The sequence below is a fragment of the Phasianus colchicus genome, chromosome 21 (genome assembly GCF_987193195.1).
Source record: "Phasianus colchicus chromosome 21, bPhaCol1.hap1.1, whole genome shotgun sequence".
NCBI lineage: Eukaryota > Metazoa > Chordata > Aves > Galliformes > Phasianidae > Phasianus > Phasianus colchicus.
This window is the reverse complement of record NC_143456.1, coordinates 6,181,441-6,241,776: the sequence shown is the minus strand read 5'-3', so window position 1 is coordinate 6,241,776 and position 60,336 is coordinate 6,181,441. Positions and strand designations below refer to the sequence as shown.

Genomic DNA, 60,336 nt, shown 5'->3' with positions numbered 1-60,336 from the left:
GTATCTTTTCCTTTAACATGTAGGAAAAATAAAGGCAACCCCAACGTGTATTACGAGCCTTGTCAATCAAGTGCTCTAACTCCTAGCAATAAAGGCTACTGTTTAAAAACCAGAAGGGAGACATGATACACTGCTAAACAGGAGGTGTCGCTTGACACAGACTTCAGGTTTCTGATGTTCCTCCTGCCTTCCCCTGGCCTCCATCCCCCCTGCGCCCATTCTTCCTCTACAACCACAGCTCTCTGAGGATAAACTAAATCTTTATGGCATGCTCTGACACTTCTCCTCAATAACTACCTTCCCATCTGCATGGTGCAGCTCTGCTACGGCCCCTGGTTGGTTCCCGTGTGGTTCTCATGATCTCTCCGTGCAGTGTTGTCTTCATGCGTTGTGAAAGTTGATGTGAGGCTGGCAGAAATCCCATCTTCTCACAGGCAGTGCTCCCACAACCCCAAAGTACGCATCTCAAGGCATCCATCCCAAAAAACTCATCCCAAGGTGTTCATCCCAAAGTGCCCATCCCAACATGCGTGTCCCAGAGCATGCATCCTGAAGTGCCCATCCCAAACCTCCCATCCCATAGTATGCATCCCAAAGCACCCATTCCAAAGCATGCAACCCAAAAATGCCCATCCCAAAGCGCTCATCCCCCCTCAGTTCAGTGGAGGCAGGGATGATGAGAGCTGGGCTAGAGGTGACAAGAGGAGGTGGCACTCCAAAGAGGTCAGAAAAGAGAAGGCTCTTCCAGTGTGCCTGCTTTCCCCTTTATTTAAAGCATCACTGAGCTTTAACACTCTCACTTTGGGCTGTTCATGCAAATCCTTCCCATAAAAAAAAAAAAATAAATGAAAGAGAACCTCGAAGAGACCCCACACTGTGCCTCTGGAAATGCGCTCACGGCTGCAGAATCCCGTTTCCTGAGTCGGAGCCAATTTTCTAACCATTGTAGCATTCTTCCACAGTTTCATCCTGTAATTGCTAATACACAGCTTTTCCTACATGCTTTGGAAACACAAAACACGCAACGCTGTGTCTCTCATCCTCCAGGCAGGACAAAAACCAAGCACTTCTCAGATGTTGAGAATAAATTTTCAGTGCACCAGGCAAAAGCAGCATCACATGGCACATTCTCCATCACTGCCTGGACAATGCTGTGCGCCCACGTTATCTTTTCCAATTTACCTCCCTTGTCTTAGCAAGTTGCTGTGAGATGCACTCCCCACTTCAGAGGGACTGCAGAACTAACACATTGTTTCACATTTCTCCTCAGCCAAAGTAATGGACCAATGGACCAATTTCTGTCGTCCATCAAGTGCAGGCTCCCCTAAATCCACCCTGCACCAATGCTTTCCATCATATTTTGCCTTAGTTTCCAGCACAATCCCACAAACACAGACCAAGATCACACTTTCCATTGCATGCTTGCAAACATTTCCTTTTTCTACTGCTTACAATCTCCTTGAGATCTCGTGGGATGACATAATTCCTCTTTGCTATCCCTTGCATCTCTCCCCAGTAAAACACGACCTGGCCAACACCAGCATGCAGATGGGAACAGCGATGGGAAACGTGTTTGCATGGCTTGCCATGTTGAGGTCTGCAGGCTGGAAGAGAAACAACAGCAAATACAATAAAAGGACACATGGCCACAGCAGTGACAAAAGTTGTTTCTGGAGAGGTGGTGTGGTGGCATTGCTGAGAACCCAGCCACCTCCATCCCCACGTAGAGGATGCACCATGAGCACCGTGTTATGCACGTTCATCTGTCCTTTTACATGCTCCGTCCTCCTCCAAGGGCAGAAGGACTTTTTGTCTCTCAGTCCACCTCGATAGCTCTGGGGCTGGAGGGCCAAAGCCAGCTCTGTGCAACCAAACAATATAAATAAATCAATTTTCCCCCCATCCAATGGATATGGGTGAAATTTTGCCCACGCCCATCCGCTCTACAACAAGTCTTTATTTCTCCTACCTTCATTCCCAGTTTCATCTGCTCAGCTTGAGTCCTCTCCTGCAGTGCCCTCCATCCTCTTCCTCCTTTCTGCAAACAGAATCAAAATAACTGTTTAACAAATCAGCCATTACCTTCTCCCATGTCACCAATTCCCCGCTATCATGGCGTAATTGACCAATTTTCTCTTTTACCTTCTCTCTGCTCTGGATACGTCTCGGGAAGCTCTGATTGTGTGTTAAAATATCCTCTCTAATTCACTGCTCAATATCTCTTTCTGCTCTTCTAATTGCCCTTTTAACTCGCTTCTAATTTTTTATAAATCTCCTAATCCTCTTCCTGCGCAGGTTGTTTACATGCACCGTAGAATGTATATGTATTAGCAGATGTTCCCGGGTAAATAATGCACAAAAGGATATTACTGCTTCACACAGGCTGCAATTACTGCCTTCCTTCTGAATAAGACCTGGTTAACCCTCCTGTTTAGGGCGCACACCCCTGCTCGCAATGCTCATCTCCCAGCTATTCCATTTCTTCTCTCCATTTGCTTGCAGTGCTCACTGCACCCCATCCGACACAGCATTACCTGCCAGAGGCTCTGATTTCTGTATTTTCCAGTTGAACAACGGAGCTAAATGGCAGGTTTGGAGCCATGCATCCTGTTTGGATGGAAGGGTTTGATGCAGCGGGTCCTCACCGGTGGCCAGCAGCCCTGGGTGGAGGCATGGAGCCTGAAGTTGTGCTGTGTTGCTCATTCCCACATGCCCAGAAGGCAAAAATCAGAAGCAAAAACCGATCAGAACACTGAGAGCTCACCTTCTCCTCCACTCCAAGCCTTAACTCCATGTTCTTTGTTCCCCTACAGACCCAGAGGAACTTGTCTCAGGGCTGCTTTCTCAATAGTGCACGCAAATTGCTCTCCCTGGGACAAGTTTTCATGGCTGCTGCCTCTGTCATCCTACAGCTGAGCTATCCAGGAATCAGAGCATTTGGATCCTCGCTGGTCTCCAGACTGACTGTCGGGTGAACTGGCTTTTCTGAGCATCTCTCTTGTTCTTCATTCATTCTTAAAAAAAAAGAGAAAAAAAAAAAAAAAAAAGTCATAGTAATAAAAAAGGAAAAGCAGAGTGACACTTTCCACGTGTGGGCTGCCCTGGGATCCCGGGGATCAGGCCACCATCCCATCACCATGCATAGTGTCCTCGCAGGCTGCTCGCTGCCTCCTGCATCTACTTAGCACGTCAGGAGTGAAGGAGATGGGAATGCACAGAGCCCCCACGAAACCAGAGCTAAATATACTGCAGGAGGCTGACAGCCTGACCTGTGAGCTGGTGCAGGGTGCCAGCACGACAGGTTCGTGGTGGGGATTTTGCAGGGTGAATGTGGGAAGTGGGACTGCGAGCAGCCCAGGGTGCTCGGGGTGTGATGGTTGCTGAAATTTTGGTGTGAGCATCCTGATGGCAAACACAGGCAGCAGCCGTGCTGTGTAGCACTCTGTGTGTGCATGAGCCCTGTGCTGTGGGCTGCCAAAGTGGGACAGGAGGCAGCAGTGAAGCTCCATAAAGGCGAAAAGGAAGGAAAGGAAACAGGAAAGGGAAGGGGAAAGGAAATAAAAGAGGAAAGGGGAGAGGAAAGGGGAGAGAAGAAAGAGGACAGGGAAAGCGGAAGGGGAAAGGGGAAGGGAAAGGGAAAGAGCAGGGGAGGGGGAGGGGGAGGGAAATAAAAGGGGAAGGAAAGGGGGAGAGAGAGAGGTAGAAGGAGAAGAGGAGGGAGAGGGAGAGGGAGAGGGAGAGGGAGAGGGAGAGGGAGAGGGAGAGGGAGAGGGAGAGGGAGAGGGAGAGGGAGAGGGAGAGGGAGAGGGAGAGGGAGAGGGAGAGGGAGAGGGAGAGGGAAGGAGAATGGAAGAAAAGGGAAGGAAAAGGAACAGGATCTCAGAAATTATTGTGGCAATTATGTGAGTGCAGTACGTGAGAAGTAATCCCAGCTGCTGGGAGCTGGGGGGAAGAGAAATCATGGTGTGATCCAAAGGGGCCCCAGAGAGCGCACGCCAGCAGCGGTGACCTGGTTTGCAGATGGATCCAACGCTCCTCTGCTTCCAAGCCCAACACACCGCCCTGCTCCTGGGTGTCAGCACTGCTATCGTGCACTAATCTGTTTATTTCTGTTTGCTTCCTTTCTTATTTTTCCTGTCTTTTGAATTAAAAGCTAATCCACCGTGCCGATTCTCTTAATTTCGAGCCATGCACCAAACAGAGGAATTCTTGAACAGGTTTTTGCTCCCCTGGCAGCATCACTTTCCCCAGTGCACAGGAAACCAAAGGCAGACAGCAGAGCAAGAAAACACAACACAGCTCCTGCATCACGCCAGCTCCTCGGGCTTCCAGCACATCTCAACACAGAACTGGAGCAAAAGGGCAGATTATTTAAAGCCGTCACATGTAGGCCAATTTTCGCTGCAGTTCCTTTTGGCTCTGATTTTGCAGGCCCCAGCGGAGTGGTGAAGTCATGAATAAATGCAAGCAAACCGAGCTGATCCACTCTCATTTGAGCAGCGGAGTTTACTCGCCCCATGCTGCTTCAGCTGGAACACCAGAAGGTGAGTTCATAAGGATGGGGGATAATCCAGTGCTGCCCTTGCCCGGCCATCAGCATTTCCCCATTGAAACAGAGGCTCAGGACCAAATCCTGAATGCTGCAGCCATGAGGACCCTCCCCAGGGATGCTGCTCTGAGCCCTGTGTGGAGCCCTACATGGATGGCATGCGAGAGCTGCAGAGATAATGTGATAATCATAATGGGTTTAAGAAAAAAAAAAAAAAAAGGGAGGAAAAACACCCTGCAATTTTATCTCCCTGCAGCATCCCTTCCGTTTGGCTTCGACCGGAGCTGAGTGACTGCCGTGCTTGTCATCGTGTGGTCAAAACAGTGGTGAGAGCCAGATCCTTCAAAGTTGGAAAAATCATAATAATGGAGTCCCCGCCATCCTGCTGTGTTTATAAAGAGATGTTTTCTTCCTGAGCTACACAGCATGGCGGGCTTAATCTGAAATTTCTTTTTAATCATAGCGGGGGTCCCAATTAACGTGTTGGGTAATCGCTCGAGTAGAACCGGAGCTTCATGGCTGTGGGGATGAGCAGGAATGGACCCTTGGGGCCGGGACCAAGAACACGGAGCATCCCCTGCCACGTTTCAGGTGCACAGAGCTCTGAGCATCCCCCGCAACATTTGGGGCACACATTTCTCTGAGCATCCCCTGCCACATTTTGGGTGCACAGAACCAAGCATTTCCTACAACATTTGGAGTGCACAGAGTTCTGAGCATCCCCTGTAACATTTGGGGCACACAGAGCTCTGAGCATTCCCTGCAACATTTGGGGTGCACAAAGCACAGAGCATTTCCTGCTGCATTTGGAGCCCTGGGCTCACTCAACTGCAGCAGGGCACAGGGCACAGCTCTGGGCACTGCAGGGCTCCATGTTCCCTCTCCATGCCCCTTCCCAGAGGAGACACACGGTGCATTCCTGCTGCAGGATGCAGCCGTGCTCCAGCGCGTGCCGGCGGGACCGGCCCTGACCTACTTTCCTTTGTTGCGGGAGCTGCAGGCAGGATGCAGGATGCTGTGTGCAGGCAGCGTGCAGTCAGGATCTGGCTTTGCTTTGCTCCTGCACATCTCCTGACATAGCCATAACTGCCGTTTCCACCCCGACCTCAATCAAATTAGGCCAATCCCAATAGCAGGACTCTCCAACCCACCCTGTTCATCCGGCACAGAAAACTGCAGCGCCCCGCAATTTGCAAATGTTGGACCTACATGGACAGGTGCCCTTTAGCTCTACCCACACTTCCATGGGCAGCCAAGCCTGGCATCCTTCAGCATAGAAAGCTCACGCTACGTTTCTATCCTCCATTCATGCATTGAGGTTGAACCCGGCGCTGCGCTGACCTGGAAAGTGAAGCTCTTTAAAATTCAAACACGCGCACCCGTGGCGGATTTCAGCAGTGCTACGGAGAACGCAGCCCTCCTCCTGCACAGCTCCAGCAGCACTTCGGTCAGGATGCTGAGCTGCAGCCCCGAGGTTTGGGGCTCAGAGGCTCGCCGCAGTCACTGGGGTTCGTGCAAATTGGTCTTCAGAGGGAAAGAGCTCCGCCGCCGCATGCACAAACACTCCTCAGCAACCAACTAAAGAGCTCCACCGGCCACCTGGGTTAACACAGCGGCTGGATTTTGCAGATTTGGAGATAAAAGGCTGCGATGCTTAACTCGCATCCTGCAGCCCTTATAAGGCAGCCATTCTGCACGAGGCTTCCCTCCTGCAATGCTTTAAGGACGGAGCATTTTAATTGATTAGCTCCATTACGAAGGAGCAGAATAGCAGCGGTGCAATTGAACTTTGGTCCTTGAAATGCAGGGAGACATCAGCCTGCAGTGTGCTGGAAGCCTTGGGGGCTCATTTCTGCTGCCCCATGCTCTCAGCCTGGGATTTCCCTTAAGTACATGAGATGCATCTATACATGAGTTGGGGCAGGAAAGGGGAACTGCTTCACATTGGCATTCAGTCAACAGATTCTAATGATAAAACCGTTTCAAACCCGCACTTTGATTAAAATCAAAGCCATGGAAAACTCATGCTAAGGTTCATCTAATGAATTCTTCCTCCCAGGACTTTAGCAGCAGTGTGTCAGGGACTGAATCCAAGGGGGTGAGCTCAATGTGATCACTGTGGTCCTCTTTTCCCTCGTTTTCACCCCAGTTCCTCGAGCAAGCTTAGCAGGATGAATAAATCTGGCATGGCCACCACAAAAATAGTCCCTTCTATTGAGCAGCAACAGTCTGCTGGGGAGAGGATAAGAGGCACTCGAAGACAAAAACAACAATCTCCAACTGCATATATATGAAATTAAAGGATGTATGTAATTAATTGTTTGATAAGATAATGTAATCTGCACTAAGCTGGAGCCGCATGAGTCAGAGATGCAAGAGATAGAAAACATGTTCATCACTCAGTCCACCTCTTTACCAACACATGTTTTCTAGCATTTGTCCAGTGTAGGTTTTCTGTTGTTTTGAAGTCAATGAATCAACTTTTCTGATATTCAGCCCGACGCCAAACAGGAGCTCTTGGCATTTGCTGCGGATGAATAACCGACGGGTAACGGTGCCGTTGCGTGAGATCATCCAAGAAAAACCAAGGAGAGGTTTCCCCAGGACACAGCTGGCACAACCACGCTGCCTTCCCCCGTGTAGAGGAGCTCACATCCCTACACACTGAGCTGAGACAACCGCCCGCCCTCCGGCGTTGCGCTTTTGTTGGTGGCTCCCATCTCCCCCAGTACCCATCGCCTTGTGTTGAGTGAGCTCCGTGCTCTCACCGCCCTTACCTCACTCTTAGCAACCCTGCTATTTAAAGTCACAATCTGTTGCAGCGAAGCAGCCTGGCAGTCTATAAACAAGCTGTTATGACCCCACTGCAGGAAGAGGAGGAAATGGCCTATGCTTTAAAGGCAGCTGCCTCCAGTAATTAGAAGCGAGGAGACAAACATGAAAGCAATGACGTTTCAATGTGCTGTTATTTAAAGGGTACGCCGGTGCCCCCCAGCCCCTCGTTAGCACCCAGGTATGCAGATCGTGTGCAATTAGCCAAGCATAGAGGGGCGGTGGCCGTGGCAGGGGGTCAACACTCATTTTCATTGCCAACAAAACAGGAAGAAGAAGATGCTGGGGGCTTTATTCTGAACCAGCCTTTGTTTTCTTAGCTTGCAACACCAGCTGCTTCTGCTATCAGCCGCCCTGAAAGGTTTTTATTAGTCCTAATGCTCCGCAGAAGAACGAAGAGGTAACAGCACATATGTTCTGCTCTGCCCAAAAGGGCGTGAAAGAGAGAAGCGGTGCTCTGCAGCAGCACTGCAATGCTCGCACTGCCGCCAGCTGCTGCACAACCCAGCACAGCTGTACGTGGCATTGCTGCAAGGAGCAGAGCCGGGCAGGAGGGGCAGCAAAGGGGAAGGTCCCATCCGAGGAATGAGAGCTTTTCCTTCGGTTCAGTGCAGAGGAGATGTTCTCTTTGCAAAAGATTCTGTTCCGCGCCATCTCCCAGATGGGAAGGAGGGAAAAAGGCAAAATCAGCAGCAGCGTCGCACCTGGGAAGCTCACGGTGTAAAACCGTGCAAGGCACGTATGTCCCATCAGGCTGCCTTGACATTAGGCTCACAAATAACCCTGAGTGTTTTTAGGGCAGAGCTCTGATATGGATTTGCTGAGGGCTCCAATGACACCAACGCACGGAGCGGTTCCTCCGGGTGCCTTTGGGAACAGCAGCACCGAGGGGAGCAGGAGCTGAGCTGTTGCAGGAGAGATTAAAGATGAAAATTAGCAGAGTTACAGCTTATGCACATACCAATAAGAGCAGGCATTTACCACCGCTTGGATAATTAAAAAGATTTTTCACTGGTGACCAGGCTGACGGGGCTGCATCCCACTGGCTCCCCGAAAACCCAACCCCAATGAGCAAGGAGAGCGTGGAGCAGAGCTGCTGCTTTTCCCTGGGCACTCTGACACATCCCTGTGGGATGGCACCGAGGTTGGGTTTGTGTGGAAACAAATTTAGCTGGATCCTCTATGGCGAACTACATAGAAATGCTGAGATTCTGAGTGCAATTATCCCAAAAAACAGCACGTTGGGCAGAGCAGTGCCAGTCACCAATTAGTCTGGCTGCATGTTAAGAGGCAGAATATAGGAGTAGCACACAAGCCAGAGAGTGAGGGATGCGTACTGCATTAAGTGTATTTACAACACATGAGCTAATAGTAAAAGCAATAATTAGCTACTATTAATACCAGTGGAAAAAAAAACAACCAAAAAGCAAGGGAAGGGAAGCTGCACCACTGATCACAAGTTATTTATACGAGGTGCCTAACACAAGCAAGCAGCAAAGTGGCACAGAAAGCAAAGACAGAGCAGCAAATAGGGTGGCCTTTTGTCGAATGGCATTGAGCCCATTGCATCCTCATTTCCACACTTCACATAGAATCACAGAATCATTCGGGTTGGAAAAGAGCTGTGAGATCATCCAGTCCAACCTACCACCAACGCTGCCCACAGAGCACAGCCCTCAGTGCCACATCTCCATGGTTCCTGAACACCTCCAGGGATGGGAGCATCTCCACCCTGGGCAGCTGTGCCACTGCAGCACTGCTTTTTGGAGGAGTTCTTCCAAATCTCCATCCTGAACCCCCCTGGGGCCATCCTTCTCATCCTGTTACTGTAACCAGGGAATAGAGGCCGACCCCAACCTCCTTTCAGATCCACTGCATGGAGAACTTGTTGCAAGACTTCCAAGTTAGACTAATTCCAGCAGCACAGACTGCCAGCCATCCCTGGGGGTGTTCATGGTTGGGTTAGATGGGAACATGACCAACCTGACCTGGTGCCCGATCCAGTGTTTGTCAACTCTGGCTGCACCCGGATGACCTTTGAGATCCCTTCCAATCCAACCCATTCTACAAAATTTCTCTATGAAATTATGCAGCCCGTGGTGGCTGAGAAGAAAGGAGGGCATCCCACCACATCACCTCAAACCCTCCCACAGGCTGGACAATGCAGTGGCACAGAGCAGGAAGAAGGAGCAAGGTTGGCTCTGGCGAGACACAGAGCTTTCATAACGCAGCCCTTTGTTCTGCTGGAGGAATTCAACCGCTATAAATTCATTCCCCTGGTAAATGCAGCAGTTATCAGGCATTTTACCACAGGATTCCTGGTCTCCTAGTGAAGTTAAATGCAGTGCCATTACGGCAGCACTTTAACGTGTAAATATTACATTCCTGGTTCTTTAGGAGATGTTCATTTAGTGAAATAAAACCCTGCTAGTAAAACACCTGATCAAACCCTTCAGCCCAACTGGCCCAGTAATTGCTCCAGGACTGGAAGGAGTCCAATGACTGGTTGCAATTTATGGCCACTTTAGAAAAAAAAATCTACCTTGAAGCATCCGCTAAGGACTGAGTTGTAGATGAGCTCATGGAGTACATTTACATCGCTGCCTGCTGCAACATTAAGTGGCCGCTAATTCGTGCTGAGCTCCTTTGTAATCCTGACGGAATCGCATTTGACAATCACATAAATAGCAAAAAAAATTCCTCGGGAATAACGTTACTACAAGAAGGAGTAAAAGGCGAAAGAGTGATTCATCTTTCACGGTGAGACATGGCCTTTTCTATCATCTCTGCTCACCCAAAAGAATTCGCCCGGCCCGAATTTCACAGCCGGGGCTGACAGACGTGGAGTTGGATGAGGGTCAGTCCGGAGCCACCGCTGCGGTTTGAGGGAAATTGAGGGAAAATAGGAAGCTGTGAGAAAGTGTGAAGACAATTAAACAACAAGATAAGCTGCTGGGGGGAGGTGGGAGGAAAACCTTGATGAAGATTGTGCTGCAGGCGGGGGGCTGCGCTAAATGGCCATCAGCACTGCTGCCCAAAATCCAAAGGTTGGCCATGGAGTTGTCAGAGGGAACAGATGCAAAGTGCCCCCGTTTTAATCCTTTCCATCCGGCGTAAAGGACTGAGATGAGAAAAGAAGGGGGGAAAGCAACGTGTGGGAATAAGCAGGGAGTCATGAATGCTATGAGGAGACTGGGATCCAGCTGGAAACCTTTATCTGCTAAAATGGTGTAAGTGCAGAATAATTTCAGAGTGATTGAAAATGGGATCTACGCAGCCTGTAAGGCTTTGGTGCCTTTCCCCATTCGTGGAGTTGGGGTCAGTGTGAATCATAGGGCCCTTCCCTGGAGGCATTCAAGGCCAGGCTGGATGTGACTCTGGGCAGCTTGGTCTGGTGGTTGGTGACCCTGCACACAGCAGGAGGTTGAAACTGGATGATCATTGTGGTCCTTTTCAACCCAGGCCATTCTACGATTCTATAGAACATCCCAAGTTGGAAGGGCCTCATCAGGACCTGAAGTCCAACTCCTGTGGGCTCTCTGCATCTCCCCAGCATCCCACGTGAGCCAAAAATTCAACTCCAGTCAGAGCTGAGGACTGGCAGCTCTGGGGACAATGGATTCCCCTTCTGTCCCCAGGGAAAACACTGGGTAAGTGCCCAGATCTCCTTGAGCCTAAGGAGCTCAGGGATTGCACTGAAGGAACCGTATTTTGGCTGCCTCAATTAACCAAACAGCTTCAAACTTTGTTATTTGCCTGGCGCTGGTAGAAACAGAGTCCATATGCTGAACTAGAAGAAGGATTTGTTTGAGGAGCTGCTGCCTCAACTGCTCCATGCCAGAAGGCAGACAGGGGATTCAGAACAGAGCAGGGACGGCTCCAGGGGCATCAACACAGTGTGCTGCTGGAGAAAGCAGCACTGACAAGACGGGGGAAAGGGTTAAAAGCAGGCAGAGCACCTCTCTTGTCATCCACTCCTCACCTGCCACTAAATTAGCATCAGAATCAGAAATCAGACTACATTCCAGGCTGCCTGAAAATTGTTTTTACACTTCTGGTACGCCCCGTGGCCAAAACCAGACAATACACATTTGGTGTGAGGTGATTATTTAATGAACTCAAGGAGCAGAGCCATTAGGAGGAGCAGATCCTCCCGGAGCAGCGGCCGGCAAATAGGAGAAGTGTTGCTGGAATGCAAACTGTTGTGCACCCCAACCCAGACAGCACACAGGACAGCACACGCAGCCCTCATCCCTCGCTGAAGCTCTGCTGTGAGGATGCACGGTGTGAAGTTGCATTTTCCAGACTCCCATCAGTGCAATACAGATGGGGACGGAGCAGCAGCTGCACCTCTCCTTAGGGCCGTTAATAAAGTTCACCTTCACCAATTGAGCCCATTCCCCTTTCCTAAAGGGCTGGAAGAGATTTTATAGCAGATTCATCACCTCCACCCTTTAATTCTATTTTTGGAGTCTATTGAACTTTTGCATATGTTGAAATGAAAAGAGCCTATATTAACACAGCCACTTTTTTGTTACTGTAATGAGAGCCTTGAAACCACCACAAAGAGAAACATGCCTTTTAGCAGCTGAAACAAATTATTACAGCAACTGAGTCTTAAAAGGAATTTCGAGTGAAAATATAGTATTGCATGAAGTTGTTATGGCAACTGATGTTGTAGAGTAACTGCACTGGGGTAAGTTTTCCTCCTTCATCCCGCTCAGCAAAGTCTGGGAAAAACTTTGCGATAAAATTATGCCTTAATTAGTCAAATAAGTCATAAATATAGCTTATCCCCAAATCCTTACCATTCCAGCCCCATGCCTTCTGCGTGCAGTTAGTCTGTTAATGAGAAAATATATCTACTAAAGCTCCACTTACCATTAAAAATCCCATCCGATGTTTTCCTAATACAATTTATCAATTTAAACACATGGCGCAATGTAATATTCCGCGGCGTTCCATTAAAATGATAAATAGCTCTGGGAAAAAAGAAAAAGAAAAAAAAAAAAAAAAAGGAAAAACAAAAGGAAAAAAGCGGGGGATTAAACTGTGTAACGTCACAGGGTGGTGGTTAAGTGTAAATAAAAACTTAAGCACGGAACGGGGAGGGAACTGCATGGGGAGGGGAGGGCGAGTTGGGCTCTGTGTGTTGTTGGAGTGTTGGTGGGACGGAGGGTGTGGAGCAGTGAGGAATGGCAGCCGGATTCAGAGGACAACAAACCTCCGTTTGGTGTTGCGATGAGGTTACGTCGTTGGTTGGTGTGCTTTAACCTGGGGGAAAGAGAAAGCGGCTCCTCGGGGTCTGTGCCGCTGTGCGCCCAAGCAAAGCAAAGCGTTTGGGTTCCAGCGGCATCGCAGCGCTGAGAGCTTCCACTCCATGGGGCTGCAAGGGATGCTATTCTTAAAGCTCCACCTGCTGGCTCCGGAGGATGCGCCAATGGCTCTCGGTCCGTTTTTGAGAGAAGGGACGGCAGGTTGGGATCCTTACAGCCAGCTGTTATCACCAGAACCCAAGCCCAGATTGCGGAGCGTTTCCCTTTTTACCTTAAAAACAAAGCAAGCCCCCTAAGCGGGGTCTTTGTGAGCTGTCCCGATAATTGTAGCTTGCTTAGGAACAGCAGCAATGCTCAGAGAGCAAAGGTGTGCGAGCTGCCAGCGCCTGCCTGTTTGAACCCACCTGATTAAGGAAGGGCTGCAGGGAGTTCCCCCGTGCTCAGAGTGCAGCCCAAAGGGCAGCACAGCCGGGGAAATGGCTCCATTTAGCGTGTGCCTCCTGCACCATAATTACTTATTTAAATTTTACTCCGCTGCTCGATCCATTACGGAGTGCACTATAAACAAAGGTGATTTGATGCAGACAATAGCTGAGCCAGTCATTTTTAAAGATGGGCACGGAATGACTTATCTCCCAGGATGAGCAGCACTTAGAAGATAGCTGAAACGAGCTTTATAGCTTAAACTCCATTTCCAAAGGTTATTCCAGTGGCTGCAGAATAACCCCCAGCTGCACTGAGCTCCGTGCCCCTCTCACACACACTGTGGCAGGATGGGGTGAGCACAGACAACACACAGCTGCACAACTCCCTGTGCTAAATCCTGCCACCACCATTCAAAGTGTTGGAAATCTGCACCAAGTGAACAACCCTGGGTGTGCTTGCAGTGTTTCTGCCATGGCGTCGTGTTCTCCTCCAGCAGCAGAGCTTCCTGCCCAAATCACTGCTCCTGGCTGCTGCCAAACCCTCTGCCTTCCTACTACCTCCAGAATAAAGGCAGCTCCTTTGTAATCTGGGCTCTCTGTGCTCCCTCCATGCCTGTGACACCCTGAATGCAGAAGCGCTGCCTTCCTGCTTTTGGCTCATCTGCCTGGATGCCTCAATCTCGATGGCTGCGTTTCACCACCAGTCCTGTTTTTGCTCAAACCAGAAATATTCTTTTATCAATTTGTCTGACAGCGATCCAACAAGAAGGGCGTCTTGGAGTGCAGTGCTAATCCAGAGGGACGGTTCTTCAGTTCAAGCATTCATGAAGTCTAATGATCTATTGGCAGAAAGTCACTCCTGTAGCGCAATTAAAACTGAGACACAAAACGTTGGCACTGGAAGTCAGCTGTGCCAAGCAGGAGGGGTGGATCGGCTGAAGAATTGGTGAGGAGCCCCCACCCAAAGCCTTGTGCATTAAGCAAAGGCAGGATGATGGATATGCATTGCAAGGAGTGGGGATTTATGGGCACAGTGGCACAGCTGGCACATGGGGACTGCTGCCCCCAACTTGATAGGGAGAAATACCAGCAGAGCCTGAAGTGCTGCTGGTGGTTGGACCTGAGGATCTCAGTGGTCTTTTCCAACTTGAATGAATGTGATTCCAGAATGCAAAGCCTTCCCCATCTCTGGCCAAGCCTGGCACTGAGCACCTTCCTACAGACGTGGCAGGGTAGCAGGCAGCTTGCTGCTGGGGTCTGGCCCCATCCTCACTGCCAGGTGACACCTCAGCAGTGGTGGGGAGCAACACGAGCATGCATCATTAAAACACTGTGATCTTACACCACTTAGCTGAGAGGAGAAAAAAAAAAAGAAAAAAAAAAAAAAGAAGCTGAAAAGAAGTATGAAAGTTTCAAGAAGGAAATCTACAACCGTTGCTTTGTGATTTCGCTATTGTTTCCAACCACGGTGATTAAAAGGCAGAATTCTCATCAAAACGCAGGTTACTCTTTTCTTTTGTCTCGCTTTGTAACGAGCATGCTCTCTACACAATCTGATACGAGACAAGAGCATAATGAGAGCAAGTCAAGCAAAGCTTTATGCAAGGTGAAGGCAGCTCCTGGAGCTTTGTCACCAAGAGAGCACTGGGACAGGCATTGCCTTTTGCAGGGGCTGCTGCTAAAGGCTGTGCCCAACGTGATGCATTAACACCATTCCTGCCTCCAAACCCCACAGGTCTGCAGTGCTCCTTGGGAGAAATTGGAAAAGTGAAGATACGGGGTTGGGTGTTTTTTTTTTTTGGGTCTTATTAATCTCTTTACACTTGGAGGCAGCACGGAAAATAGGTTAAGGCTCACAATAAGCTGAATGAGTTAAATCAGAGGCAGGCAAGTATGCTGACAGCCAGTCATCGCCGCTCTTAAGCTTACAGGCCAAGGTAAGAGTATGAAGGAAGCTGCACTATCAAGTCAGATAAAATGAATGCACTGCTCCTGACTACACTATAAGGAAGGGTCAAGCACTGGCTGGTTGGTGGGACCCAGTGCCGACGTGAAATGATGGGCTGAAGCAAAGAAGGACTGACACTACTTCTCCAAATTATAAATTCGACTTCCCCATCTATCTGAATGGATTAACCTCAAAACATGAGATCCGGAATTTAAAGATTCAGAATTCAGAAGCTATTATGAGTCAAGAGCAGGAATTAGCATTTGAGTTATAAATATGCTCTAACAAACTGACAGGAGTCGGCTTGCTGTTCCTTCCCTTTTTGAAGATGGTGGCATCAGGCTGGCAATATTTAGAGATACAAACCTACGAGTGATTTTCACATCCCAGCTGGATGCTAACAACATTCCCGGTTGGAGGAATGCTGCTTCTTGTCTTCCACCAGCAGCAAGGCGAGTGTTTGTCCTCAGCTCCAGGGTTGGGCTTGGGCCACAAACCAAGTCTGCTGGAGCCGTGCAGGGCAGGGAGAACCTGGCACATCACTGCCAGCCCCCCGGATCCCAGGGACAGGCAGGAGGGATGCGGACAGCACTGCTATCCCAGCAAGCCTTGAATGAACAGGAGCCAGGAATACCAGATGAAGTCTCAAGGCAGTAAGTAATGAAGGCACTAAATAACAGCGCCGGCTCCTCAGCTTTTCTGCCAAACATTAGCCAATTTAAAAGGTAGCAAGAGGCCTCTTACGCAGGGAGAATTTCTTTGAGTGCCGACTTAAAAGCTGAAGTTTGGCAGGGAACTGTCTGAAAAGGATGGGGGAGAGGGAAAAGCCAATTTTACCTGGTAATCTGCAACACTATTTGTGTCCTAGCCAGTCCACACTGCATGCATTAGGAACGCGTTGCATCCCCGCCATGCGCTGCAGCGCGCGGGGAACGGCGGAGCTAATGGCTTCTATTACGGGCATGTGCAGAGGGTGGCTGTGGCACACACATCTGTCTGCAGAATGGATGGGAGCTTTGTGAACTGCCGAAACACCTCCGCTCCCGAGCAAAGCCGTGGGGCTGCTGAACGACAGGGCTTGGAGCTCACAGCCTGCACGTGCTCCCACTGCAAATAGCGGCGCTGGGAAGAGACGATTTCACAGCCTTAAAGTCGGTGATTCTAATGAGGATTTCCACACTGGAAAAGAGGAGGAAAAAAAAAAAAATAAAAGGAATAAAGTCATCTATACATTCCTCATGCAAAGTTGGGGGGGGAAGAAAAAAAAAAAATCCCATCGAAATAAACAGCTGGTGAAGTGAAATACGAGGTTAGAGCCCTCTCTGATTCAAGTGAAGATTATTAAAACAGCTATAAAGATGGTGTTGGCATCTCTTGAAATGAGTTTGTTACATTCAGAAGAGGCAGTTACACATGACAAACCATTTTCTGTTTAATTAGAGGGTTCTGCGTGGAACACTTCCAGGCGGAGGAGGGGAGCAGATTGCCACCCAGCATCTCAATTACAGGGCAGCGCCTCGGCGATCCCACATGCAAATGTTTTTAAGTGACCGCAGAGGAAAAAAAACAGGGCTTTGTCTGTTCAACGGGGTTAAGGAATAGAGCTTCACAGCAGTAACCTTTAGCAGAGAGCTGAAGGTTTTTTGCAGCCCAGAGGAGGAAGAGGGGAGGCCTAACGGCAGCCTACAGCCCCTCTCCATGGCAGCCTATTGCCCCTTTTCCATGGCAACCTACAGTCATCTCTCTATGGTGACCTACTGTTCCTTCTCCATGGCAGCCTACAGCCATCTCTCCATCATAGCCTATTGCCCCTTCTCCATAGCAGCCTACAACCCCTCTCCCTGGCAGCCTATTGCCCCTTCTCCATGGCATCCCACTGCCATCTCTCCATGGTGATCCACTGTCCCCTCTCCGTGGTGACCCCTTCGTTCATGGCATCCTACAGCCATCTCTCCATGGTGATCCATTGTCCCCTCTCTGTGGTGACCCCTTCGTTCATGGCATCCTACAGCCATCTCTCCACGGTGACCTATTGCCCTTCTTTGTGGCATCCTACAGCCATCTCTCCACGGTGATCCATTGTCCCCTTTCTGTGGTGACCTACTGCCCTTCCTTTATGACAGCCTACAGCTCTCTTCATGGTAGCCTATAGCCATCTCTCCATGGTAACCTACTGCCTCTCTCCATGGTGATCTATTGTCCCCTCTCCATGCTGACCTACTGCCATTCCTTCATGGCAGCCTACAGCCCCTTCTTCGTGGCATCCTACAGCCATCTCTCCATGGTGATCCATTGTCCCTTCCCCATGGTAACCTACTGCCCTTCCTTCATGGCAGCCTACAGCCCCTCTTCCTGGTAGCCTACAGCCATCTCTCCATGGTGACCTATTGCCATTCCTTCATGGCATCTTACAGCCATCTCTCCATGGTGATCCATTGTCCCCTCTCCATGGTGACCTATTGTCATTCCTTCATGACAGCCTACAACTCTCTTCATGGCATCCTACAGCCATCTCTCCATGGTGACCTACTGCCCCTTCTTCATTGCATCTTACAGCCATCTCTCCATAGCGATCCATTGTCCCCTCTCTGTGGTGACCTATTGCCCTTCCTTCGTGGCATCCTACAGCCATCTCTCCATGGTGACCTATTGCCCCTTCTTCATGGCATCCTACAGCCATCTCTCCATGGTGATCCATTGTCCCCTTCCCATGGTTACCTACTGCCCCTCCTCCACGGTGGGGCAGACTTCTGCTCTCTGATAACAGCAACAAGACCTGAGGGAACCTTATGGAAAACATGGGCATGGAACAGATCCCCATGGTACAGCCAACGGTTGCACTCAGTGATCCCTGGGGGTCCCTTCCAATTCCATGGTTCTGTGGCTCAAGGTTGATTTCTTTCTGAAGCTTCTGCCTCAACTCTGGCTGTAAAGAAAAAAAAACACAACAAAAGACTTCTACAGGAGAAGCCACAAGAGCCAGCAGGCTGCCCAGCCCTGGTTAAAAGCTTTCTGAGGTGGTGAAATCACACGTGGCTCGTGAAATAGAGGAGGACCTCGATATGCACACCAAAGCACTGAGAGGAAGCAGCCATGGGAAGGAAATTCTAGCTAATACAAGTTAAATATAGGTTATGTTAGCTGCATTTTACAAGCACTAAGAATGTTATTGGAGAAAGCTGTCATTTTTAATGACAGCACAAGCGCCAATTACCAGATAGCTGATACACTTGGGAGTTGGGAGTTTTTTTTTTAAAATCACTTGAAATCTAAAAAAACCTTCATTATCAGCTTCTGAGCTCGATGTAAATAACTTCACCTGGTACTAAGGAGTTTAACATTTCACAGGGCACACGAACAACTGAGAGCCATTTATAAGTGGAGCTCCAGCTGCCTGGCAGCGTATTGCAGTTTATGGTGACTTAAGCAGTGAAGAAAGCAAGACTCTGCATCACCAAAGCGAGGGATGATGCAGGAGCATGTGCTGGCCATGCAGACCTTCCACCTTGCTCCTTCACCCCGTTCTTCAGGTTGGATATTAGGAAATCTTCTCCCAAAGAGCAGCGCTGCAGTGCCACAGCTGCACAGGGAGGTGGAGGAGTCTCCATTCCTGGAGGCGTTCAGGAATTGTGGAGATGTGGCACTGAGGGTCAGCAGGCATGGTGGGGTGGGTTGGGGTTGGATGTGGGGATCTGAGAAGCCTCTTCCAGACTTAATGATTCAAGAACAAACCTACATGTCAGCTTGATCCTAAGGCAAGACACACTCCCTGTGCACACCCATCTCACACAAGGGATGCTTTAAATGCACAAATATATTGCCGGCGCAAAATCCTCAGCAATAGCATCCTCCCAGGTCTCTCAGGATGCCCCTTGGGTTCCCCATGCCTTTTCACCACCCAGCATGAGCAAGTCAGGAGCTCCTTCTGCCATTCCACGCACAAAAAAAAAAAAAAAAAAAGTAGGAAGCTGATTGGCAAAGCCTGGTTTCCCAGCTGTGAGAAATAGCACTGCGCACATTAACGCCGCAGCTTAGCGCTGAAATCTAATACAATAGGCAGAAAAGCTAAATGCTGAACATTTTAGTTCCCCACAGATAAATGAAAGCCTTGCAGTCAGCAAGAAGAACAGCAGCCTTCTAGCTTGTGGCAAGCAGAAAGTGGGATTGAATCATTACTTGAAGAACGTGTTTCAATTTCTATAAATAAAAACCTGCGAGGCACATTGCCAAAGAAGCGCAAGTCAATATAGCTTTTCTATATGCACTGTCAAACTTTACTTTTAGACAGTATATTAATTACATAGTCGATAATTGTGGGTTTCATTAGTGTATTAAATACCTCAATCAATAATATTTATCCTTCTCGGAGACAGTCTTCACCAAAAAAAAAAAAAGAAAAAAAAAAAAGAGGAGTATTTTTTGATCCTGCAGTTCAAAAAGTCAGCGCAGCACACCGGCAAGGCTCTAATGGAAAACATAAAACACTAGAAACGGACAAAAAATCAGATTATTACTCTTATTTTTCAGCCTTTTGTACAATAAGCCACAAGGGAATACCAAGAGCTAAAGCGATGGCCAAAAAAAATTAGATTTCTTTCTCTTAATTGCTCAGCAGTGATGTCAGAGCGGACATGACAAATGCTCCCATCCTTCATTTCTCTATCAGATAGCAGTGGACCCAAAGTCTGCTCGGCCAGCTTGCTGGGGGGCACACATTGGGAGCAAAGAGCCCTTTGCAGGGGCAGCTCTGCCTGGTTGGCCATTGATGTGCAGGGCTCCAGGTGCCTTCCTCATAGCCAGGACCAACCCAGATACATGGGGCAGGGCTCCAGGTGCCTTCCTCATAGCCAGGACCAACCCACATCCATGGGCACTCCCTATGGAGGCCCATTCCCCATAGGAAAAGGCAGGGCTCATGTGGGACCTTTGCTGGGCACAACCAGCTGCGTGACATCAAGAAAGAGGTGTTGAGAAGGATTTTATTTAAGCTGTATTAAAACACTACCCCGTAGCTGTCTTGAAAGGGCAAGAAGCTTGGAACAAATCTAAAAAAAATAAATAAATAAAATGCCTTTGGAAGGATGCAGTCTATTTTAAATAACTTGCAAGAGCAGTAATATACAAGGATGGAAAAAAGAAAGCACTACAGCAGGCTAGGAACACTCCCAAAGGCACGCTTTTGGCATGGTGGAGAGGCTGAATTTAACAACAAATCAATGCACTATAAACAGGAAAAAAAAAAAAAAAAAAAGCCCTAAAAACAAACAACACCCCACCCCCCAAACACAGACACCTAACTATCCAAATAAAGGAGAGAAATGCACAACAGTCCTCACAAAAGATCCATCTGGTGATTCAAACCTTTTTTTTTTTTTTTTTTTTTTTAATGTATATGAATGAAATGTAAAAATGTAAACATGAAAAACAGAGCAAGAAAGTGAGACGAGGTCTCTGGGCCTCTTTGCATCCTAGCAGATAATATATTAAAGAGAATTTCCGCTCCCCTGTAATGAGATTAGCAATATTTACTGCGCTTCTCTAATATTTATAAGGTGTAATATGGCACAGAGTGCCCTTTCCCAAACAGGATTTTGGAGCTGTTGGAGATGGGGAGAGCTCTCGAACTGCTTCGCTGCACTTTTTGGGGTCTGTTTCACACCAGATGCACAATTCCTATTTCCCTCTCCCATCACAATCAGCACCAGGGATCAGGGCAGAAGGGAAGCATCCCCTAAAATAAAAGACCCCAAAAACAAAGGGAAGATGACAAAACAGGCCATGGAAGGGCAGCAAGCCTTCCTCCCCCCCCCCTCAAGATGTTACGCTGTGTCTCAGGCAGCAAATGCAAATAACACCAAGTATTAAGAATCAAAACATCAGACTCATCAACTTCCACTCTCACACCCGTTACACTAAAAGGACAATCCTGCCGTGCTGGAACATGAATCCCACACACACACACACACTCATGCAAGCTGCCAGGCGTAGCATACACAGTGCAAAGCAGCGACCTACCAAAAACATGCAGAGCGTTCGCTTCAGATCAGTGCAAGAAGACCGTTTATTTTTTACAACAGCTCTTAGAATATATGACTGCTCAAGGCTTTATATTGGGGGGGAAAAAAAAAAAAGACAAAGAACTGATGGATCTTAAAAATAAGACCTGACTCGAGTGCAACCTCTCCTCCAGAGCCTCGTAAGGGTCACTGTGAATTAATTTCAACTTGATGTATGGTGGAAACTGTTAAATTGTAATGGTGGGAATCAACACAAACAGCCGGATAGCTGAGTGCAGCATGATGTGAAATCATGCTCCACATCTTCCCTCAACCACACAGAACTCCATGTTCCCACCTAATTGCCCTCAAACCTGCCTGCCCGAAACCAGCAGCCACCCAGTTCCAGCTTTGCTTTGCAGGACTACGTTAAAGTGAAGCATTAGCAGCCATGGGACTCCTCACCCCACCATGCAGAGGTACCCCAGCATCCTTTCCAGCAAACACACATCCACATCCTGCTTGGATAACAGCTGAAGCCACCCGGCACAAACCCAACCACTAGCAGGGGAGCTTTATGATGAAGGGAAAGAAGAGCAGGGCTTGTTTGCCAATAATCCCAATTAGCATTGGGAGCCCACAGACTTCTTAATTAGCACAGGCAAAAGAGCCCTGAGTGAAGAGCTCCTTTTCCATGGTCCCATAGGTGTGGTTGTGGGGATGAAGCAAGCTTTGGGATCAGCACCAGAGCACAACCACAGCTCTCCTGCTATCCTCCTCCACCCAAAGGCTGCTGTGGGACCCCTAATTGGCAAACCCCTCGTTAACCAAACACCTTCAGCAGCTCCAACCTGTGATCAAGGGAAGGCAATAGCCAAGACCTTCAGCTACATGCTCCTTCATCCGCGTTTGCCTTCATCTATGTTTTCCTTCATCTATGTTTTATGTAAGGAGGAAGCCATATCCCCTTCTCAGGGTTCATTTTGCTAAATTAGCTCTTCCAGTCCCCTCCTAAAAAAGATCCTCGTTCTCCTACTCAGCTCATAGTCCTCCTCTGTACTCGCCCCAGCTGAGATTCTTTTTTGCCTCTATATGCAGCAGACCAGAACCGTACATTGCATTCGAGATGAGATCTCACACCAGAGGCTTATATAATCCCATCGTACTTGTATAGCTACACTAGAAATACCTTGCTTTACATAGCTTGATGTTTTTTATCATATACTAGCTGATTAAAGCGTGATTAAAACCCTCCAACTCTTCACTCACTAATGAGCACCCACTTTACAGCACGTTCCTTTTTTTTTTTTTTTTTTTTATTAGCCCTCAAATAAATGACTTTTCACACCAACTGTTAAAGTTGATTTTTCTGTCGCAGCTCTCAAGGTCACCCAGCTCCTCCCATAAGACACCTCAACGCTCATAAGCACTGATACCTGCCACCTCCAACCCAATGAGAGGGATGTGCAGCCGTTCCCCAGGAGAATGAGCCGCCCCAGGTGTGCAACCTCGGCTCATAAAGCTGCAGAGCCAGCAGCTGCACGCCAACCCCACAAACCTTCCCCCCTGTCTATGGGCCTGAGATTTGGAAACAGCCTCGGGGAATGTTTGTGCGTTATCACAAACAGCTCTCAGTCGCCCTCAAAGTGGAAAGGAGGAGCAGAAGTAAAAGACTGGTTAGCAGAGTGGAAAGATAGATGATCAGGGCTAACCCACCATTTGTCAATCCGGGGCTGTGCTGAAGACGGTGATTTCCTCGTCAACGCTTTATAAGCAAGGTCAGAGGGAACAGATACTTGGAGAAAAAAAATTCAAGGCATCAGCAGAAGGACCCAGCCACGATCCTCAGATTCTCTGAAAAAGAAGAAGGGGTTGTTTGTGCAATTAATGGGCCCAGGATAATGTCCTCCGTGTCCATCAGTGGAGGTGGCATTTACAGCTCCTAAGCATAAAAGACTTGAGAAGATAAATAGGAAATGGGGGCACTGCATGAACACACGAGGAAACAGTGCAAAATAAATAAATGCCAGTTTTGCTACCAGAGACCCACTGCAGTACTGCCTGGATGCTCGGAGCTGTGCAGCAAATGCCAAGCTGTGAGCTGCAGCCAGGGAACACATAATTAATGTGATTAGGAGCACACAGAGCTAGCATGCTCTGCTGACTGAAAAGCCCAGTAGCATAATTACTGTTTTCTGTACTAGCTCTATGTCTGAACAAATCTCAAAGCCTGGTTAGTTTTAGACTGCTGTGTAAACGTCAATAAAAATCCCAGAAGTGCCAGCTCATCAGCATTCTCAGGCACAGAAATGGTGAAAATATCACTGCATTTCCATGCCGTTAACATCAGGCAAAGAAGTCTCCTTTCTTCAGTCTAACCTTAGAGTTAGTAATAAGGTAACGTCTCCCCCCAGTGAATGCTTATTATGAAAGCTAATTAATTGCTTTCCAGTAATGAGAAGTCTTTGGTGTTCAAAGAAAGCAAAATTCACTACACAGGAATTAAACAGTGTTTATTCAAACAAATCTGCCCCCCCCCCCCCCATTGAAAGACCAGGTTTTGATTAACATCGTTACAAACAGAACCTAACAAACTGAACATACATACAGAACACATATAGGAAGGAAACGCGTGCTAAAATCAGCCAAAAACCTATAGTATTAATTGAAGTGAAAACTAAAGCAATGCTTTGTAGTTGCCTAGATTTCCCTGGGGGATGGAGAGTCAATGCTTATCTGCCTTCCTCAGAAGAGACAATTTTGATTAATATCAGACCCATCTGACTCAGTCTATTAAACCCTGAAGGAAGGATATTCTTCAGATATAAAAGATATGTCTTTGATTAATAATTCTACCATATTGCCATTCCAAGCATTAACTGCATGGCACCTGTGGAAAGAAAAAGCCTTTGAATTCTACAGAAAATAACTAACTCGTGCTAATAGACCTGCTCTCCTTCGTCCAGATCTGAAGGCTGCATGACACCCTCCCTCCCATCCTTTGCAGAACAAGTCCAAGTGCCAAGGTTGTCACTATTTTCTTGCAAAGACGACACAATGGTTATGTAATTCAGGTTTATGTATAGCAAGAAAGCAAAGTTACTTCAGATTTTCTGAATGCTTTGTCTAAAGATACTGACAATCTGTCTAGAGGATCCTCTATAGTGCTGTCACAGTTTAATAGACCACAAGAGTCTACAACATCATGGCCATCGGGTGCACTCTTAAGCTACCAGGGGCACATCTTCAGTGAAATGCATTAAATCACTCAACCCACTACACTGGGCTACCATGCGTGGTGTAACTAATGCCAAATTGTCATACACAGAGCAAGGAAAAAGTCAATGTAACATCCTCTGAGTTTTTCCTGGAAGTCTGTAGCTTTGATCAAGCAGCACGAGCCTTTTCATCCTAGCTGAGCATTTCTCCTGATGCTCGCGATCAACCTCTTGCTGTATTCTCTGTAGTTTACAGGTTTGACGTCCATTGCTGTAGCCTTAATACGAGATTCATCCTGCGAAAGAGAAAAAATGGCATGCAGAAAGAATACTCAGTGCCCGAGGCGTTTGGTTCTAACCTCTCTGCCCTGGTAACTCACTGTTCGTGGTACCAGGATTAGCTGGGAGAGCAGATAACTCCCAGAGCAGCTACACTGCTTTCATTTGGAACGAGTCATGCTGGGGGAACCAGAAAGGAAATGGCTTTAAAGACAGCAGATCCTCCTCTGGTACCCAGGATTGACAGTGGTTGCTGTAAGTCACTTGAAACTTCATCCCACAAAGATGAGAGGAGGAAGCCATCTCCTATGGCAGCATTGTGGAGGATACTTACATTGTACGTCTCCAGCTTTACTCTGATCTTGAACTCATACGTGTTGAAATTTGCATTTTGAAAGACTTCTTCAAACGCCTGCTCGTTCTGTGAGGAGGACAAAGAACAGATACAGCTGCACACACTCAAGCTTCTGGTAGTGCCATGACCCTTCACAACAGCTTATCTTTTGCTAGCATTCACAAAATACACGAACTAACTCATTCATGCACACAGACCCCCAAATTTTACACGCCAACACCACAGCTTAAAGCTTTTGAAAGTATAGTTCAAGGTGAAAAAAAACTTTTTAGAGATCTAAACAAAATAAGGCAGAATTGCAGCGAGCCTGCAGCCAAACAGACAGAGCTAACTAATTCACTGTTAGTTGTCTTATCAGTCGTTCAATTTCTCTGCTTATCCATTGAAGCCGTGTGCATCCTTCATATCCTGACTGACCCATTTAAACAATGATCTATAAAAGAGTGGATGCATGTTCTGAACATCTTTTATAGCCATTAGAAGACCATGTCACATTTACAACATAAGCTACTTCTAATTGCCATATGAGCACTAAACATAATCATCATTTATTACAGACAATTTGTCAAAACAATAGAAAATCAGACAAGTTGAAGACTGGAAAGTTTGTTGTTGTAAAAACACGTTAAAGTCTTTGCTGATGTTCCACAAAAATGCTGCAGCCCCACTGTGATAGAGACATGTCATTATTAATACATTCATCTACCAAACACACTCGATCAGTGCATCCAGGAGAGAGTGAAGGGGATGCTCCACCTTCATTCCAAGTGTTAAAGCTGCTGGTTTGAATGTGTGCAGTGCTATTTTACACCACATTGTGATTCTTCTAAGGTTTAGAAAGTGCAACAAATGAAAGCAAACAGAAGTAGCAAGCTGCAGACTGCAAAATTTTGGCACATCCTTCCTGAATATTGAAAACCCTTTCCTGAGACCATCACACGGATTAGAGGATAAGGAAGGTCACTTTATCAAGGATTTGGCTTCTGTTTCCACCCCTGCCACAAGCTATACCAACCATTAGTGAGTGGAAAATGACTGCTAGCATACCAGTCACTGCCCCACAGTAACAAGTGTGGTAGAAAAGGAGATGAAAGACCTGGCATGCACATGCTTCACACAGTCCCTGGCTGTACGTGGACTCAATAGACGCTGTAAGCAGCAGAAAGATTTCCACTGACTTCACAGGGCACTGGATGAGGTCTGCAGAGAAAAACCACTAAGACGAGCTTACTGAAAACACATCAAGTACCAAATTTAAAGCTCGTAAAAGTGTCAAATCAAAAACAATTTCTCCCGGAACACAAAGCATTCCTGCTCAAGGGCTCGTTCCATATTATGCTCCATTTTCTATCCCTGGCCGTTTCCATTAGGCAGCTCTTCAGAAGACATTACATGTTTGTATTGTTGCAGAGGATCTGCTGTCTCTCCTCCGCTCTCTTTGGCATTAAAAGTGACTAAGAAGTTTTGTTTGAACTCTAGCAGAGATTAAGCATGACTGAACTGAGACAATATTGACAAGATAATAATGTCTGAAAATGGAAATTCAGAAGTGCAGGCACACCTAATTAGAATGTCCTAGGAATACATCTTCCTACAGAACAGAGGTGTCCAGCCTGCAGGATGCCACAAAAACATATAGCATACAGACCACAAGCTTTGCATCACTTACAATCCAGAGTAAAAGTGCAGGGTTATGGGGAAACTAGCCCTACTTTACAGAAATGGCTCAGGACCACCAGGTTTACAGCCTCCTGGGATCCCAGAGCCAAGCAATGGGCTAACCAATGACTGGAACAACTGTGGAGCCCTTATATCAGCCATACTATAGCCTCAGTGTGGGAGCACAGCAGCATTCATAGACAGTACAATAACTTAATGCATTTTCCACAGTATTTAAAAATATAAAACAAAGCCCCACAGATATCGTATAGTAGTCAACTAAAAGCAAGAGGAGATTATTTTGGTGGGAAGAAAGGAAAACACAGCAGAGAAGCAGAGAGACAGAGCGAAGAAAATACTGTCTGTTAGCATTTAATGGCTTACAGCCATGTTAAAAACCATTCTAATCTGCCAAAGAAAGATTACTTAAGCATCTCTGCAAATGACCTATTTTAAAAGTCATGGTTTTTGTACTGCCCTCAAAGTTTCTGGTAATGTGGTGAAAAAAGAGCCTTCAGAAATGCCCTGACACACAAGTCCAAAAAGCTTCCTGCCTACTTACAAAGATACATACAAAGTGTTCCGAAGCTTTCTGGTTTTGTAAACAATTTTTTGGAACACATGAGGGATAGCACTGCTCGCATTCATGCCTAGAACAGTTTTGAGCAGATCTTTCCAATCTAGGTACAATAAAACAGTCTGTCCTTTCTGCTGCAGTCAGTGTGTTACAGCTGTCAGCCCTCTAAAGGCTGTAGTTCTATGGACAGGAAGACAGCTGGCCCTCAAGGTCCAGGTGACAGGGACAAGCTGATCTTCAGTCTAGCAGCCAAAAGAGCTCAGAGGTAGACAGACTGACTGTGGGAGCAAAGTATGGGGGAAACCAGGCAAATCTCTGTTCTCCAGGCAGATGGCCTGTGGAAAATAATCCTGAGAAGAGTAAACAAGTCCCTGCCAAGAACTTCAGAATAGGGAGAAGCGATGATTTGTGAACTCGTAAAAGATTCTGAAGTCCAACATCTGGAAAAAGCCTTTGGCCACCAGATCTCTGAGTTGGCCTATCAGCTCAGAGCACGAGCAACATCAACTTCTCCGATCAATCCCTTTTCTTGTCAGAAAATCCCTTTCTTTCACATGAGCCTTTTTTATTTGTTTTAATAACGCTATTGATTTCTACTACAGCAACATGAACACAACCCAATGCCCTTGCACAGGGTTATGAGTACAGCAGGTATCCACATAGGGATGAGACCATGCTCCCTGCTGCATCAGCACTGGTTCTCTAGAAGCAAACTGCATCTTGCCCAAGTTGTGCTTTAAGTCAACATCACAGGAATATTTCCTCACTGGGAAGATCACAGAAAGGAGGAAATCTGAGGTCTGCTCAACAGCAAGGTGTGTAAAACACAGACCCACTTCTCAGCATTTACTATAAATGTAATGAGGTAACTGACTGACCTTTTCCTTCAGCTCTCCCAGGAAAGTAGCACTTTGCCCAAGAATGAATTCTGCTGACTCTTGGAAGCAAGTCACCCATTGGTAATCTAGAGAGTCTGCAATGGTCACCTAAAAAAAAAAAAAACACAACAACAAACCAAAGTAATTCCATCCAGTCGTACTGTCATCTTTGAGCAACAGATACAAGTGGTATTTCACAGCTCAAGAACCCTGTGCACTTTCCATCACTGAGGGTGGAAGACAATTACTTATTATTTTACTTTTTAAAAGAGCTCAACAGAACCTCAGAGTCGTTCAAAGTATATTAATGTCAGCACGTTGTATCACAAGAAGAGGCCAACAAGATCACTATGAATAAACACTGATGGATATTCAGTTCCTTTTCCTCCATCACTGATGAGCTGGAACCATGCACAGGTAGCCCAGAACAGTAACAGCCAAGGGTGACACCAGCAAGATTGAGACCAGTATTTATTTAGAACTTGGGCATAAATATCTGTGATGCTATGCTATGAGAACTATCAAAAATTTCAAGAACAAGACAGAGCAATAAACAGATCAAGTACCAGCCTCACCCGTGAGGCTGCTTTGACAATTAGGAATGCAAAAATAGGAGACAAACTGTTCTTAAGGCCTTGATTGTAACCTCAGTATCCCCTTTATATTCTAAGAGAGCGACAATGCTACATTAAGTAGTTCATGTATTCCTAGAAGTTATCTGCTAGAAATTATTCAGAAGCAGTTTGTGTTTCAGTGAGACTGCAGGGATAGTTCTCTCTGCATGCCCACCTGGCACAGCATTTCTAAGAAGCAGATACAACTCTACAGTGTAAAAACAGAAGAAGGTTCAACGCTTATGGGGTAAGCAGGCATCACAATAATAATCCTCACTGTCTTCCAAAGCAGGCTCCATTAAAGCCTGAGACAGAACAATACCTACAAAAGAAAATGTACTAAATATAGGTAGCAGCTGTAAAAGTGCAATTACTGCTCTCCAGAAATGCCATTTTACTTCAGTTTATCTTCACTACTGAAGAGGCGTAGGCCATCTGTACTCTGCACTGCATAGTACACTTGGAAACCAGAATCAACTGAGCTAGCATCAACTTTTTGGCAAAGAGAAAAGCTTTTAATTGGAGCGCTAGGAAAACAAACTGCTTATCAGCTCAATGAAACATTCCTCACCCAGGTACGGACACGAGTCACTTCTATCCCACAGGAACCTTGGACAAACACAGCAGCCTAACGTTCTCTCAAAAGCCTTCAAACCTGCAGTGCCAATGGAGAGCAGGGAGAAGCCCTGCCTGCCCTCACCAGCTCACTTACCAGCAGCATCATGCGGTACTTGAAGTTGGGGAACTCACGATCGCACTTCTCACAACGATACAGTCCATTCTGTTGGTCTATCACTTTCTTATTGCAATCCTGAGAGGGACAGGCCTGGTACATGCAGTTCTCTTTGCGCAGATGTACTATTGTGCCCACACAGCTAAAATAATCCGCCTAGGAGAGTGAGTGTGCAACATTAGCCTCAAAATACTCAGTGTTTTCCAATTCTGAATTAACTACAAAGCAAGGCGTCCATACTTGGATATTTAGGATTAGGAAGCTTAACAGCTATGGATTATTGGGAAACTGTAAATCAACCCCTGTCGCAATCATTTCCAGGCTTCCATTATGTTAAATAAAGCCCCCAGAGCAAGATTACTCTGTGTTTCCATTGCGGGGAACTCCGATTGCTAGGTTTTCTTCAGATAAAGCACATTCACTTCTCCATTGTGTCTGTTCAAATCTCTACTTTTTCACAGGATTAAGATTCTGCACTTTCTTATGCTTCTTTTAGGAGTCAGTACAAAAACCAGAAAGCCTACTGTGTAGTATTACAGATAAGCGTTTGATTAAACTATAGCCCACAGAACAAAATACCCACTCACCACACTAAAATCATCACCCTAATGGTTTAAGACCACAGCCAAGTCTTTCAACAGATGAACAGGGGTTAAGAACCACATACAAGAAAGGCACCGGTAATTCAGCTATTTCCTGTGGAAGTTCTTTATCTAGATCAAAGTTTTTCTCTATACTGAATGGCTTAGTACTAAAAGTTTGAAAAGAAAAAACAATTATAGTTTTTAAAAATAGGTTGGAGCATGTCAAGAAGCATTTTAAGCCTAAAAATGCTAGAAAACTAGACCTGGGTCTAGCTTTTCTATTGAGCAAGTCTGCCTTGGAAACCCTTCCTCCAAATGCACCTCTTTGCCCTACAACACTTCGTGCTATTCACATTAGCATCTTTGGGGTGGTCTATTGTCACTATTTATCCAAGACTTAGAAAACTCTTGCACACATAGGATCATGTTGCAACATCAGCAAGGGACTTGGATTCAGTGTTTCGGATTGTTTGGTTTTTGTTGTTTTCAGAGTAAGCACACAGCCCAACAACTGGACTTTCACAATAAGCAGAACACCAAGGTTTTCTTCCCCCCTCTCAAACACACAAGGCTTGCAGTCAGCTGCCATGCCTTACCTTATCTCCCTGTCCCAACCTCTCTGATTTGGCTTCATACAAAGTTTTCCAGTTGGTATTCACCCCCGACGCCGACCCACCTCTCACATCAGAGATGGAGGCACATTCCAGAAGCTGTCCCTCAGAGTCAAACCTGGAACCACAAAGATGCATTGCTATTTTTGGATGGCAGTCCAGCTTATCATAAACTTACGTTTAGTTTCATGTACTTAATACATGAAGGATTTTTTTTTTTCCCTTAAAAATCAATGATTGCAAAGGAAACAATTACAGTAATTTGTGCATACTGCAAACAAAAATAGCATTTCAGAATAAGTTAATACTCTGACTTAATTAGCATAGTATTTTATAAATCCACAAAAGGAGGGCAGCTTTGTTCTATATAACTGCAATTTGTTTGCCAGCTAGTGGTCAAACCACGCACTGCATGCTTCTTAAAGGCAGTCAGATAACAAGATTTAAGGGCATCAAGATATTTCCATAATTAAAATTAAATTACACGGTACCATTATCTTTGCAGCAGCTTCAAAAGGAAAAGCAAATAGCATTGAACAAATTATGCCTCCTGTGTTAAAATAAGAAAGCACTCCTTTTCTGAAAAAGGTTGTACTATCATCCCATTCAGCGTCTTTTGTGATTTGAGAAACGCCAATAGAACTCAAAAACAGAAGATAATTAAAATGTGACAGCAATAGCTAAGACCCACAATCAATTTCATCTTCAACAACCCTCTGAAGTATAGAAGCTCTGCTCAATCTGAATAATGGAGAACGCCAAGAAATATTTTATGCACGTTTAAAGGATTGAGGCAGAATGTGAGCCCAGGATTCACAAAAAGTGATGCTGTAGGGACTTCACCCCATTAGCACACACACCAAATCTCACTGTGTTAGTAGCTGTAGCAGATAATTTAGCAACTACCTACGCTAGAAGCAGCAATGAAGCACTGAGAAGTCACTTGGTTTTCCTGATAAAAATAAAAGTGTTATTTCACTAATTGAAAATATCTGTTAAGGAATAGACACTAAGAAGTCAACACAGTACCTGCAGTTCATATTAACAGAGGACACAACAAAACTCTGTCCTCTCTGTTAAACAGAAAATAGAGTTGGTCAGAAGCCTGATTTCACTCAGTCTTCCAAGACTTTGGGTCAGCATGAGCTATACTCCTATTTTATTTCTTCCAACATCTGATATGGAATTAAAAGTTTTCAAACTGAACAGTGCTTTCAAGGAAGAGAAGTTTCTACAAGCCTGGAACCCACACCCTATGCTCCCTTTCTTCAGTACTCTACAGACTGCTCAAATGTAGACAAATAGAATAAAACAAATATTCCACAACAGGAGAAATGAATCAACACAAGCACACGGTCATACCATCCTCGGAGCTTGAAAGCCTCTGGGCTATCAGGGTTGACAACCACTGTACTCGATGACATGACAGACAGGCTTCTACCACCAAAATCAGAGACCCGTGCTCCTTTGATGGCTATCACAGGTTGTCTGGAACCATCAAACTTCTCAGCCTGCATGTGTGGAAAACAAACAAACAAAAAACAGAAAGCGTTCATAAGCATGCTGCAGTATACTTGCAGTCATAGCTCACAGATCATGACAAAAGACTCAACCCAAGTCAGACCATCTTACTGTAGTTGGAAGATATGATTTTAGACAGCAGCACTGGGAGTTTAGGAAAGGCAGCTAACAGTTTTGTAATCCTAACACCCCATTTCTCGGGGAACCAAAGAATCCTACCAGTGCAGCAACTGTGCACCACCAGTTTAAAGAAAAGGGACTGATCATCTCCATTAAGAGTTTTAAACAAGATTTTAGAAAGGGAGATGGGCTATGGGAACAAAGGTTTCTCCAAACAGGGGTTATTTGGTCAAATTAGTCTCTATGGGACATCAAATAACTCACTTGGCTTGACTGAACCAATCATGTCTCTTCACCTACAGCTTAAGAAGCATAGGTATGCTGACCAAACACTTTCCTCAGCTTTCTATTTTCTGTTTTTAATCTCATAAAGCTGCTTTAATGCTGTTCAGTTGCTATCAGTTTGTTATCCAACTAAAGTCTGACACTAACAAAGAATCTCTCGGCACTAGAGAGGTTTTGAAAGGTATAGATTTCCTGGACACCACACCACTTAACAAGCAAGGAAAGGATCATGTGCTTACGGACCACAAATGAGCTGGAGTTAGCAAAAGCACTTGCTGTATCCATGAGATACAAAAAGAACACACATCTTGACAGATAAGGCAATGAGTTATTGGGGAGATATGGATTCTAACACTAGGTGTGCCAGCTGCAAGCAATAAGTCACTTCCCCTCAATGCTTATGTTACCTTTACTCCACAACAAAGCAAACATTTAACTTCCTAAAATACAGATCCCTGATCTGAGAGTTACATAACTAGTAACCTCTCCAGTAACAAGCTGGTTCAACCTCATAGCTTTATGATACTGAACCTCAGTTTACTTCGTTTACATCAGCAGATGGTTAACAATGTTCAGCCACCTACAGTATCAGAGCACTCCATCATTTAGCCACGAGGCACCACTGCCAGGCTGGCAGGATGACTCCCATTTTATAGACCAGAACATAAATCCCTAAGTATCTGCACCTTGGAAAACAAAGCAGTTTGTTATCAAGATAAAGGAGCAGTTCACAGTAACTACACAAACTTTCCATTCCCAAAGCTCTGACATTTTAAACTCTTAGTCTGAGATACAGCCTTCCAAACCCCTAGTTAAGCAGCAATTTATTCAAGCTAACAAGTACCCTACCCTAAGAATAAAACTCCTCACAAACAAGACATCTGTAGCCATCGGCTTTTCCATGATCAAACCCCAACTCATATCCTTTTCTAAACCAGAAACCTGTTATCTACAGTCTTTGTGCCTGAGACATCATGTCTGCAGTTGTTCAGAACACATTAGTCAGATCATGTCAGCAGTCTGTCAGAAAAAGGTTACGAACATCACACCTGAATGTAACCAGACAGTCTTTCACCTTCTTTCTACCCCGATCCTCCAACACCTAGGACTCTGTCTCACTACTATACCCATCTTAGATGACAATGGTGTGTGTTTCTTCACCCTACACAAAGAAACCTTTGCTTAAGAACAGGTAAGAGAGCACATACCTCATTTCCCCATAGCGTAGCTGTCACCAGTTTCCCTGATGTATCCATCAGATGCACATTCCTCTTCGATACCTCCCTATTGCTAGCTTTCACTACAATTTTAGTGACATCTTCATAGCTCTTACAAATTCCAATTACATCTGAAAAAGAGTTACGATTTACTTAGAGTTGCTCAAGGGTCACAGTTGGGGAATACAACACCACAAGAGAAGAATTCATTCCTAGTGTCAGATTTTTACCTTGTAATATCCCAGCTCCCTATTCAAATCAAATCTGATATGGAAATTAAGTGTATTATGGCAGGAGTGCTCCACTACAGAATTCTTCAGTGCTTTAATTTTGTTGACGAATTCATTAAGATATTCATGAATGCAAGCCTCACCACATTAAAGAGATCAAGGCATCACAATCTTTTTCCATCACATTCTGCCAAAGGACTTCACCCCCGATTCCTGCTGTGCTTAAACATGTCCTTGCAGGTTAAGCAGAAGGCTCTTGGACACAGGGCTTCAAAACGATTAACACAAAGAAGCAACTGGCTAGTGCCCTTGCTGCAGCCCCCTACACCAGAAGCTGCAACTTGAACAAGTTTTGGAGGCTGAACTAGATGACCTCCAGAGGTCCCTTCCAATCCAAACCATGCTGTGACTCCTGTGAAGTCGGCACGTTTTGGCAGCAAGAAGTAATGCAATGCCCTTTGCACTCCCTAATAAGAACCTATTTTGAACATCATAGGTCTACCTTTAAAATTCTTAGCTGAATGCCTCTGAATCACATGCATCTTGTGCCTGTGAAACCTGAGCTCCCTCGCCCCCACCCAAGCCTCTGATTTTTCCGGAGTACTCTGCCCAACAAATTACAGAAAAACAAACCTCCAATACTTCACAAAGCAAGCCAAAACAGTCATGCAACTTGGACTCGGATGCAATGCAGTATGCCAAAATCACTACGAGATAATTAGATAGTGAAAGCAAGCAAGACCATGGAAGGTATGAAACGCACACGTGCTGAGCAAGGACACTTTTCTTTCAACCCTTTTCTGTGGAAAACAATGATCTTAAGACAATAAACAAGTAGCATTTACTGTCTTTTGCTTGAAGCACAATTTTGCAGAGAAATCAGTATATATTGTTAGCTGAATAGGATAAAGACACCTTAACCATTAAACTGCCTAGGGCATTTTCAACAGCAACCACCACAAACTAAATCCACCCAAAAGTTCACCTCCCATTGCTCACTGCCTCCCCAGTATTCACAATACTAAAATAAAGTTTCAAAGTCTTATAGCATGTCATTTCACTACTCAGACTGACCGACAATTGAGTCTTTGGGTGTGTTCTCCAAGTCAGAGATGGATACAAAATCAAACTGAACAGATGGAAGATGCTGGGCATCGTCACAGGGCACAACTGAAGTCTCATTAGTGAATGTAATCTCATAATCATTCTTAACAGCTGTATACTGCTTGTTAGCAGTCTTCAAATTGCCTTTGGTAAAATAATATACCTAGAGGAGAAAGCAATGAAACAGAGGAAATTATCAGAAGTCAGACAGAGAAAATAGATTGTGTTCACCTTTAAAAATCCTTGCTATGCTGAAGTGCCTCTTTTCTAGCTCATGTCAGACCATGAAAACACAACAGCACCGTACCTTGTTCAGTTCAATGAGAGGAAAGAACTTGTCTGCTTGATCATTGAATGCTGTAGCTCTAATCTCACCCTGCAGGAAAACGGGAGAGGCGGTCAGAACTGAAATTCAGCATAAGTAAATAAACTATATTAAGAAATCCCTGACAGTGTTTAGTGGCATCAGTTCTACAGGCAGCATGGGCTGTCAGGCTAGCTCCAGACACCTGAGAAACAGCCAACACTCTCTTTACATTTACAGCTATAGCTAGAATGACATATTCCACACCTGACCATCAATTCTCAGACTCAAGTCTCATTAGCATCCCTAGAGCTCTGGAATTACTATCACACAGACAGCACTGAACTCTTGAAACTAGCATTAGTTGACATTACAGGAAAGAAAAGTTTGAATAGATCACCTAGCTCCACAAGTTAGCAAACAGTATCTTCAGCTTAGTCCTGCTCATAAACAATGCCAAGTCCTTAAGTAATTATTAATAACAACTATAAATTCCCTAATTTTTTTGTTTTTACATTTGACTACTAAGAGCACGCAGAGAAAACAAATGGCTGATGACAACATGTTACATTATTAACCTCACATTTTATACTAAATATAATCTTGCAGAATCTTGTTTGTTTTCACGACAGAAGGCGGTAATTTGATAAGAGGTTTGACAAACTGCAAGTTTAGTTGGATTAACCAGATACCATTCCCCAAACAAACCACAGATGAAATTTCCGAGTATTACAATAATTTATAGCCTGATTTCCTCACGAAAATGAAAGCTTATAACTTGGAGGCGACGCTCCTCTCACTCCTTGTTTTGTACCGTGTATCTAAGTAAGGGTGAGAGCTCATTCTCAATCTAAAGGAAATGATGACAAACAAAGTATTAGGTTGTCTGTTTCCCTAAACAACCATATTTTGAAGCTGCAAAAATTGAGTCACATACTACAGGCTTTGATGAAAAATAATCAGCAACGCCATACATACAAGACTTCATTCTGGATAAGGACTGGATCACTGATGTTCGAGTTAATGAATACAGAATATGAACTTCAGTCATAATAATAAAAAAAACACATTTTCTATAACACACTTTATTTCTTCCATTCTGTCTTTATGAAGGGTTCAGCAGCGTCTGGCATCCGTTATCTTTTTCTCAATACAGAACACTTACACTCTCATCAACCAGCTCTATAGAGAAGAGCTTCCCCTCACCACGGGAGTTGCTCCATGTGCGGATCTGCCCTTTTTGGGTAACACGAGCACAAATGGTCCACCTGAAATTGTGCAAGAAATAAGAGCTGTTCCATGTCCTCTTTTATTTATATATGTATTTTTTTTTTTATTTTTAGAAGAGATTGAATTTACCAACCTTTGGAACTGGAATGACACTATTTAAAAAGCCACAATTTTTCCACTGCACCTCAGCAATTCTACCTGCCTTTCTGCTGCTATTTTAATGTTCTCGACCATTAAAGGCAGAAAGTTATATAGAGAGCAACAACAAAGCCAATCATAAAACATCCAGTAGGACACAGCAGCAAATAATCTTTCTGCAGAGCAGCACGCCTCAAATCTTTCACTCTTCTAGGGTAGATTTTTCATACAACAGCTTGTCTGTTCTGAAAATCCATGCTAGAACTCAAGAGCCCAATTATATGATTTGCATTTAAACTTAGGTAATCAAATCAGTTTGCATAATTTAAAAACTGTCATTCACAAAATAATTACATCCTCAAGCTTTTTCAACAAAACAGTAGCCACAGTGAATAGCTCACTGAGACATTCTGTCATTACCTTCCCTAAAAGAAGATCACTTCAGGAAAAAAGGTGAATCAAATTACTTCTCAACTAAAATATTAAAAAGCTATCAAGCTCAGCAGGGTAACTTCACCAAGTTTTCAGATTTTCAAAGTGCTGATGAAACAAAACCTGCACAGCTATTTCTGTAGGTTTTATGGTTTTGTTGCCCTGTTCCTCTGTACCTCTCCCCTATGTTAACAGATAAAGACCAAACTTAATAAAGAATGATTTATGAGATTCATACATCTCTGTAAATATAAGACAGCCAGAAATACGTGGCAAACCATTATAACTCACTTAGATTGGTATGGATTCAAGCTGGCAATGGGCACTACTTTGGACTGCGTTCCCCCTGGTGTCTTCACTGAGCTGGGAGCACTGGCTTTACTAAACTGGTTTGAGGGAGCGTGGTACTTTGGAGCAGCAGAACCTTTCAAAAAGAGAAAATAAAACAAACACAACAAAGCACACAGCATTTCAGCCACGCAGACAAAAATGCGGGTTAAGATCAACTCATTCAACATGCTATAATATAAAAGTTTGATGAATCACTCCCACTCTTGGTCACAACAGTTTTTTAGGCTGCAAATGAGACTCACTCAAACCTTAAAAGCACACACAGTGAAGATGGAGGTCAGAATCAACGTAGGTGGCAAACAACCACTTGGCAGCAAATATGGCACATCGCATTTTGGATCTACACTTGGACAAACAAGGAAGGAATGGTACCCCACAATCAAAGCACTCCTGATGTAAGGCAATGCTACTAGTTCTAAACAGAACCTCGTTAAAGTATAAATGTAGGGCTTTTTTTCCTTCCTGTCCTTAAAGCTGATGATAACTTGTTTTCTGCTAGAATAGCAAGTGTCAAAATTTTGCAATTTCAAAATACCAAAATCATTCCTAAACACCAAGGTGAAAGCAGCACCAAGGGTTGGACTTCGATAACCTCATCACTTTAAAAATAAGCCTACGGGTTGCTTGCCTTTTTCAGCATCTTGCTATTTAAAATCTTGATCAAAACATGTCCTGCACCACATAAGCTGTTTGGCCTCAATAGCTCAGCACTGACAACACAACTTTCAGCCAGCTACAAATTGTAGCTGACTTGGGTGCCCACAGAGCACCTTTTCAAGAATGCAGAATTGCATCAGAGTAGATGTTCAGTTCATGCTGCTTTGTCAGAGCTGTTTCCTATTTGTTTAACCTGGGGAAGGGAGGTAGGGGAGGAAAATGAGGCAAATTTTTTTTTATTTTTAAGATTCAAATGACATAGCCTCTTGAAACAACTCATCTCTTCAAGCTACAGGTTTGTCTCATGTAGTTTCTTCTGCAACATTACTATGGAAAGGCCCTTTTACTTTTTTTATTTTAAGTTTTGCTGTGCACAACAATCCCACCCAAGATTATTCTTACCTGCTACTGACAAATTGCCATTCGGTTGCTGTGGTTTGTTGGGTGCTGTGTTGGCTGTTGGAGCTGAAGAACGTTGCTGTCCCTGCCCTGGTAATCAAATTGAAAGAGACCATTTAGGACAGCAGGGAACAGAGTAATTAAAAACCACCCTTCAGCATTTTCAGGAAATTAGGTTTGCATGAAAACAAGATTTTAAACACAGAACACATGCTAAAACTCAGGTGTTACAGGGCACAGCAGCAGTAAGCTATCTGTTGAACAATATTAACATGGAGGAATTTCAGTCAGATCTCTTTCCTCAAGCAACTGCTTTCTACTTAAGAAGAATTCAGCGTTGACAGTTATTTAAAAGGACAGCACTGAAGTAATCCTGACAACTTCTCAGTTCTTATAGGCTTCTATTGCTCTGACAGGTAGTTTCTGCTACTATCTAACAGACAGCATTTAAAAAAAAAAAACTAAACATAGGGAGAACTCCTCCTTAAAATTCAGAGGCCAAAAAACCACTGGGTAAAGTCAAACCTGTAGTTATAGAAAACACTTGCTACATTTTATTTCCAAAACATGAAGAAGTGATGGAAGGTGATGGGGGTTCTTAGGATACAATGGCACACTGCATAAGAAGCATGCCACAGTGAGTACATCTTCTGTATTTTTTTAGGCTACAGGGCTTTTACTTGGATTATATCTGTAATAAACTGCAAGAGAAAGTACAGAATGACACATGTAGAAAAACATTACACTACAGAAATAATCCATAGGGCAAAAACTGGAGTAAGTTTACAAGAACAATTATTTTGCCAACGTATTTTGCCTTTAGGTCAGTCAATACCCAACACCATTGTCTCTTTGGGCACAGCTAACACTTCAGCCACCAGTCTGCAGGACATCCTTGGCCAAGGTAGGCAAAGCCTCTCTGATCTGGGGGTGTGGAAAGTGGAAAAGTGAGATTGAGCCTACAAGCATTGCAAGGAACAAAGCAGAGAATCCCAGAACAGAAGGGCAAGAAAGGATAGCACAGAAGGACAATACTACCCTGGTAAAGCACAGGCTGATGCTGCTTACTCTACACAGGTAGCCCTCTGGTTACTTTTAATCCAGACCAAGGTAACAGCTCAAAACCACCCTGCTCCTCTCATCCCAGCAGAGACAGAAATCTCCCTAGCAACAGTGTGACGTCAAACAGCAACGTGCACTTACTGCAGAATCCACTAGATGGAGAAACCAGAGTTCCCCCTCCTTCAGCTGCCTCACTTACTCAGAGGACTGAGTCAGTGCTCAACCCCAAATTCATTGCAAGTAAGAGAAGAGGAAAAAAGACAACACTTGAGAGAAAATATGTCTGGCCAGGGAAAGAAGTTACAAGAACTGAAGTGTGCAAATGAAACCCAACACTTAAAATACCTCATCACTTTTCTGCTATATATATTGGCTTCATAGAACCCAAGACTTTGGCTACACAGCCCAGTCTAATGTGGTAGCTGTAGTCCCAACAATATGTTATTGAGAGTCCCTGCTACATCCCTGTCCCAGGGCTGAGCTGCAGCACAAATGGAGGAAGAAGAAGGAGATGCACTTTGAAAGAACACACACCAAAAAGCAATAGTGGAAAGAGCAGGAAGAAAAGCAAATGTATAAGTATACAAGCATTTCAACACTGAAAGATTAATGACAGAAATTAAATATAAGTAGCAAGTAATTGTTACAGTAAGAATGAAGTCCAACATCAGAGCAATTTCAATGAGATTAATGGCAGTAATAACATTACCACGTAGCTTTGTACAAAGAACTAAACTGCTCCATCTTAATTTTCAATACTATAATGAAAAGCTGCCTGAGAAGTTTTTATGGTATGTATCAAGAAGATTGCATCTCCAGCTTTCTTGTTAGGCAGATTAACCACCTACTGCTCAACTGCAAAGTGGCCAAAAGCAATCTCCTCATTGCCTGGGTCCTTCTGGGGCAGGAAAGAATATTACTTAATCCTAGGTCTGGATTGAACTTGAGATCAGTATTTAAAGTAAAACTTGTTTTCTGTAACTGAAATGTTATTTAATGTTAAAAACAAACAAACCCTAACACCATCACTGTGTGAATTTTGTACAATTGTGTTGGTGTTAAAACAAAGCATATCCTGCAGCAAATTTGGCACCTCTTAACCATCTATATTTGAGGCCTTCATTGCTGAGTACTCGTGTGTGTCAAAGCAAAGAACAGAACTTTCACCAAAATAACTTGAATTTTACCAGAATTTATACTCCTAAGGATGTATTTTTGGCTCAGTTCTATAAGACAGAAGATTCTCTGTTGTTTCTAAGCAACAATATGACAAGAACACCATAGTTCACAAGAAACGTGCTCCTGTATCATACAGGCAAGTGATACAAGAGGAAGACAATACAGTCTGCTCAATAGGTGTTCCAAATATCTTGGTCTCTACAGCAACTGTGAGATTAAGCCATAAAATCTGAGATGTCAACACATTTTTTAAACAGCAATTAGCTAAGTAACTATCAGAGGAACAAAGGATTCTTTAGGCTCATTTAACAAATGCATCTCTAATTCCCCAGGAAAAAGAAAAGTTGATGAAGAAAGATGTCTTGGCAACAAAGTCTTATTTCTACTTCAGTTAGTAAAGCAGATCTTAAACCAGAATTGCAGTATGTACCACCATTTGTCCAAAACATCTTACAGAAATTGCTGTCACTACTGTGTGGTTCCTTAACAGTAAAAACAAATTGATTCGTTTCCACCAGGAGAAAGAAAAATGGAAAAATTCCCTGAAAAAAAAAAGTTATTTGCTGTTGAGTTTCAGCCATTATCTGTACGTGTGCCAACAACAGAGAAGCTCAAATATTTTCTTTAAGCATTTATTATCCTCTCTCTTGTCAGGAAAGAAAACTCCAAGAAGGGAGCATACATCTAAACATCTCAGGGGAAAAAAAATACATTATTTTGAAAAAAAAAAAAAAAAAGACATTTGCCTGAGAATTCATTTAGCACATGAAAATGAAGAACGCAGTTATTCACACAACGTAAAACTAATAATTCACAGTAGGTCAGACCAAGGGCCATCCAGCACATCATCATTTTTCAGATGGCAGGGAAGGAACAGGTACTCAGGACAGCCTGCATGCTGGCCATGTTTTCATAACCATAAGTCACCTATCTACTTTGGGCAATTTCAGTTTCAGTGCTTCCATTCATGCAGAGGATGTATTGTTATGTTTAACAGCCTCTAATGGATTTTTTTTTTTTTTTTTTTTTTTGCATGTAATTGCTTTTTGAACCTCTGCCAGTTTTTGGCACCTACCTCATGTAGCAACGTGTTCTATAATTTAGCTATGTGCTGTCTGGGAGGTGCAGTACAGCCTTTGTTTTAGAACTGTTAGTTGATAATATGAGAACTAAAGAGTATCAAATGGATGTAGAAAAGAAAGAGATTCATCATTCTTTACTCATCCCCTCTGTGCCATCTTACAGTTTTATAGATCATTATTACGTCTTCTTCCAGACATTTTCTTCCCAGATAGAAGAAATCCTACCTTCCTTGGTTACTCACTATGAAGAGGTACAGAACAGCTTTCACACGCTCACTGGATCTCTACATAAAGCCCACTAACACATAATACAAACCTGTCAATGCTAACACAAAGCACAGACACTTCTCAATACTCCTTAGAGATGGAAGCTTCAGCCAAGATGCAGAGCTTACAAAAATATGAACAAACCATACTTTGTGTCACACAGACAGCAAGGATTTTCAAGACGGGGACATTTCTGTTCCAAGCATAAGGGAGTCGCACATGCTTGACTGCTTCTTTTTAAATGAGAAGAAAGAAACAGATAGCTGAAAGAGTGTGATAAGAGGCAGCCTGCTCACAAGAGGTTTTTGTTTATAGAGGAGACTCACCTTCGTTGTAAGGCACTGGGTTGCCAACAGTCCCACCAACCATATCAGCAGTTTTCAGGACATCTAAATCCATCAGTATAACCACTCTCCTACAAACACAAAATAGACAGTAATAAAGACTCACTCCCTCTGTAAGTCTTTCAGGCTCTGAGTATCCTCCTCGTGCAGATATGAGAACCATCCACTAGGGGCTGATTCTTTGTACAAGGGAATATAGAAAACAAAAGCTCTCCACTATCAATTTAACCTTCTCATGTTGTACAAGTAGATTTGAAAAAGTATCACATTTCACCAAGGACACTGACAGCAGGATGAATGGGCACAAAGAAATGCCTTGAAACAACAGCATTTTAAAAGCATTAAAACCATGCCAAATTTCTTAAGAGAATCCACTCTGCCTCAAAAGTTGTATTTCCTACACAAAAACATGGAATAAAAACAGATGCAGAAGTTCAGATCGTGTTCTCCCACACATACATCATTTTTAGACAATCACTTCTCTCCGATCACTTCTCATTTTACAGTTCCTACTTCAGTTCTCTCAAAGTCTCACAAAAGATCAAAGATTTCACACCACGTAACCTTCACTGCTTCTTTTCCACAGCAGGTAGTTTTAAGTGAATTGAAACGAAGCAGTACAATTTGGAGTATTCCACCTGGAGGCCTTCAATTACTGAGTTACTTTCTGCAAGTGCTTACGCTGTGTGCTTTCCTTCCTGCACTTATTATTTTCAGAAATGCCTAATCAAAAAGATTTGGCCTTCACTTAGTCCCACAGGACAGAGCATCCATTAGCACAGCTGCCTTTGTGTAGAACCACACTTAAAGAAATGCACGTACCTTCCATCTTTCAAGCTGTTGACAATGAATCTGTTAACCTGGCAAATACAGTGTGCTGATAAACGTTCCTCTTCCACAAGGGGGTTCAGCTGTGTCGCCAGCATGAATGCTACAGGGACAGAAGAACATTAAAGACATTAACACATGCTGGCATTACAGGGGCTGCCTAGTCCCAGTCCACAAGCATTACATTAGATCTACGACTGGCTCAGTTAATTAGCACATAGAAAACAGTATATCAGCTAATAAGTTGCAACCCTGAACATAAGTTATGTTGTATTCATTCCCCAAACTTCTAAGAGTGCAATGACTGATCTCATCAGTGTTTATATATATTGAAAACGTGTGAGCTAAATGGATGGGACCAGGCTCTGTGTAGTGGTGTGAAGCAACAGGACAAGGGCAACAGGCAAAAACTGGAAAGGATCACAGGAAGTTCCACACAAACACACAAAAGAACTTCTTTACTGAAGGTGCCAGAGCAATGGAACAGGCTGCCCAGGGAGGTGGCGCAGTCTCCTCATCTGGAGATATTCAAGATCCACCTGGACATTTCTCTATTCAACCTACTGTCAGGAAACTGCTTTAGGAGATGGGTTGGACTTGAGGGTCTCCAGAGATCCCTTCCAACCCCTGTGATTCATAGAATGATTTGGGTTGGATGGGACTTTTAAGATCATCTAGTTCCAACCCCTGTGCAATAGATAGGGACACCTCCCACTAGACCAGGTAGCTCAAAGCCCCAACCAGCCTGGCCTGGAATGCCTCCAAAGAGGGAGCATCCACAGCCTCTCTGGGCAACCAGTGCCTCACCACCTTCACAGTAAAGAATTTATTTCTAACATCTTATCTAAACCATATGATTTCACGATCATATACTAACGTCAGAAGAAGACTGAGCTAATTACTTTAAAAATCAGCATTACAAAACCACATCTAGAATTCCCTGAGCGTTACAATGCAGCTGCACACTTCAGGCAGAGCCTGTGCTCCCCATACACACCCTACTTTCTTCTGTACTGGCTTGATTGCTATGGAACCTGACGTTACACTGAAGCTGTAGCACCACCACGCTTACAAACACCTCATACTCACAGGAGAGCGTGTTCACCCCATCGCTCATCAGCACTCGGTACCGAGGAGGCCCATTTCCTGTGGCAATAGCTCGTGTGTTCTGTGGGAAAATACCAGCTCGTCACTTCTCTTCCCTAAGTTCTTCAAAACCACACATCGATGCCTTTAGCAACCCCAGTACTCACAATAACTTGCAGCACGGGCTTGCAGACGTTCTCTCCCTGCATTATAGCCTGGAAAAGAGAGGAAGAGCCTGAGAACGGTGCCACGCTGCGCTCTGAGACCAAACGCTGAGGGGAAACGGCCCACGGGGCAGCGCTGGGCCTCTCCCCGCTCCCTTTCCCCCTCCCGGCCCTCCTCCACGAGCCCAGACATGACGCAGTCCTCACGTTCCCCCCTCAACCTTCACACCCCGGACCCAATCCGGCTCCTCCCGCCTCAGGACCCCTCACCGCGATGGCGCCTTCGCTCAGCCGCCCGCTCATGGCTGCGTTCCGCTCTGCTCTCCACGCTCCTCCGCCGCTGCCGCCAAATCCTCCCGCCGCCCCGAGCCGCGCTCCTCCTTCCGGCGCGTCTCTAACGTCACGCCGCGCGCGCGCCCAGAGTCGCGCTCCTATTGGCTGCCCGGTCACCGTACGGCGGAAGTGCCTTAAGGGAACGCCGTGCTGCCCCACTGGGCGCCGCCATTATGAAATTAGAACGGGGAGCGGCCCATGGCGCTGCCGGTGGAGGAGTGGCGGCGGATCGCTGCCCGGCGCTGGGCCGCTTTGGAACCGGTGCTGAGGGAACGTCTGGCGGCGGCCCCGCTGGGCGAGGCGCTACGGGTGGGCTGCGGCCTCTTCGGGTGAGCGGGATGGGAGAGGGAGGGCTGAGGTGCGGTTGGCGGTGCTGATCCCAGTGTCCCGCAGGCCCGAGGACGCGGCCTTACGGCGGCTGTGTGGCCGCGTTCGCACGGGGAAGGAGCCGGCGGCCGCTCGCTTCTACCGGGAGGAGGGAAACCGGCGGTTCGGCAGCTGCCGCTACCGCGATGCCGCCAGGCTGTACTCGCAGGTAGGAGACAGCGCTGAGGTGAGAGGGGCTGAGGTGGGAGCTGCGGCCCCGCCGGGCGCTTCGTGCTCCAAACTGCTGAGGGAATTTCTGTGAGGAGAAGCTTTGGGGGCTGCCCTCCTCCCCTCTCCCTTTCCCCCTCGGCCCCCCGCACTGACGGATCTGCTCTGTTCCCTGCAGGCCGCGGCCCACGAACCTCCCCGCAGCCCTGAGGTGGCCCTGTGCTTCGCCAACCGCTCTGCAGCCCTGTTCCATCTCGGGTATTTTGAGGTGAGTCGGGGCAGCGGGGTAAAGAAAAGCCCAAGCAGAAGCGAGGTGTTGCCTCGCAATGTTTGCACATCAGATTTCGGGTCGCTGCTCCCACAGCGGTGCCTCTTTTGAGAGCGAGAGGCAGTAGGTCAGTGGCTAACTGTATCCTGGGTTGCGTCAGCAGAAGGCTGGCAGCAAGGAGAGGGATGGGATTGTCCTCCTCTGCTCTGCCCTCGTGAGGCCCCATCTGTTGTGCCGTGTCCAGGTCTGGGCCTCCTGGCTCAGGAAAAATGTGGAGCTGTTGGAGCGGGTCTAGAAGAAGGCCACAAGTATGATTAGAGGGCTGGAGAACCTTTGCTAGAAAAACAGGTGAGAGAGCTGGGCTTGTTCAGCCTAGAGAAGAGAAAGCTTAGGGGATACCTGATAGTGGCCGTCCACTAAAATGAGCTTATAAGCAGGTAGAAAATAAACTTTTTACATGGGTAGATAGCAATAAGGTATGGGGGAATGGTTTTAAACTAAATCTCCCCTCTTTTAGATTAGATATCAGGGAAATTTCTCACTGAGAGAGTGGCATGGCCCTGGCACCGGCTGCTAAGAGAAGCTGAAGGTGTTCTCAGACAGGTTGAGTGTGGTTCTGGGCAACCTGATCTGGTGTCTGATTTAGTGTTTGGCAGCTCTTCCCACAGAAGGGTAGTTGGAGCTGTATGATCTTTGAGATCCCTTCCAACCTGAGCCATTTTATAATCAGGTGTGTTTCTGAAGCTGTGCTTAAAGCTTCCATCATTACCTAGGCATTGCTGCTTTCTTTCTAGTTCTATGTTAGGAATTTTATCTGTTTTACAGATTGGCTACGGACAGAAAGTTTGCCAGTAAAAAGTCTTATTAAAATGTGCTGAATTTTAAATGGAATAAAAGAGTACATCATTTTCAAGTGGCCTTAAAAGTCCTTATCTTTGTTTCTAGGTTTGTTTGGAAGATATTGCCAGGGCTGAAAGTCATGGCTATCCAGATAGGCTGCTGCCCAAGGTCTTGCTGCGGAAGACTGAATGCCTGCTGCGTTTGGGGAGGTTACAGGATGCAACAGACACCCTCACTGCAGTGGAGAATAAAATGACTGTAGATGGGATTATGACTAGTCCTATCCACCTTACGCTACTGAAAAAGTTAAATCAACTGAAGATTGAAATACATGAGGGGAGGGGCTGTCCAGAACCTTCCCGAGAAGCACATGTTGATATTCAAAGGGAGTCAGAGATCTGGGAAGAGAATGGCAGTATTTCAGGTGCATCTTCATCCTTGAGCTTGAATTTCAATACAGAGAGAGGACGTCACTTGGTGGCCTCCCAGGACATCCTGCCAGGACAGAACCTGTTAAAAGAGAAGGCTTTTGTCAGTGTGCTCTGCCCAGGTGAAGGGGATAGCTTTCTTCTACAGGACAGCAGTGAAACAGTGTGGGATACTCAAGTCACTAATGCAGATCTTTATTGTCACCATTGTCTGAAGCAGCTCTTAGCCTCTGTGCCATGCTGTGGATGCAGTTATGCAAAGTACTGCAGCCAAAACTGTGCAGATGTGGCATGGGAGCAATACCACAGGACAGAGTGCCCCTTGGGAGCACTGCTGCTCATCTTAGGGGTCTTCTGCCATGTTGCCTTAAGGACTGTTCTACTAGCAGGATTTTCAGAGGTTAGCAGGCTGGTGGAATGGTCACATGATGATAGCAATAAGGACCTTTGCAGTGCTGAGACAGGAGATAAACTTCCCAGTGAGGCACTGGATACAAGAGCTGGAACAAAAGGTATCCCTGGTTGTAATGATAATGGCCAGTACCAGAGTTCTTACCAAGCTGTGTTCAACCTTTTGCCACATGTTGAGAAGCATAGTTCTGAACATAAGTTCCTTTGCATGCTGAGTATAGTAGCTATATGCAAAAAATTGCAAGAAACTGGTCTAGAGGCTGCTGTTCTGAACAGAGGGTCATCTACAATGGGATCAGAACAGAAGACATATGGAAAAACATCTGATGAGCTGTCTCCAGAACTGATGATTATAGCAGAAGCAATGCTGAGGCATGTGTTGCAGCTACAGTGTAATGCACAAGCAGTCACTGTAATGCAGGAGTTAGGTAAGATAAAAAATTTAAGCTCTTCTTTGTTATTCATCTCATTTGTGTGAAGCAGAGAGTTGTAAAAAGCTCCTATTGTGGATGGGAATTAATTGTTTAAAATTTCATGTCCTGTCCCATGTCAGCCTGTTCTTTGGTGTACATGTAGATGGTATTTAGCTATTTTTTGTGTAGTAATATACCAGCTATCTATCTAGTGGTATCTTAATTGCATAATTTGCGTGGGTTACAGGGCATTCATTCTCAACGTAGTGTTTTTTCTCTGTCTTTAGAGTCTGGAGATGGTGCTGTTGTAAACAAGAAGCCTGTGCGCCTGGCGACAGCCTTCTTTCCTGTCCTCAGCCTTCTGAACCATTCGTGCAGCCCCAATATCAGTGTGTCATTTAGTGGGACAGTTGCCACTGTCAGGGCATCCCAACCAATCCCAAGCGGCCAGGAGATTTTCCATTGCTACGGTAAGTATTAAGTCTCTGTCTCAAGACACAGATATCCTTTCTCCCCTCCTTGGCGTGCTTACTGATTGCTAATAATATCATAATTCCCAGTGTAATGCTGCTAGAGTCTTTGTTTATGTGTGAGCCTTGATCAGAGGCATCAAGTCTTTTTTATCTGCTGAACCCAACATGCTTTCAGTCTCCAGTTCTGTGCTATCCAAAAGATGTTGCGTTTTGCCTCAGTTTTAACAAAGATAGATTTTTAGGAACTGTACTTGTTAAGTGCTTTCTACCCTTGCTGTCCTTTTGCAGGGCCTCATCGGTGTAGAATGAGGGTTGCTGAGAGACAACAGCTTCTCAGTCAGTATTTCTTTGAGTGCCGCTGTCAGGCATGCCTTGATGAGTTAGAGTCTGATGTCGAGAGCGTGTCCATGAGAAACTCATTCTGCTGCCCTAGCTGCCAGGCTTCAATGCAGGTAGTTCTTCGATGGTTATGATTGTTTAACTTTATCAGGATGTGTAATGTTTGGGCCTCTGGGAAAGTCAAGATTTAAAGGCCTGAGTTTATGACCTCTGCTGCACAAGCAAAAGCCCCTGCAGAGTAAAAGCAGTATTTCACTGTTCTTAACCAGCTTCCTTGCAGTGTTCTTGCTTTCAATCTTCCAGCATTATAGGGAAAATTCTGCTCTTAACAGGGAGTTAAAATCCCTTTGAACTTGCAGAAGGAATCTGATAATATCATGGCCATGGTTTGTGGGGAGGAAGATATTTAGGAAAGAAAATGGATCCTGGAGTCTAAAGCACAAGATGTTACCTGCAGGGTTTATGTGTGGTCAGAATCATGCTATCTGCAGTTCACAGGATATAAATGGAAAACAAATGTAGCATAGATGATAAGTCAACACAGTATGTATTTTGTATGAACATTAGTTGTATACTTCTTGACCTTGCTTCAACCTAACCTACGGTGAGCTGAGACTGGCCTGCATAGCAGTCATAGCTATTCCTGGAAGCTTCACCTAAAACCCAAGTAAGTTAGCAGCAGTTTACAAGCAAGCCACCTGGTTTCTCAACTATATTTAGCATCTCTGTAGCATAATATAGAGGTATGGAGAATGTAAGCAAGTTTGAGTTGAATGTGAGCAAGAATGATCACAGGGATGTTTTCGCAGGGGGAAGAAATGCTTTGTTGTTCAAACGAAGCTTGCGCGCTCTCAGTCAGCAGAGAGAGATTGTCACGGCGCTTACTGGACCTTCAGCAACAAATGGAGAAAGCATTAGAGCTGCTAAGAGACAGCAAGGCTGGTAAGGCTCAGCTTTCTGCTTTAAGGTCAGCAGCTCTTGGTACGCATCAGGAGGCTAGTTATAGCCATGAGATGGCACTGTTGCTTATGTAGTTGGGATCTGCTGGCATGAAGCCTGATGTCCCTGGGGACTTGAGCTTTATTTTTTTTTTATACCCCTGATCCGGGTGTTAATCTAGGTCACACGTTGTTCCACAGTGACTAAAAGAACTCAGGATAACTTTGGAGTTATGCATTCTTGGGCTTCGCTTTCCTGAAGCGAGTCTGGCCAGCCCTGTGTTAAGAGTAAGCAAGGCTGCAGAGGAAGTAGATGTTGAATCCTAACCAAATCCAGATATAGTTGTGTAAGATGCAGAGATGACTGAGTTTATTACATGACTCATGGCAAGCTGAGGACTGGCCAGCAGGATGAATTTTTCATATTCTGTTTTATAGATGAAGCTATCAGAGTGCTCCTGAAGTGTCAAATGGATGCTAGAAACTTCTTGTCACCAGAGCATTTGCTGATGGGAGAGCTGGAGGACCATCTGGCACAGATCTATGCTACTCTTGGTACAGCATTGTCTTCTCACTCAAAATTGTCTTTAGTTTTCTGAACTGGGGATTTAATTTGGCTAGTGTTTTCCCTGACTAGCCTTTTCACTTTTCTACTACTCCATTTCTCTAGTTTTGACAGCAGAGCTCTCAGAAGGACTGCTTTTGCCAAGATTACATTCTTAGCAGCCAATGACCCATAATGTGATCCCATGTTCTTGTAGTTTCCTTGCCCTGTTTCAGAGAATAGCAGCCTCCCAACAATACTGTAGACACAATTCACCACGTTTTGCATAATGCTGTCAAACTCTTTGTATAACAGTAGCTGTAAAAAATAATTATTAATAGTTCTGTTTGTTTATTTTTCCGTTAGGGAAGTGGCAGGAAGCAGCCAGACACTTGGAGAGGAGTATTCAGCTTGTGGAAATGCATCATGGGCCATCAAGTGTAGAAATGGGTCATGAACTTTTCAAACTGGCACAAATTCTCTTCAATGGGTAAATTTGCTTTCATTCTCTCTCCCATCCCTGCACCTCATGTGTGTCCAACACAGCACTGTGGCCGTTAGTCCTTGGCATGTTGCAGGACCCTGGGCAGTTTGGTCCAGGTACAAAAATTGTCCACTACTCAAGTGCAAGTCAATAGAACCTGACAGGGTTCACTATTGCCTTATGACTCTCTTTGGACCCATTCCTCAGATTTTTATCTGCCTACTCTTTCTATTCCCTGACTCTGTTTATTCCCTGTCCTATTTTATTCTGAGTACTAGTCACCCCTGGTGTTTGCACTTCAATTGAACAATGTTGTTGACATCTTTTCAAATAAGGAAATAAAATCTTGCTCTATTTTGGCCCTCCAGTTCATCTCCTGATTACTGCAAATCTTCTAACAACACATCCCTTTAACTGTCTGAATTTTAGCATGAGCTACAGTGCAGAAGAAGTGGGTACATATACTCAACGATAATGTTTTAACTTTTTATCCACTTCCTTTCCTTATTTATTTTTTTTTTTGTCCATCCTCCCTTTGCAGCTGAAACACTTTCTACTTTTCCTGTTGCTGAAGGGTGGTGGAGGGTGGGATTTATAGCCATGAACAGGGTGAGGTTTCTCGGGGGGAAGGTTTGAAGTCTGTGCAACTTCAGGGAGCTGAGTTAATTATTTTGTATACACTTTCCCATTTCAGATTTGCAGTTTCTGAAGCTCTGAGCACAATTCAAAGAGCAGAGGAGATTTTATCAGTGCACTGTGGTCCGCAGAGTACGCAGATCCAGGAACTACAAGAGATGAAGACCTGTCTGTTAGAGCTTCCCAGAAGCATCCTTCAGAGGACTTAATTTCCTATCAAAGGAAGATTCAATGTGATCTTTCATCAAAGCTAAGTTTCATGTGGTAAGGTTGTCATGTAGTACAAGCTGGAAAATTGTGTGTAACAATAACTCGAGTGAAACCCAAGATGCTCTTTAGAGATACAATTGTAAATAAAATGACCAGTTCTAACATGAGGGGTCTGCGTGTGGTATAGTGGAAATAGATGCTGCTGTAGTATTTCTGCATGTGGGTGAAGCAAATGCTTGAGATGCTTATGTGTATGTGTGTTTGTAGAGATGTGAACCTCCCGTGTGTGGTATTCTGTTGGTCATGAACATTCAGTCATCCAGACCAGAGTGCATTTTACTTCTAATGATGCACTTCCATTCTTGTCAGCACGAAACATAAATGGTTGGAATGGATGAGGCAGCTGGCTGGGAAGTGCAAACTCATGAGCTGTAAGAGAGGACTCTGCAGAACTTGGAGGGCAACCAGAGCAGATTCAGCAGCGATTAATAACTGGCTTTGGCTTGGTAGATGTGGTAGGGGAAAATGCAGTATTCACTAGAGTAATGTCTGTATATAGGAGAGAACTGCAGTGGGGATCCATCTAGGGAAAATGGAAGTGTGAAGGAATGTGACATAGACAGGACAGTCTTTCAAGGGAGAATACAGGAGCTTGTGGAGAGTAATAGCAAAAGCTCTTTTATTGCAGCATAAAGGCAAAAGATTTGCAAGTTGTGTCTTTGTGCAGCAGAGCAGGGAGCCAGTATCTCTCCCAGCACCATCCTTTCCATTCAAGCACTACCACTGCAGATTACTGTGAAGGGATCTAAACACTTCTGGGATCCAGGATTTTACCAATGAAGAGAAGAGTTCCAGTAGTATCATCTCGCAGCACAAGAAGAAATGGTCTGTCCACATGATACTCTATGGGGAAGGTCAGACGAGCAGCATTCACTCCAGGATTTGGTGTGGATTTTTCCCCATCTTCATTAAGCTCCAAAACTGCCTTGTGTTGCACATGAGATAGCTTAATAGGTTTGGCAGAAATCTTAGTAAAGTCAGGTGATGTGAAAAGTGACTGGAGCCCTGGAGGAAAGAAAGTAAATTCCATTAACTAAAGGCAGGTGGGAAAGCAGTACTGCTAATGCTGTGATCCAGGAGGACATGGCTGTTCAGGCAGAGCTTAATGGGGGTAACAGAGAGAAGCTTACATCTGTTTGTACTGTGCTTCTCTCTCTTAATCTCAGAAACGCTGTATGAGCTTGGTGGAAATATCTGACAAAAAACTGAGGAGTCCTGGACTGAAGTGGTTTAGTTACTGAAATCTGTACAGACTGAGAGTGGCACCAAACTAATAACCCACCAGCATCATATTCCCTTGTGAGCAGAAAGCAATTTGCCTACTGCTTTCAGACCTGACAGTCTGTAGAGAGAATGTGATGTACATACTTGTCTCCTTTAAAGTGTTGCCAAGTGCCTCTTCGTAGTTCAGCTTCAGTTTGGGCAAGCTTAGCACAGCATGCACTGTCTTCAGCTCCCTGTCTACATCATGAACAAACTCAGAAGTGAGGCTTTCCTCAATCAGAGTCATATTCTGGGTCACCTTCGTAGGCAGGAAGAACATGGCGCTGACTCCTTCTGTCAGTGGCAGCTGGGCAATCTGAAAGACCAGTTATAAATAAGAAAGGGCCCCATGCATTGGTACACCTTCTTTGAACTCATACTACAGCAAAAGATTTGTTGAAAGAAGTAAAGATTGAAAAGTTGTGTGTCCTGCCCCTCTTGCTCAGCTTCAAGTAGACCGATACAGGCTAGTAGGATCTGTGCACCATTTAAATTCTGCACTGGTTATCACACAGCCAATGTAAAAGCAGAAAGAATATTCTAACAATCAACAAACTGCCTTTCAAAATAGGGTTTGCAAAACTAGCCTGATGGGTGGAGCAAAGGTGTCTTGTGGAATGGCTTAAGAGCTAAGTGTAGCTGAGCCTGTTCCTCAGTAGGTTTAGATCTTGTGCAATATTTGCTGTCTGACCTTGCAGTTGAGCTCTGAGTCAAAACCGTATCGCAGTATGGCTTTGGGGTCTGACATCATGGACACTTTCACAGTTCTGTCCTCATCCAGATGGAAGTCGTTCAGGACAGTCCTCTTGGTGTCAAACTTGGTTTTCCAAGTCCCTGTTTTTTGAAAAGATAAAATGAGAGACTTTCTGGAATGTTAAACTAGTCTTATATGCAGGTGAGAAATCCTGTGCTTTATATATGATGTAGTATTTGTTCTTTAAAAGTTGAGGCACAAGTGAATGATAGAGATGGAAGTAGGCTGATTGAGCTTATTGATTTACTGCCATTCTTAGGCCCCTCCTTTTCATTTGAGAATTGACTAAATGGGAAATAAAAAATCAAGCCAGTGTATGGGTGGAGTAGCTGTTGGGAAGTTGATGTCTACTTATGTAATTACAAAACTATTTTAAAGGATAACAATTGTGTCAATGCACAGAAAGCACTCCTCTCTCCACCTTTGTTTTGCTCCTTGTCTCTAAGCAATAATTCTCTGGGACACAGGATTGTGTAGGTGCTGGCTTGGAGTGTGTTCTAGAACATCTCTCCAGTATTTCCCTACATGCCTTCCACAGCAACAGTATGGCTCAGCACAGCCTTTAACCTCTGCCTTCCCTAAATGTTAATACTCTATCTTTTGCCATTGAGTTTTGCAAGCTTAAGCTGTCTTCTCTGGTCTGTTACTGCAAACAGGTCAAGATTCAGCTTCTGAAGAGTAATAATTCCTCTGCTGATGACTAGTTCTGCTCAGGTAGCATGAATATTTTTCTTGCTTATTAAACACGTGTTCCATCACTTTCTTCTTATATTTAGTACATTGGCACTTTATTTTCACTGTAGGCAATAAGGTCATTCCTTCACTTATCTTCTAATGTGTGCTTAATAGACATCTGTAACAAAGTGCACAGCATCCTTACCCTTGAAGTATGCAGCCCCAGCAAGGAGAATACTGACATCTGTGGGCATATCTTTCATGAACCGCAGAATTCTCCCCCTTGTCTGCTGCCGTACCCAGTTGTTGATTTCCTGGAGGTCTAACTGGGTGTTGCCACTTAGTGCCCTCAAACGCATTTTGTAGGACTTCTCTAGTTGGCCGTGAAAAGTAGATTTCACCCTCAGTCCTGGGAAACAAAAAGATTGATGTTGCAGTTAGCACCCTTACCAAAACAATCTCAAGGCAGCAAATCGCAGTCTAAAGCACAGCAGCAGTTCTCTCAAAACTGATCTGTGGCTGTGTGTATGCTGAAACCTGCCATGAAAGGGAATGACTGATGGTGCATGGAAGAAACTGAACCAAATCCTAAAACCAACCATGCTGGAGTGTAGAATAACTCTCTACTAAACAGTAAAGAAGAGAGAGAAGAACAGAAGGCTTGGGTACAGCAATTCCGGATCAGTCTTCTTTCTCCAGCTTTCTGTATGAGCACAGCTTACTCAACCTATTAGCTGCTAGTTTTTTTTCAGATGTTCACTGCATATCTCAACTATTTCTGCAAGGAACTAAACACAGAATACTGGCTGAATGCTATCACCAAATAGGAAAATGTAATTTGTGATTCCTGATAGTTAGCAGCATCTGCCAGGAAACCTAGAGTGAAAGCAGAATCCTTATAGGTGAGTTTCTTCTAGGTCCTCTGCGTGCTAGCTGCTCTCTCACCAGTATCTTTTGGTGCATGTTTGGTCTTCTCATTTATTTGCATGGACACAAACTCTCCGAGGCTTTATCTGGAGCAGGAACACATTGCATGCACTGCCTATGTTGTGGCTCAACAACATCAGAGCCAAGCTGTTTGTGTAGTGTTACTTGTTCAGTGTTTTCAACCCGCTGCTAGTTATGTAGGTAAATCCTGATAGAGGGAAAGGATTTTTACTTTTCTCCACGATGATACGGGAGGCACTTTTCAGGCTCTTCTCTGGCCCAGTCACACTGGCCAGTAGGTCCTTGTAGGTGTTGTGGACCTCAGCTTTGTTAAGTAGGTCATAGAAGAGGGCGCGAGAAATCACATCTTCTGTTCGTTCTCCAGCCCCTGCCAACAAGAAGGACAACATATAGAGGAAGGCTGTCAAGTCAAACAGCACGTGAGGAAAAGGGGCAGGAACTCACCAAGTGAAAGACCAGAAAGAGCAGTAGCCAGGCTGAATGGAGACAGCAGCACGTTGGCAGTGGCTGTCCGGCTGGATTGCTGGCGGTACAAGTCATAGCCAAAGTTGGAGACTGCAGCTGCCAGCTTGTTTACAGGGGTCTTATAGAATGGATCTTCCTCCTCAACCTCACCGACAGTTCCATCAGTGGTTGGAGAGTTCTAGCAAGTACAGGGAGCACTCTGTTTAGACTTGCAGTTTGCAAGAACAGGTACAGTTACTATAAGCATTTCAATGGCAAACAATCTGCGGATACTCTCTTGTAATCCACAGAAATATTAGCTTGATCTTACTGATACAGAGTGTGTAAGAATAGTGACTTCACTTTAAAGTGTCCCAATAAAGCTGAAGGTGGTGCTCAGGTTGGAATCCACTGCATCTGCCTCACAGTCATCTCCTGATGTAAGCACTGTGGCTTTAACTACGTAAAGCAGTAGTTAGTCTCATTATGTTGCTAAATGAAAACCTAGTTAATTTAGGAGGAGGGTGCTTAATCCTTCCTTAAGACTTTCTAAAATTAAATAATCTTCTTCAAGTATCTCTCCCTCATTCTCTGTTGCTGTCTTTTACTTACCTGCCCAGTTGGTGAGTTCTGGGATTTACTTGGGATGGTTAGAAGACCCAGGAGAAGGAGAATTGCTGGAATCTGCATGCCTGAACCTACAGAGTAAGAACATGACAGTTAGTTTGAGTAACATTGAGAGGAATGCATCTCCACCACTACTGACTGCTGTATCTCATTGTGATGGGAGCTGTAATGACATGCTGCTGCTTTTGTCCTTCTTGATTGTGAAATGCACACCTGATCTTTGCTGGGTTTTCTTCTCCTCTAGCTTGAAGTATTCAGCCAGCCTTGGCTCTGAGGACTTCAAAACTGGACAAGCACTCATGCCTGGGTGTGTCTGAACACATAAGCAGATGTGTGTGTGGCCTAAACCACACTCATGCTGGCAGCTACTGAGTGCTAAGGTCCAGAAAAGCATTAAATCATAACTTCTCAGTTCTAGGCTAAAAATTAAATACATCAGAACATATAGAAGCTAGCAAATCTACGCTGTTAAATGAGGCAGAAGACAAAAACTGTCTACTGTTCTGGTAAAGAAGATCCTGCCTCAGGCAGTAGTTTATCGTGATTCTTGTGTGTGCAAGTACTTGGAAGGCTATAGAGCCTATATGAATCCTTTGCTTCTTATTTGCAGTTGGACAAAGGACCAAGAAGAGCTTTCTTAAAAGCCAGTGAAAAAAGGCAGTGTGTAAATACCTAATGCTGGGCCAAATCTGGTGAACAGGTGAAAGTCAGAGCTTGGATTATTCAGTATTTTAGAGGTGAGAGACAAGTACCCAACTATCCAAAGCTGGTAAGCTTGTTCCTTCTGTAGAATCCACTTTTAATCACTCCACTGTTGGCATGTGTGACTGTTCCAGCCAGGTCTGGTGCAAAGGGCAGTGTGTAAGCCAGGGTTTCACTGTGGGTGCAGAACTACTGCAGAAGTGTCATGCCCCAGAGAACAGACGCCACTGCGGCTGGTCTGAAGCAATATTTATACAGATTCCCAGAAATTAAAGGAAGAGAGTTGTGTTTAACTAACCCCTGTGATCCAGGCATCCAGTGAAGCAGCAGAAAAGAACATGTGTTTCAGATTAACTGCAGCTATAAAGGAAATACGCCTACTGGTAGAAATACAACTTAAAGCCACGTGGCTACAACAGCCACAGGTCAGGACCTGGTCTGCTCAGGCAGAGGCTTTCCTTCAGTGAAAGGCAGTTCACTGCTGTTCTTTCCTGCCAAAACCCTTTTCTTCTGGAGGTAGTTCTGCCTTGGAGAAAACTGTATCACAGTGGAGGTCATAAGTTTTCACATATGTTTAGACAGTGTAACATAGAAGTAGTATTTTCTTCTCCCTGTGCTCTTGTATCTTGTGGCCTCTTGCTATACCAACTGTTGAGTAGGTGAGATTTTTCTGGTGCAGGAAATGCAACTCTATCAAGAGAATTTACTATGCTGGAAGAATCCAATATATTTGGTGGTATGACAGTGGGTGCAATGTTGGGATTGCTTCTATTGTTGCAGAGTTCTAAAATGAACAAGCATTATGCTGAAGCACAGAGGCTCAGTGTGCATCTAAGAGCAGGTCACAGCCAGGGCTCTGTGAGGATGCCTGCAGCAAGCAATCCTCGCATGCTAAGCGGAAGAGGTTTGGCACAGTCCAGTCTGGAGATGAAGGTTTTCCATAGACCATAACCCCTTCTTCCAACTATACTGAGCTCCTGGGAGTACAGCAACGGAGATTGGTTCTGCAGATCTGTAGTGTTTTTGCCAGTACTGTCACCAGCTTCGTATTTCTCAAGCTTTGCCAAAAAACAATTTCCATTTTAGAAAGACAAAGCCTTTTTGCACTTGAATTAGTCTGAACATCTGGATTCTATTTGCATGTCCTTTAGCACACAGCCAGAAATGCAGAGAGAGAAGAATTTGGTGGAGCAAAGGTGGGATGGTTTCAGGAGTGCTATTAAAATCTGTAGCTGCCTTTAGAAAGAAGAGAAGGAGCAACAGCATGCAGCGTCTGATGTTACAGTAAGAAAGACAGAGAAAGAAAGTGTTGATAAATGAGCTGAGGAGGAACTTTGTGCCAGGGAGTTGTCTATCTGTGAAGGCCTGCAGGTGCTGAGTGAAATGTTTTGCTTTCCTTCTATAGTGATATAAGTCTCAAATCATTTATAAATCTGATTTTAGGGGTCCTACGAAGCAGCACTGCTGAGTTCAGACTGCTCTGTGATTGCTCCACCCCTCAGCACTGGCTACTTCTGAAGCATCGTGCAATCACTAGATCTAGAGGATTTGTCTCCCACCAAAATTGTTACCTTTGCAAAAAGGAAAAGCCTCTTCCCAGCTGCAACACAGGTACTAGCAGGGTAGAAAAGGGAGGAAAAAAGGAGTCCCACTCCCTGAGCACACCTCTGCTCCAGAAGCACAGTGGTGCCCAAGGATGCTGCTGGCTCCCAACCCTTGGTGATGCTGCTCACCTGATAAAAGTGCCGTTCTTTGACACCTGTGCCCCAAGACCCACCCAGAAGCCCCCAGCCTCATCCTTGTGCCCTCTGCTTCTTTGGCTGCTGGCTGCTGAGGTGGGCAGCACATGCAGCCTCTGCTGCCCCTTACCTTGGGCTCCTCTCGGCCGCCACTGCCACAGGATCCCAGTGAGTGTGAGCCGGGGACAGTGCACGCTCAACGCAGCCACATCTGCTTTTTGCTGCCTCCCCAGCCCAGCCTTCAGCAGGCTTCAGGTTACAGCTTCCCAGGGCGCTCTTAAAGTGCTCTGCTCCCATTTTCTTTTGCTGTGATCCTCTCGCTTAACTTTCCAAAGCAAATGTGCCTTCTGTGATAAGGGCTTTCTAACAGCTGAAATGTGGGACTGAGCCAAGTGTTCAGCCTGTTCTTCCCCGCAGTGTTTGAGCAAGCCTTTTATTCTCTCACTACTGCCCTGTGTCACATGAGGGAATTTCTTCTCTCTGTTAATACAGCATTGTTTAAAGATTTAATGGAGAGGCTTGTGAAGGGGAAGCAGGATTCATCTGCAGCTTAAAGCAGTTAAGGGGAAGATCTTCAGAAGTGATTCTACCCAGTGATAGTTGCTAGTGAAGAAGTTATTAATGTATGTGTCTTAAAGTTTTTGGCTAAAAAAGAAAAGAAGGCTTGGTTAAAAAGAAAAAAGAAAGTTAATGAAGAGAATGTTGTAGGAGCTTATGGAGTGATAAGTGATCAGGAGGAGGGAAGAGGCAGAGGTCATTATTTTTCATAATAGAAGAGTCATGGGGAGCACTCATCAGTATCAGTATGTTTTTGGTGAGGTTTTTTTTTTCTTCTCATAAGTATTAAACTGTAAAAATCATTGCACCTCAATATTGAAGAAGATGAAAGATAAGTGGGTTTTTAAGAAGTAAATGATGGACGACAGGTTCATTGAAGTCTAACGGTGGTCAGATGTCACATCATGCTCAGCAGCTGGGAGACACAATGAGAGAACAGTTGTTTTTCTGTCCTGAATTCTACTGTCTTGGTTTTATTCCTCAGTCATTTGTTCCTAGCTGCTAGGAGAGATTGACATGTCACTGCCTGATCCAGTACAGCTGTTTGTCTGCTTGGAAATGCTGAAAGTAAATTGTGCAATAACATCAGTGTCCCTAGTCTAGGTTTTGTACTGGGACATGATTTGGGCTACCAGCCTTGCTGCTAGAAGGTAACAAGGAGTTACTCATGGATGCTTGCATTGGCCTTGTACAGTCCCCCAGATAAGAGGAAGGGATGGTTTTGGAGGAGCAGTAGCAGCTGTTTTTGCAAGTGGGAAAAGCAAATCAGGAAGCCTGCTTTGCAATTAGTCAGTGCTTCAAAGGTGACCCTTTTCGACACGAAGAGCAACAGCTCTGCTCTCAGCTGTTTCTTGGCTCGTTCAGTGAGAAGTCATCAGCAGAGATGTTTGTACTGGTTAGACTTCCATCGTCTGCTGGAAAATGAGAGCGTGAGCTGTGGAGATAACTTCTGATGTTGTTTGTCACTTCTTGATACAAACATGGTATTAAAATACATTTTATGGAAGAACATAGAGAATTTTTTTGTATCTTGTCTGTGTCTTCAAATGAAAACCCTTCTTTTTAAATAAAATCTTGGTGTAAAACCATTTAAATTGGAGTAGCGATTGCATAGAATGTTATAGCCTAAAGCAAGCTTTATTCCTTCAGGTAGAGCAAGCATCTCCCTGAAGTGGTGTTTG

The 60,336-nt window shown here is 44.9% G+C and overlaps 3 protein-coding genes and 1 long non-coding RNA gene across 4 annotated transcripts; 1 reads left to right on the top strand and 3 right to left on the bottom strand.

Annotated features, from left to right (window-relative positions):
- Positions 1 to 11,672: 11,672 nt before the first annotated feature.
- On the bottom strand, positions 11,673 to 16,850 carry LOC149915314 (uncharacterized). The gene is made up of 4 exons (XR_016459261.1): positions 16,765 to 16,850; positions 15,868 to 16,209; positions 12,263 to 12,363; positions 11,673 to 11,796 (listed from the first exon to the last, which is right to left on the bottom strand). It is a non-coding gene; the product is annotated as an uncharacterized LOC149915314 (long non-coding RNA).
- Positions 16,851 to 24,062: 7,212 nt separating this feature from the next.
- Positions 24,063 to 44,852, bottom strand: RPA1 (replication protein A1). Its single transcript, XM_031591715.2, has 17 exons — positions 44,805 to 44,852; positions 44,538 to 44,585; positions 44,374 to 44,452; positions 43,279 to 43,387; positions 42,439 to 42,527; positions 38,526 to 38,612; positions 37,407 to 37,539; positions 36,481 to 36,583; positions 35,319 to 35,387; positions 34,982 to 35,174; positions 33,669 to 33,808; positions 31,897 to 32,045; positions 30,520 to 30,652; positions 29,319 to 29,495; positions 27,993 to 28,100; positions 24,858 to 24,944; positions 24,063 to 24,540 (listed from the first exon to the last, which is right to left on the bottom strand). Exons 1-17 carry the CDS (start codon positions 44,835 to 44,837, stop codon positions 24,433 to 24,435), a joined length of 1,845 nt encoding a protein of 614 aa, XP_031447575.1. The 5' UTR covers positions 44,838 to 44,852; the 3' UTR covers positions 24,063 to 24,432.
- A 147-nt stretch (positions 44,853 to 44,999) lies between these two features.
- SMYD4 (SET and MYND domain containing 4) lies at positions 45,000 to 51,547 on the top strand. Its single transcript, XM_031591714.2, has 10 exons — positions 45,000 to 45,196; positions 45,261 to 45,402; positions 45,580 to 45,669; positions 46,615 to 47,776; positions 48,049 to 48,231; positions 48,523 to 48,686; positions 49,383 to 49,515; positions 49,950 to 50,066; positions 50,422 to 50,545; positions 51,234 to 51,547. Exons 1-10 carry the CDS (start codon positions 45,066 to 45,068, stop codon positions 51,382 to 51,384), a joined length of 2,397 nt encoding a protein of 798 aa, XP_031447574.2. The 5' UTR covers positions 45,000 to 45,065; the 3' UTR covers positions 51,385 to 51,547.
- A 500-nt stretch (positions 51,548 to 52,047) lies between these two features.
- SERPINF1 (serpin family F member 1) lies at positions 52,048 to 58,882 on the bottom strand. The gene is made up of 8 exons (XM_031591716.2): positions 58,728 to 58,882; positions 56,142 to 56,227; positions 55,530 to 55,728; positions 55,297 to 55,452; positions 54,343 to 54,546; positions 53,400 to 53,542; positions 52,814 to 53,024; positions 52,048 to 52,450 (listed from the first exon to the last, which is right to left on the bottom strand). The coding sequence occupies exons 2-8, from the start codon at positions 56,217 to 56,219 to the stop codon at positions 52,191 to 52,193; spliced, it is 1,251 nt and encodes a 416-aa protein (XP_031447576.2). The 5' UTR covers positions 56,220 to 56,227; positions 58,728 to 58,882; the 3' UTR covers positions 52,048 to 52,190.
- Positions 58,883 to 60,336: the final 1,454 nt, after the last annotated feature.

Excerpts from the sequence above, each read along its gene's own strand:
- SERPINF1 (XM_031591716.2), bottom strand. The coding sequence starts at position 56,219 with ATGCAGATTCCAGCAATTCTCCTTCTCCTGGGTCTTCTAACCATCCCA. Across the intron at positions 54,547-55,296 it reads CCGTATCATCGTGGAGAAAA|GACTGAGGGTGAAATCTACT; the intron begins GTAAAAATCCTT and ends TTTGTTTCCCAG. Across the intron at positions 52,451-52,813 it reads CAACACTTTAAAGGAGACAA|GGCTCCAGTCACTTTTCACA; the intron begins GTATGTACATCA and ends TCTTTCCTCCAG.
- RPA1 (XM_031591715.2), bottom strand. The coding sequence starts at position 44,837 with ATGAGCGGGCGGCTGAGCGAAGGCGCCATCGCG. Across the intron at positions 35,388-36,480 it reads TAGAGCTGGTTGATGAGAGT|GGTGAGATTAGAGCTACAGC; the intron begins GTAAGTGTTCTG and ends GTTTTCCTGCAG. Across the intron at positions 29,496-30,519 it reads GGTTGGGACAGGGAGATAAG|GCGGATTATTTTAGCTGTGT; the intron begins GTAAGGCATGGC and ends TCACTCTCCTAG.
- SMYD4 (XM_031591714.2), top strand. The coding sequence starts at position 45,066 with ATGGCGCTGCCGGTGGAGGAGTGGCGGCGGATCGCTGCCCGGCGCTGG. Across the intron at positions 45,197-45,260 it reads GTGGGCTGCGGCCTCTTCGG|GCCCGAGGACGCGGCCTTAC; the intron begins GTGAGCGGGATG and ends AGTGTCCCGCAG. Across the intron at positions 48,687-49,382 it reads GCTGCCAGGCTTCAATGCAG|GGGGAAGAAATGCTTTGTTG; the intron begins GTAGTTCTTCGA and ends ATGTTTTCGCAG.